Here is a 72,089-nt window from a genome sequence, read left to right as displayed (position 1 = left end):
AATTTGATGAAGCAAATGGGACACGTTATACAGCCAGATGAAGTCTTGACCATTACATCTTTGACAAAAGCTCTTACTTTGGGGAGTTTATTAAATACTTTATCTGTGTACATGGTATATGTTTTTTTAAGTCATTATGGGAGTGTCCCATATGTGGGTGCTCCTTTTAAGTTTTACTATCTTGTCTTGGACTATCTGTTGAGTTTATAATTATAGTCTGTTAAATATGTTATTGTTGAAGATGTTACAGTTATATTCCTGTTAAACCAGTTTGGCACATCACAAAAATATTTTTCTTTTTTGACAATTTCTGACAGAAGGTGAACATCTGTTCTTGTTTCTTCACTGAATTTCACCTGCTACTACAAATGTGACACTTCTTGTTCGATTAGTCTGTTTTAAGGTATTTCAAACAGTTTTTATAACTTTTTTCAAAAGTTATTTTCAGTTTAGTTTGTTTTGCACAGGTATTACAGGTTTTTAATGTATTTACACCTTTTCTCATAAAAGTTACATTTTTGCTATACTTATATCAATATTTAATATGATTCACTCATCTGTACTAATTTTTTTCTCATATTTATAATGCCATGTAATGTATAATGCCGTACAATGTGTAAATGTGTAGCAATCAGATTTTAAAGATTTGATCTCCCCTGTTAAGCATTTTATATTTTTCTATTTTCTTTCACAAAAATAAGATAAATGCGTTTCATTTTTCAGCAAATCATTTGAGAATGTGGGTAGGGCATGCTGATTAGGGAAAAATTGAGTGATGAGGGTGATACACAAACCATTTTCTTCTTGTAACACTAAAGGAGCAGCATAAATATCTTAATTGTGGTACATTTAGCAACCAACTAATAACAAAAGTAAATGCATATAGCAGCTAAGGCTATGGCCTTAAATGAAGTTTATTTTCTATAAGATTTAACAGTTTTAATGGCATCAGGACAATCCCGAATAACCTCTTTTCAGGTGAATTATGTTTTATTGTGCTGTTGAGGGTGAGAGGAGCAGATGGTCAGTGAATTTCCCTTTCCACTCGGTGTTTTTCAGTTATAACCCAGTGCTTGACAAATCCATTTACTTACGGAATACTGTCTTCCAGTCTTGTGCAGAACAGATTCTAGTGAATCTAATCAAGGCTCAGTGTACCAAGGGTAAGAATAATAATTAATTTGCTATCATTCATCAAAAATGCTTCTGGAGAATCCTACTTTTGTCCACTATAGGTGAGCTCAGGGCTCTACATTAACTATAAAATAGTCTGGACTACTCAGTAATAATAAAATACCATGCATGCTTCTTAACCCAGGCAGCGAATGCATCCATAACTATCAACCTCTCAGTGCAAGAAATCTGGACAAAACTTGACAAAATGGGGGGACAAAGGCCCAAAATAGGGACAGATTTTGAATATCGCTCTTATAAACTTAGAACGTTGTTAGAGTAATACGGTTTGTGTTAACATGCATTTTCTGAATGATCTGACATCTGAAACTCAAATGTATGTCATTATTTAGTAACTTCAATTCTCAGATCGTCCCAGTGATTTGCCCGAAAACTACAGATTTTACGAGAAAGCGACTAAAAATATAAAGCAACAATGTGGACATTCTGTAAAAATCTGGACAATTGAGAGTTATGAATTGACATCTCGAAGTGCATGTAAATTCAGCAAAGAGCAAATCCTGAGAATGGCTGCCACTTCCCAGCAGGTCGGTCAGACAAGATAACACAACTAATTTAGGCACGTAGTACATTCACATAAATGCCGATTTGCATTTTGAAATTTCAGTATTAATTAGAGCTACAGACTAAGGGAGTCTTGGAAGAGAGAACTAGACAAAAATCACCAATGGGAAAATGTAAGATGTGCTTAGATAATAGAAAAATTCAATGCAAAATCAGTCAAGCTGTAAATCATAACTTCATATCTGATACTGCAGAGTTCTGCTTCTTTTGCTGAGTTGTGAATCTCTCAGTTCATTGCTTCCATATGTTTGCTCAGTGCATGTTTCTGAATCTTGTTTTCTCACTATATCTCATAGCAAAACATGGCAGAATAAATGCCATTGTTTAATTCTTATTGTGAGATTGGTGTTTTTTTTACAGTTTTTACAGATCACTTCTTCTCAGAATACTAACAAGAAAGTAGTTGGGATGTAAGAGCTTCAAACCCCCAGCATATGGAGTACAGGGAGGCGTACCCCTCCCCCACCAAAACACTTGTTCCCATGTGAGTACTTGTATTCAGTTAGTATGTTTACCTGTAGGAATAGTTTAATGGAATTAGCGCAAAGCAGCTGTGCTTCAAGTTATGAGTCAAAGTATTCTAAGAACAGTGTAATCAGAGTTAATATCAATAGATTTCCTGTCAGTGTTAGGCCACCGAAGGGTGCTGTTGGAAATATGTTTTGTATTCAAACCAGATATTGTTACCCCCTCACCTAACATTTAAAAATGCATGTCTGTAATTCTGACTTAATAACTACTCATTTCATTTAACTGTTGATATCTACAGTCATAAAAAGGTAATTTTAAAGGAGTATTTCTGTCTTTAAAAATGTGCTGCATAGTTTTATGTTGCAGATCTTTGTTTAGACAGCTTTGTGAGTTCTGGGCTCTGAGCCATGTTTCCAAGAGAGGCTCAGATAAAATGTACTTACTTGAATACACCATGCATTACTGTCTATACCAATGTTTAGATACTGGCTTTAAACTAAAGAAGTAGCATGTCATGTCAAAAACTGCAGCTCTGGTATTGTAGAAGGAGCAGGAGTATGCAGACATGCTGTTAAATGTGTGGTTAAATGTTACAAAGCAAGCATACTGTTAAATGTGTGGCTAAATGCTACACACCAGGCATGTTGCTAAATGCATGGTTAAATGCTACACAGCAAGTATGCTGTTAAATGCATGGTTAAATACTACAAAGAAGGCATGCTGTTAAATACTACAAATCAGGCATGCTGTTAAATACTATAAATCAGGCATGCTGTTAAATGCTACAAATCAGGAAAACTGAGCTGGTAAAACTAGAAGCCTCCTACAATAAAATAGCTAGATATGCAACAAACTCTACAATGAGATCACACCATTGCTCTGCCCTAAGGAAACTAAACCGGTTAGAACTTCCTCATCTCCTACACTTGTCTCAGCTTAACATGGCTTACAAAATCTTCTACCTTTCTGCAAAAACTCCATCATTACATGACTTGCTAGAGCCCTATTCCTGTGGCAGAATGCTGCGGTCAAACAATAAGCACCTCATACAAATTTCAACAGCACACAATCGTGCTGGAGAGTCTACCTACTCTAATTATATTGCTAAGATTTGGAATTCTCTACCTAGTAACATCACATCTAGCACTACATTAACTAAATTTAAACAAACACTAAAAACCCACCTTACCACTAAATGGCTCTGTTCTTGCACTGCCCGTCTGCCCCAGACTAAAAAAAACCTTCAAACGCTTTACTTTACTTAACAGCAGTTTTATTTATAATTTTTTGTTCTGTGTGTAGCTTTTCTCCCTGGGATCTAGCATCTGCTGAAAATGGACATTCCGTCTAGTCAGACTTTCCCGGTAATCAAATGTAAAAATAAATAAATAAATAAAAAATCAGGCATGCTGTTAAATGTATGATTAAATGCTACAAAGCAGGCATGCTATTAAATGCTATAAATCAGGCATGCTGTTAAATACTACAAATCAGGCATGATGTTAAATGTATGATTAAATACTACAAAGCAGGCATGTTGTTAAATGCATGGTTGAATTCTATAAAGCAGCATGCTGTTAAATGCATGAATGCTACACGGCAGGCATGCTGTTAAATGCATGGTTAAATACTACAAAGCAGGCATGCTGTTAAATGTGTGGTTGAATGCTATAAAGCAGGCATGCTGTTTGTTAAATGCATGGTTAAATACTACAAAGCAGGTATGCTGTTAAATGCATGGTTAAATACTACAAAGCAGGCATGCTGTTAAATACTACAAACCAGGTATGCTGCTAAATGCATGATTAAATACTACAAAGCAGGTATGCTGTTAAATGCATGGTTAAATACTACAAAGCAGGCATACTGTTAAATGCTACAAAGCAGGCATGTTGTTAAATTTTACAAAGTAGGCATGCTGTTAAATGCATGGTTAAACATTACAAAACAGACATGCTGTTAAATGCATGGTCAAATACTACAAAGCAGGCTTTCTGTTAAATGCATGTTTAAATACTACAAATCAGGCATGCTGTTAAATGCATGATTAAATACTACAAAGCAGGTATGGTGTTAAATGCATGGTTAAACACTACAAAGCAGACATATGGTTAAATACATGGTTAAATGCTACAAAAAGAGTTTACCTTGAAATACTTGATCTGTATTTGTTAATTTTGCTATTTACTCAAGCATGTGGTGTCAGGGTATTTGCTCATATCATCTTTGCTAGCTACTTATTATAGTGACGTGTTTAGGTTCAAAACAGTGAAGTTGGGTCTCCTCTGAATTCTATGGGTAGTTGGCGAAACTGATCATCTTTCATGATTTATCAATGATTGCTCTTTCTCCAAGTTGGATAGACCTTGGAAAATATATAAGTATGGGATCACTGGGGGTACAATTATAAAATACAACCAAAGCAGAACAGGAAAATAAAAATACCACAAAGACCACTGATATGAGCAAAAAGCAATTTATAAAACACTTAGCGCCTCGGCTTACACACCCTTCAAAGAGTAAAGACATCTGAAAACACATTCTACTTAAATACAATATACATAGTTGATTAAAAAAAATCAAACAATCAATTAATCATACAATTCAAATCACATACTTCCAATTACATTCCTTGTTGAGTCCAAGAGGCTCCAAGGTACCATAATTTAAAATAAGGAGGGTTTCCTTCTTAAGACGTTTATTTTTTAAAGTCACACATTTCCCTATGCCAACTTGTAGTTGTTCCAAAACACATCCCTTAAGTGACTCAGGGTTGGAATTATGTGCCACCATAAAATGATTACCAAGGGGGCTCTCTAATGTTTTATTTTTTATATCCCTAATATGTTCATGTAAACAAACCCTGAAACTTCTATATGTTTCCCCTATATAGAACATATTACATCCACACCTCAATACATACACACACCCCTCAGTATTACAATTGTATCTATACCTGGTTACAAATGTAATACCATTAATATTAATCAGAGTTTGAATGTATATAATGACACTGTTCCATGTGATGGCTGTTCTATCTGCCAACATATAGTAAGCTCTTTTTCCAATATTAATGGTGTGCTATTTTTATATCTGGGGTAAAGCCTTTACATGGGAAGTTCAGGAGAACTTTGCCCCCTGCACCATCTTACTCGTGTGTTAAACATAGCCATAGCCATAACCCTAACCCTACCCCTTTTCCTAACCTTACATTTTATGTTACTAAAAACCCAGAAATGTTGTGTGAAAGTCACCATAGGACTGTAGTATCAGAACCAAAACACTGATAACGTTAGTAACATTTCATATCCAGTAACCACAATGGAGAAAGTGGAATCAACTCTGTTTATTCTCAGAATTTTAGTGCTTTCATCCCATAAAGCCAAGTGACTTCCTCTGAAATATAGTACCAACCATAACTGATTTATTTTATACTTTTTGTTGACTCAGTTCATCGGAGACCTGAGGTGATATTCATACTGACTAGGGGAAATCTGGCCAGGGCACCTAGGAACCTCTACTACCCTTTTTGATAAGTGTGATGGGATCTTTTACATCCATAGTCCACTTGAGCTGTGACCAATTCAGGAAGATTGGTCCTTGGTTTAACATCTTATCTAAAAGATGGCACACCCAGGAGTGCATCTCTCTCCTTATGCAGCACTGAAAAATTAACCCAAGTACTTGGCATGGGAACAGAACCCACAGCCTTCTGCCCCAAAGGTGAGTGTGCTACCTGTTGTGCTACTGAGACTACAAACAAACAGATTAATTTTCTTGCTTCCTTGAAGGAAACAGCACTGTTAAAGACAAAAGACTGTGCCAAGCAAATGCAACAACATGAAGCAACCAGCCATTTATGTTTCTAGTTACTGAAATAACTGTGATAGAAATAATTTAGATCTGAATGCTTTGGGGTAGCATCATACCTCTCAACTTATTTGGTCAAGAATTCTGGACAAAGCAAAAATAATGGGGGATAAAATCAGGAACAATTTTAAATATTGCATTAATTCATTTAAAAAGTTAATAGAGCAACATGTTTTGCATCCATATGCAACTTTTGAAGAAGTATAAAACTCTAACGAGTGATATTACTAACTTACTGTAATCAGAAGGTGATTTACCAGAAAAGCAAAAATGTTACAGGGGACAGAACAAGCATCTGAAGCAAAATCAGGGATATTCAGCAAAAATAGGGATAGATGAGAGGCGTGAGGTAGCACTCAAAAGGGAATGACTGGTCACAATAACTCTTTCCAGGATTTGAAATCTTTTCTGGATGTGCAGGATTTTAAATTATGCAGTTACAATTTATTCATATTATTATAATTATATGTGCACAAGTCACAGCAAAATACTTTAAGAAACTAAAGTTTTAATGACTGAGATAATCAAAACTACATATCTTTAAATTTGTAACCTGAGGCTTGTTAATTTTCAGATAGTTTAGTATAGTTTGGCTTTACAATAACATCCACAGCACCAACAAGTGAAAGAATTAAGGACACTGAAGCCATAGTCAGCATTCCATCTTCAGAACACCAGACTATCTCTCATAAGGCTGAACAAAGGAGCACAATGTGGAATATTTACTAACAGCTAGGGAGGGAGCACACAACATGGTTGTGATGTTACTTTATACTTGTTTTACCACATACCCCATTCTTCAAGCAACAGAAACTCTCAGGAGAAACAATTCAAGTTGAAAAAGTTCAAGGCCTCAGATGGACAAGTGAAGCAAACCCCTCCCTCCAAAAGAAAAAACACAATCATCTCCAATCAGCATCAAGCAGTACAGTTAAGAGTAGACTTACAACATTATGAATACCATACCATCCATAGCACCAACAAGCAAAATAATTAAATAAACTGTAACCATAGTCAACCTTCCATCTTCAAAATGTGGAACACTACACTCTCTTGCACAAAATTGGAACAGATGGGCAAAAACGTGACACACTTACTAGGAAGAAAGCTCACAATATGGTTAAACTGCAGACTTTATCCATATAAAACTTCCTTTGGTACTTTCAGTATCTCTGTGATTGCTAGAACAGTCCCGTAGTTACAACATAAAATTTGCCTTTTACACTGTATATAAGATAAAAAGTTGTGTAGCAGTTTTAATATATTGTTTCACCACATACCCATCTCTTAAAGTATTAGAAACTTGAGAGTAAGTTACAACAGTCCAGATCCTCACACACAAATAAATAAGCAAATTATTTTCATATGCTGTCTTAGCCTCCAAAGTTACAAGTTCTCAGTGACAAGCAACTTCCTTTCTCCCCATCTCATTTATTACTTCATTCTACCCACTTCATTGCTCTTTGATCTTAAACACACACACACACACACACACACACACACACACACACACACACACACACACACACACACACACACACACACACACAGTTTCAACCACTTGTATAACTGTCACAGATATTTGCTTGAGATAAAGTGAATTAATAAATCTGTAAATAATGACCCAGAAATGTATCTCAGCTTGCTCCTTACAGTGTAATTCCCCTATGCTCTCTGAAGTTCCTAGTTCAAGAATCAAAAATAAGGAACAAAGTCGGGAACAAGATTTGTACTGGCAAGCATTTCTGTAGGATACAAGATCTGAAACTCACATGCCTGTCATTACTTAGTGACTGCAATCTACAACAATTTTCCAAAAGCCACAAATTTTACAAAGAACAAACCAAAATGCCTCTCAATTTCTTTGCTCAAGAATTCTGTGCAAAGCTAAAAATAATACAGGACAAAAACGGACAGATTTTAAATATTATTTTATGTATTTGTTAATCAGGTAAACCCAATGGACAAAGTGTCCCCCATCAGGGGATTCCTGGAAGCACTGTCTGGTTAAATGACTTGCATAAAGTCACAAAGTAGGCTAATGGAGGTGAAATAATTCAAACCCTATGCCTTGGTCTACAAGAAGAAATTAATTAATATTATAAGAGCCAGACAATTCCAAATCACTTAAAATGTTAACAGAGCAATATGTGTTGTATGGATGCACATTCTCTGAAAAATAAAAACTGTGAAACCATAATTGCACAGTAATCCTCAGTGATTTACAAGAAAAAGAGGAGTTAATGAGAGATGGGGCATAAATATGAGTCAGTAATATTGTACAAAATTGCATACATATAAGAGGCAAAATGTTTTAATTCACTTGAAAACTTAATGGAAATGTTTTGTATTTGAACAACAAAAATTATAAAACTCAAATAACTGGAATTACTGACTGACTAAACACCTTAGTGACTTTAACCCTCAGTGAATTATCAGAAAGTGAAGACATGATTGAAGGTCTGATAGTTATCACAGAGAATTAACGTGTTAAACTCTTAGTGAGCTGCCTCTTGTGGTAAAGGATACAGGGCTTGAATCTTTATATCTTAATTTGTCTATTGTGTGACTTTGAATAAGTCTTTTAAGCAAGATAATACTCTTAGGTTGCCTTTTACCTGGTTTAAAAGATAGAAAAACAAAAAGATCTGGCATACATATGAGGCTAAATACTCATATGTAGTTTCTGAACAATAAGAGCAGAGCTGGATTATGGTCAAATGGTGCCCCAAGCATAGTAATAGAAAAGACTCTGTGCAGCCATGCTAATATCCCATTACTTGGAGAGACCTCCAGGATGGCTGCATAATGAGTAACATGTTAATTTCCATTCTTCCAGTGTGAAAACAAAAACTCAGAAAATAGATCCAGTGAATTTGTCATTTTTGGGTAAAATTTCAGTAACTAGCTAGTAATTGCACTGCCTAGATACCAACAAAAAAAAAAAATCAGAGAACCCAAAAGAAAATCAATCACAAAAGGTGAGAAAAAAATACTGGCTGGGAAGAATCCTGCAGCTGTTCAGCAAAAAGCAGTTCACACTCCAGCTTTGGTGCAAGACATGACTTCATGTAATCTAGAGATGAAAACAAGTCAAACGTGCTCAGAGCTGGTTAAAATAAACAAAACAAAAAAGGAGTATATCAAGTGAAATAACAAAAAGGCTGAAAAATTGAAAGGAGCTTTAAACAGATATTCAGATAAACTGACAGAACTGCTAAAATCAGAGATCAACACGAAGAAGAGGCTGACTGAGTATGAGCCTGCTTAGGAAGAGATGTTTCAAAAAATGGTGGAATTAGAAGACACAGCATGTAGGGAAAACCTGAGCTTTTCTGTTGTAACAGAGGAATTGGAAGGAGCAGACTGTATTAATTTTATGAAAGCACAAATAAGCATCTGGACTGGTATACCACAGCAGGAGTTGCTAACTGAAAAGATGCATTGTGTGCTTGCTCCAAACCTTGCCATGAGAAAGTAACCTAGACCTTTAATAGTAAAGATGCAATTCTACCAACAGAAAAAGTTGATTCTGATAAATTGGTGGCAGAAGAACAAAGTACTAAAAGTGGGATCCAATAGAGTGTTTCTGGAAAATGATTACTTACTGTACACCAGGCATAAGAGAAGTAAATTTATTCAAGCAATCAGGGAATGTTGAAAAGCAGGTGTGAGATTCAAGCTGCTGTATCCAGCTATTTTCAGAATATTTTTTCCTGGAGGGTCAACATTATTCTTTGGTATAGAATGTGCTAAGGAAGAAATACAAAAGTTTGTCCAACAAAAAGTGAGTTATCAAACAGACAGGGATCCTGCTTCTTATTCTTCTAATAATAATGCCCATAGGGAGACTATGCCAGTGAAACTTTTTCAAATGTACTAAAAGAAAATGCTTGAGAGACAGAAAAAGCAAAGAGTTTACTAGAAGAACCAGGAGTATGTTGGAAATGAACCAGTGACTAGATTTGGGAGAAAGAGATCAACAGGATGAGAAACAGCAACTCTGGAACTGATGAATAAATGTGGGATTACAAAGCATTAATTACATTTGTGAGGCATGATGGAACAAAAAAATGGAAATATTGGACTTTTTTGACTTTGTTAAACTTGTAGGGGACTCCAAAGCATATACTCTACTTTATGTTATTAATGTTTAGAAGAATATTTAGGAGAGGGGGAAGAGGAATGAAAGAGTTAACTAAGTATAACAAAATGTTGTTCTTAACAGTATTTTTAGGATATATGGCATTAATTGCATACTGCAAAGTAAAGCCTTTTCAGTTGATTTTGTGTGGAATAGGGATACTAAAGTAAACAGATTTTTCCTTTTTTTCTTTTTCTTGTTCAGTTTTAAGAAATGTAGGCACTGCAATGTCAAAAGAGAAGAAAGCCTGGACAAAAGGAACATGATATAAGAAAAACTGATTTGTCTTTTCTTATGTTTGCATAGGGGAATGACTGGATTAAGGCCCTTGTCTTGATTTAATAACAAATTTTAAGGGAAATCAAATAAATAGAACAGTAAATATAATGAATACTGAAAAGTGTTTCCCTCTACCACATAAATGTTTACAGTGTGATATGTATAGTGGAATACAACTGCATATCTGGTTTTCACATTTCTATGGAGACAATCTGATAAGGGAATAATAAAACCAGAATATTTTTTCAGTGGTTAGGAGATAATGTTTTCTGAAATAATTCAAGTTGTTTTCTTCATTTTTCTTCATTTGGGAGAGGAAAAAAGATAAGACAAAAAAAAAAAGACAGCACTTAATAGAAGTAGAAACACAGGCTGTATCATGTGTGTTAGCATGGATAACCTTCATTATAGGTTAATTCATTGTGGCTTTCAGTCGGGGACAATTGTTCCTGTTTAATTGTTTAGGAGAGTAAACTTCATTATTTGAAGATGTACATAGTGTTGTGGGCTAGTATTAAGTTAATATGTTTTGGGGGTGTTCTGGAAGTGTGTTTGTTTTTTGTATGAGGGTATTCATTAAAACAAGAAATTCTGCAACATGTGACATAAGTTCAAGTGGATATGTCAAGAAATAACTGTATAAAAGATCATCTTGCCAAACATTGGTATATGCATGTAATACAAAAGCTGAAACTATACATTAGAAAAACTGTTATATGTAACTGGTGGGAATAATAATTTCTTATCATAATGACACTTTCCATATTATCTTTAAATGTGAATGATCTCACAGACATATACAAAAAAAGAAAGCATAGTGAACCATGTTAAAAATGCAGAGTAAAAATAGCTATGCGACAGGATACATATTTGGAAAGAAATGAGCATGTGAATTTGATAAAGAAAGGATTTCAGGGTGGTTATTCAGTGGAATGTCTGGGGCAAAGAAAATGAGGAGTACTTATATTAATTGTGAGAGGAGCTCCAATAGTGACAGAAGTGGTAAAAAAAGACAATAGTGGTAGATTTGTGGTAGTAAGCGGTTACTGGTAAGGGATGAGGATTACATTGGCATGCATTTATATTCCACCTAAAAGTGCTACAGTGGAGGTAAAAATAATTCTGGAAGAAATAGTTAGCGTTCAGCAGGGAATATTACTTATAGATGGGGACTGGAATTTGATTTGCAACAGTAAGAATGTATGTGGGAAGCCTACAAGGGAAAATTTAATAAAAGAGGGTAGATTTTTGAAGAAATTTATGAAAATATTTGATATGGAAGATGTGAATTCAGAAGTAGGAGTTCAGAGAGACTTTACATTTTATTCCCCAAGGTACAAAACTGGGCTAGGCTAGACAGAAATTATATGTCACAGGAACATGTGCCTTTAATTGAAAGTTTTGATACGCATCTAATAACTACTTTGGATCATGCACCAATAATAACTAAAATAAAAATGCAGGGTAATGAAATAAAAATGAGACACTGGTGCTTCGTCACCTATCTGTTAAACAGAGAGGAATTTAAAGAATTGGTAGTGGAAATTATTTGGGAGTTATTACAGAGGATAGACATTTATTCTGAAAATATAGCTAAGGAGTGGGATAAAATTAAAGTGGAGTTTAATAATAGGGTGGAAATAAAATAAAAAGAAATATGGTTAAGAATTTATAAGAATTATTTAGAGGGGCTTACAAAGGTTAATGTATTGCAGAATAAGGGAATCACACAGAACAAGAAGAGGTTCAATTCCAGAGTGCTAAAGAGAAAATAAGGTATTATGGAAACTATGCATGAGCTTAGGAAGGTTGCTGTTATGCAACTGTTTTTTGATAATAGCTCTGGAGCACAAAAATGTTTAGCACAATCGTTCAGGCAACAGAAACCAGAAAGGATTGTTGCCAAGCTTTGTGAGCCTATAACAAGAAAAATAACCAGAAATCCTGTACAGATATTAAAAATATTTTTGGAACATTTATGAAAAACTGTATAAAACAGAGAAATGTAGAAATCAAGAAAAAGTACAAATGGAAATGTTTATAAAACAATTAAATATGCCAAGGTTAGAGGTAGATGAGGCTCAAGTATTAACAGTTAAGACAGGAAGAGATGAGATAAAATGGTGATGTATAACTATTGTACAGGAAAGTCCCCAGGAATAGATGGTATTCCTGCAGAAGTTTGAAAGCTAGGTGGGAAGAAATTGATAAAGATCTGGAAGGTTTTGTTTAGCAGTATTTTAAAAGGAGGAAAGGCACCAACATCCTGGAAGAAAGCAGTGATGGCTGTAATACCTAAAGATGGTAAAGAGCCATATAGGCCCAATCCAATTTTAAACCATGGTTATCACGTTTATGTCTATAATGGCTAAAAGAATGGCAAAGGTGATGCCAAAATTGATAGATATAGATCAATGTGGTTTTGTGGAGGGGAGGTAAACATTTGAGAACATTAATAGAAAAATGATGATCTAGAGGAAAGCAGAATGTAAGAAATTACAACTGTTGTTGGTGGGTCTTGGCAATGGAAGCATTTGTATTCCTGATAAAATTAAATGGTTGATTAGAAAGATTATGAGGGATCAGAGGCAAAAATTAAAATGTGTGTGGGGTTCCTCTCTGATGAGTCCTGTTTAAACAGAGGAGCCAGGCAGGGGTGTACTCTTTCCCTTTTGTTATTTGCATTATATTTAGAAACATTGCCTAAAAAATGAGGGAATCAGAAATTCAAGGATATAATTGGTATGGTAGTAAAGAAAAATGGCTTTATTTGCAGATGACATTATTTTATACCAGACAAAGCCAGAAAATTACATTTCAGTGTTATAGAACATTCTGAAACAGAGTCTTTTCAGGATACAAATTTAAGATAAAACAAAGGCAATAGCTGCAAATACATACACGGAAATTGGGTCAGTAATATCCATATTTATGGGGACATAATAAAGTGAAGTACTTAAGAATATGGATTTAAAAATTCTGTTTTGGCAGCTAAGGATATGTAGAAAGAGAAAGCCAAACAAAAATAATATAAACACTGAGGAACTGGAACCTCTGTTTTATGGATATAGATAGCAAAATACAAACAATGAAGCTGCTTATAGTCTCCTTAATTTTATGCACAGGTCAGGCATATTTGTATCAACCAGAGAAGTTGTGAATAGCAATTGATCAAGTTGAAGGATTTTATCTGGGATGAGAAGAGGGCAAGAGTAAAGTGGGATAAGTTGATCCTTCCAAAAGAACAAGATGGTTTGGGGTTACCTGATTTAAAGGGGTATTTTAGATCTACACAGTTAAAGCTCCTATACATAACACAAGCAAAAACCTATAACTTAAAGTTGAAAGGGATGATGATGAAACAGGGTGAAGCTCAATAAGGAAGGAGAGGCTGGGATTTTGGATGCAGATCCTTAAGGAGAATAACAATAACCATACAGTATATTTTATTCATAAAGTAGCAGAAAATATTTTAAGAACTAAGCCAACACGAGGATGAAGAAAGGAAATTTTGCCAATAGGGATGAGTGCGATTAGGAGTACAGAGAATAGGCAAGAGGAGGCTGGAATTTACTGGAGAAAGCTAGCAAAGGAACCAAGGTTTTAGGAGCAAATAATTAAAGAGGGAAAGGTAACAGAATGGAAAGAGGCCAAGAATTAATTTCAAATGCATGCTAGAAATTGCCCTCCTTACCAAGGATTGATATCAAAGTGTAGGCAAAGAGAAAGAAATAGGGAGATCCTAAATGAAAGACAAGCACTGGTAGAGTGTTTAGTAAAATCTAGAACAGAAACTGCTGTTAAAAAAGGATAATTAGTAGGGCATATAAAATATTGCACAATAACTATCGGAATCAATCAGGGGAGGTTAGAAAGGATTGGATGCATTTCACACTCTTGTGCCTGCAAAAAAAACAAGTTAAATTAAAAATGCATTCATAGTTAATAGTTCCCATTAAACTGGTAGACTTTTTGCTGTGCAGATTATTCAGAGACAAATAAGCACACTGCCAGCAGTCAACAAAAGAAGGAATCCAAAGCTCATACTCAAAGAACATGGCTCATATGATGAAGTCCCTGTTTACTACTAACAATCCCTTCCTTTACACCATAACTACTCTGGGACACAGGATACACACACACACACACACACACACACACACACACACACACACACACACACACACACACACACACACAAAACACACACAGATATGACCATCAGTTGCAATCCCTTGTATGACCACATACATTTAGATGTTTGCTTACAATGAAATTAATGAAAAAATATATAAATAATGATTGAGATGTATATTTCACCTCACTACTGTGAGACCCATACTGTGCATCTCATTGCATATACCTCATGTCCTCCCAAGCTCTTAGCTCAAGAATCAGAGACAAATGTCCAACAATCATGAATAGATTTTAAATCTTTCCCTAATATACTTAGAAAGTTGCATTAGCAAGTATTTTTTGAAGGACACAAAGTCTGGAACTCATATACCTGTCATTATTTACTGGTTGTAATCCACAACAATTCACCAAAAAGACATATGTTTGACAAGGAATGGACCAAAATAATTATCATTTTCTTTGCTTAAGAATTCTGGACAAAGCCAAAAAAAATTGGGTTGAGAACCCAAAAGGACACATTTTAAATACTATTTAAATCTATTTGATAACCAGGTAAACCCACCAGAGAAAGTATGTCTTTTCAGGGGTGACCCAGGAGCACTGTCTGAGTATCTTGTTCATAGTCACATCATAGCCAAATAGAGATGGCAAGATTCAAACCTTGTAACTTTGAATGCAGGAAGCAATTCATTAATAACTCAGAGCCTTAAGTGCCAGACAACTCTAATTAATTTAAAAGGTTAACAGATCTATGACAGGTGTTGAAAGGACATGCATTTTTTTTGAATAATGGGAACTCTAATAACTGATTTGCCAGTTGAGAGTGATTTGGTGTGAAGGATTAAGGCACTAAACTCTTAATGAGCTGCATCAAGGGCACAGGGTTTGATTCTTTCTATCTCTATCTGTGTGACTTTGAGCAAGTCCCTCAACTAGAAACTCCCTTTCTAACTGGTAAATTGTACACACACACACACACACACACACACACGCACACACACACACACACACACACACACACTGAATAAAATGTAGTAACCACCAGTTTTTTAAAGATGCTTATTTCCGTCTCCCAAATGGCTGCCTAAAATACAGTAATGGACACTACCACCTCACTCAATCTCCCCACCAGAAGACATTCAAAGGCACTCTAAAGATTCAACCATGCATGCATGGTGCACTCCTATAAGAAAGCACATGCTTAGCCAAAGGCATCAAGCACTTCTTTAAGTATTCCCAGCATCAATCATTTTTTAGTATTTCAAGGGACTAGGACATTCAGAGCACACACTTTAATGGAGGGGATGTGCCTCTGTGTGTCCCTGACTAGCTGTGCCCATGACTTAAGGCATGATAAAAATATACTGTATGCCTAACAGTCTGCAAATATACACTAGTATTGCCTGATACATCTAGGATTCATAAGAATATTTCTGGTAGATGTGAGTAGAGGAATGATGATGTGTTTACAAATACAGGTTCATAACAGGTTTATCCATTATGTTTAAGTGTGGTGATAATGAATATTTTACATAATTCCTGTAGTGAGGAAAATCCTTGTGTGTTTGATTTGGTGATGAGAGAAAACAGAAAAGCGTGAGACTGAATTAAAGAACAAGGGACCGAAGCATCAGTTGATATTCAGCTATTTTCTTGTATTTTAATTTTATTTGTTTATTAATTGGTTGATTTTCATTGTGTGTTTTTTTAAATATTATTTAGTGGATTTTCTGTGTTATTTTAACTCATAGCCTGAAGAAGTTTTTGATAGAGGAAAACACTTACTGTGTGCATACTGCTGTATAAGCAATTCCATTTTGCCTGAAGATTCCAATCTATTTGCATTGATAATTTTGTGGCTATTTTTGGACTTGAATATTAATCATAATGTCAACCAGAAGTCATTCTGGTTCCATGTTTGCAGTTTTATTGGAGGCAACTAAACCATGAGTGAGAAGTTAAAATATATAGATTTTTTTGGTTCCAGTTTCCTGCTGTAGTACCCCAACATATCCCTTTGTTACATGTTCTATCCCAGTAAACAGAAATGAAATACATCACTGGTTAAGCTATTCCCCACACCCTCCTACTCGACCAGAGTGGAAGAGCAGGGGAGCCAGGATCATCACACTGCAACAAGCTGGCCTTTTCTGCTAGCCCCATATCTGTCCCCCCATGTGGCTTAATTCAGTATTAGGCTACAGAGGCAATGAGTAGTAACTGAAGCACAGGCCCCACCCGGGGCTCTGCAGGGCAGCCATGTCTGCTCTATTCTCATACCCCCAAACTCTACATTATCTCGTTTAGCTCTGGGCTCCAAGCCAGCCCAATAAAGATATATAGGATGTCCCTCTATTCCAGGATAGGCATGCTTATACTCTCAGGCAGCATCACCAGATACCAGTGAAACTAAAGTATTTTTTCCCTTTTTGGTTTTTAATAACATTAAGCCAAACTTCACTTATCACTGTTGTCGCCATCATAGTCTGATAATTATGCAACTTTCATTAATAAAAAAAGCAGCAGCTGTTAATTAAGTTATTGCTTTCTTTATAGTTTATTAGGAAGTTGTATGAAATATGTATTGTATTCATTTCTACCATAATAGGCTTGAATCAAAGCATAAAGTGCAGAATGGGAATAAAAACAGATTAGTGCTTAAAAAGCATGAGTAAAAGACAGATGCGTTTACGGGAGTGCTAAAGGTGCCAGAGAATTATATGGATTTAGATAAAGAGATGGTGATTATGTAATGTATATGTTTTCCAAGCTAGATAAGAAAGAAGATCCCATTGCTCTATCTGGGGAACACCATAAGGATGTAAGTCATCTTTGTTTGACACATTTTTAAGATGTGAAGGATTAAAGCAGATACCCTTTTAAGCTTCGAAGTTGAATGGATGGATGGCTGTAATAGACTTATGCAGTTTTCTATATATGTGTGTGGTATTTATTATTCCACTTTTGATTATTCCAATGGTGAATTTGGATGTTTTTTGGAAGAAATGGTGACATGATGTAGACTGATAGGCTAGGTAGGTATAAACATCCATAAGTATCTGTATAATGCAAAATGGTCATTATTAAATATGATAGCAACACAATGTAGCTCCTGGAATGGGGTCTCGAGGGGTTAGACAGTGATTTGGAATTTATAGTGTATGCCACATACTGGGAGTAATATGAGCTAGTTATCACTGGCAATTAAAGTAAGTGGTGATCTCACAGAAAAAGAAGGAAGGCGGGTACTACAACCGAAGTCTTTAATGGGGGTTAGGATATTAAGAAGGGAGTGCCAGAGGAGATTTGATTTGTTTTAGTATTTGTTTTAGTATTATATTGTCTTTGGCAAAAAGTCAGGCATACACTGTGAGTGCAGACTAAAATTCTTAAAATACTTAGAGGGAAGCATTAACATTATAATAACTATTCATGATTATCTGCATTGATTAATAGGAAGATCTCGTTAGTAGGAGTGGTATGGGACAAAAATGTAGTAAGATTACACTGGGACAAGCTCAACAGAACATGGTCAGGTATAATAAGAAAATATGAGTTGGATTAAGGATTATGTTTATAAAAAGAATTGTGCATATAATTGATTATGCACATAGTGTGATATTAATTAAAAAGGAAAAGCTGGACATAATGTGGACAGTACATTTTAAGCTTACATTTAGGACTGTGAATGACAATGCCCTGATTAGAATTCTATGCACAGTATGAAGGCTCTGCAAATGTTAAGTACAGAGTAGTGTCAAGGATTATGAGGAATGTTAAGATCATAGATTTTAAGGACTGAAAGACATTTACAAAAGATTTTGTTCTGTTTTTTGACCTGTGTTACATATATGGATCCTACTATGATGTTTTGCATATATGGTTTTAAATATTGGTCAAAAGATCAATATTTGTTTCCTCAAAAAATGATACATCTGTTTTTGTTTTTATGTGGGATCAGATTAACTGCAGAAAGGTAATAGTCAATAAAGGTATATGCGTGTGTGTGATTGCAAATCAGTTGCAAAAGAAGTGTATCAAATCTTGGGTAGATGTTGGGGGATGCTATTTTGCATTACAACATATATTTTATAGAGGAGGCATAAGATACATTTATACTACCGTATATAGGGAGGATCAAGGTCTGAAAGTTCAGTTAGGCAAGGAACAATGAATTAAACAATGTAAGACAAAAAGTTACTCAGAATAACTAAAGACAATAGAAATTAATTTAATGAGTATGTTGAACTCAGTGAAGTCTTCCTGGCTTGCTTGGTAAACAAATTCAGAAATGTAGACATTAAAACAGTGTCCGATATAGTGTTATGAAGTTTAGACCAAAATAAAGGAATGTGAAACATTGCTGTAACATGGCAAAGCCACATTTTTTGAAAGTTGTATTAATTAGTTAATAAAATAAAGCAATTCCAAAGAACCCATCTCTCCATAATGTATATACTTCATAGGTTTGCTTTTTCAAATCAGAAATAACATCCATAGATGCCCTGAGACATTTATTGACAACTCTGGTAATTTGTCATTCATAAAAAAATGTTAGGAAATACATTTTTTGTGTGTATCTCCTGAGTTATGGTTATCATAAACCAGGTCACCATCTATGGTTTCAAGGAACATTTTTGCTGGTCCCTTCTGCAATTTCTTTGAAACTACAAATAAAATACAACACACTTTGTTCTCATGATCAGCTTATATGCACATACCCAATTTGGTAGCTCAGTGAGCTGCAGAGTTATGGTCAGATTTTTAAAAATTAGATGACTTGTGGGTAGGGGTGATATTATGTTTATAGGAATAACAGTATATATAATAAATTTTGAGGTACATTGATGGATAATAAGTCAAGGCATTAGAAGCAAGGGCAGCACTCGACCTAGAGATACTGTTTACATTTCTTTAATATCTTATCATATGCGTTTTTTACTTCTAACTGATGTTTTGGTGCTTCTTGTTCATGGGTGCAATATCTAGATTACTGTTTGCTCTGTAACAACACTGTCTGCTGCCTCATACAGCTCTGCTCTGTTCGCTTATCATTTTGGAGTACTTCCTGAGCAGTGCATGTCAACACCTGATACTAGCAAGTATTTTTTTTTCTTAGATCACACCTAAACATGACTTCCAGGATGTGTCTCATCATTCTAGTAGAGCCAGAAAGAGCCAGAAAAGGCCATGTTTTGGAAAAATTATAAAATAAATAATTAAAGCCCCAAATGAATTCCCAAAGCAGAGTTCACACAAAACAAATACTGCACTTATTTTTTTCATCTGTTTTTTTCCTGTCGTTTTTGAAGTACAACAGAATATGAGGTTGTTATAAACCTTAAAAAACTGACTTAAACAGCCTCCGGGTATTACAAGTGCAAAAGAAATGTATTTTTTGAGGATACTGTCTCATAGTTTTCTAATTTAGTACACACTATCCATGACCTCCTATGCCAGAGTACCTTAGTAATAAAACATTAAGCCATTCAGTATTTACAATACTGCTGGTACTAGTTGGTTAACCAGTTAATTAGTTAGTCAAAAAAATGTTTGGTAACCAGAATTTCCTCCTGGGAAATATTCACTGCTGGTAGAAGCTCACAGAGAAAAGCTGCAAATGAAGTAACCATGTTATAGGGAAGAAAAGACCTGAAAATAAACAGAGCATAACTAGATTCATGCCAAGACGTTTAAGCTGGTATATGCAGAAGCATGTTCTAAGGACAACAATATCACATAAGCATGATAAACGTTTTGAATTTGATGAAGTCTAGAAGATGGAAGTGCTAATCCAAAATAAAATGTTTTTGAAGAAAAGTGACAAAAGGCCATTTTTTCTGAAGTTTGTTAAAGCTTTACTGGTTTAAGAACTGAAAAGGATCAAAAATCTTTTCATATAGACCTTCTAGTAAGAAGCAAGTGTTCATTTTTTCCCAATAAATATCTTTATTAAATCATCACATATGACATAGGCAATCTTACATTTATATAAATGAAAAGCAAACACTGACACCACTTTAGTTGCAAACATTATACATCACTTATAATCTATCCAGTCATTGTCAGTTAAGCATCATATGACTCATTCAAATCCTGCCTCTTAAACCTCATTCCTTCTCTGCAAATATTCTTCCCACAATTCCCATTTTTTCCTATGTAGTTTGCTTCTTCTCTTTTCTAAAGATCCCAATTCCAGTTGTTTTATCTCTGTATATTCACCATAAGCCAAGTGTTCCTTTTTAACATAAACCCATCACCAATCGAGCTAATTTCTTTAGCTTTTAGAAGCACAATATGGTGCAATCAGGCATTATTACAAATTTTGCATAACAGAACTAGAAAAAGAAATGGTTATCTGTAAGTCATACAGATGTGATGAGTAGCAAAACTTAAAAACTCAGTTCAGACACATATTAAGACAGTCATGCAAGTAAGTCAGCATGCAGTTTTACATACAGGATTTTTTACTGTGAGATATATGATGCCTGAGAACCTGGTGATCGTATATACACTAAGTACGGAGTAGAGGGGTAGGCAGGAAGGGAGCAGAAGGCAAAGTGGGGATGGGGAAAGAACAAGATCAAGGGGGTACAGGAGCAACAGCAGGAAGTGGTGAGTGGGAGGTGAACAAATAAAAAAGGAGAGAGCTAGGAGAAAGTGTGAAGAAAGTTAAGGAAAGAAAGAACAAGTATTAAAGGAATGAAGGATAAGAAGCTGGATCTATATGACAGAAAAAATTAACTCAAGCCTATAATGTTATTATTTTTGTATTCTTCCATTTCATACCCATACGTCCTTATGGTATCCAAAACTTTTATGGGTCTGTCTTTTTTTAACTAAGTGACTTACTAGCTAATAATAGGCAGTATTAGGCAGGATAAGGAGTGATTAATAAATGATACTAAGAATATTAGTCTAAGATATCCTGCAGTGGAGAAATTAATCTTTGATTGCCACTTATTATTCATATTTTCATATTTATGTTCATATTTTCATAATTGAGAGAACTACAAGTTATTGAGGTGTATGATGTGAAACATCAATGTGGGAGGCATGACAATTATTTGTGAATTCTGATTTATATCACACTGTACTGGAAATATTCTTTATATACTTAATACTTCAAAAACAAGTGATTTACAGACTGTTGCATGACATTAGGTCAAATCATAGATGTTGCTGAAGAAAACTGTATTTGATATGTGCACTGAGTTGCACATCTTGAGAGATATCCAATATTATTCATATTGTTAATTATGCTATTAGACGTATGTTTTCATATTTTGTAACTATCTCAGTAAATATGCATTTGCAGAAGAATTTCTTGTGGCCATGTAAAAGTTTATGTGTGATTAACAGAAATATTCAAATGATTTATGTCTAGGTTGCACAGTTTTCAAGACATGAAAATTTATGAAAGTTAAGAAAAGTAACTGTGAGACTGTGTGCATTATAATGTATTGCAGTATTTATGGAAAATAAAACGAATGTACTGACTATTACCACTGTAAAGAACATTTCTTACTGATAGCATTGCTATTTGTATAGTTTTAATAGATTTTATCTTCACAAAATATTTACATTTGTTTATCGTAAGTTTATTTTTCAGAAAATGCTCTGGAATACAAGAAGTGTGTAGGCTGTTGGAGGTGGTGTTAATGAGTTAAGAAACAGCGAGGACTTATCAGCTGAAATGGAAGCCAACAGCGAAGTATGTGAATTATGGCTAGTGAGTGAATTGACTTATATAGCATGATCGTTATGTCAGTACATAGTTGCAAGGCTGTGTGCTGTTCCAATGTGTTATGTGCTTTTACAAAGCATTTTATTAGGGCTCTACTTTATGCCGGGTGGAATTTTATTCCAGCACTTGACTACAATGCAGTATAATGTAGTGTAATATAATATAATTTATGAATGTAATAATAATACAGTGACTTTGGTTTGGTTTGGTTTCTGGCTGGATTGCCTTTTGTGTGGAGTTTGCACATCCCCTGTGTGTTTTTTTTTTCTGGGTGTTCTGGTTTCCTCCCATGTTTTAAAGTCATGGTGATAGGTGAATTGGTGAAACTTTTAACAAAACAGTAGCTAATATGTATGTGTACAATGTGAATATATGCCTACATGCGCCATGTGATAGACTGGCATCCAATCAGGTACCAGTTCAGGACTGAGTCTTTTATTGCTTACAAGAATAGGCTCTGGCTTCCCCATTCCCCTGAATAGAATGAAGTGGACACTGGAACACGACTGATATATAATATAGTATGATATCATAGAATATAACAAACCATGTTCCCAGACTCCAAACTTATAACTTTAATACCAGTTAACTGTTCCGAGAATTAAACTACAAGACAGAAGAGGTGTATAACCAGCAAAGAATGGAACAGCAACATCTTCCTGCGGAATTTTCACTTTAAGAATGTTTATGAGCATGAAATATTACAGAAGATGTATATATGCAAAAAAAGACTGTAAAACTAAAGATAATATGCAAGAGTCAGTTACTCAACTACCAAAAGCAGGGCCTTTCCTTACAGCTTCTTGCCTGAGCCATTGAAGCAGTTTAACAGATGGAGCAGCTGTTGAGTTATCCCATCTTTAATAACTTAAAGGTTTGGTTACATAATTTGTGTAATGGCTATAGAAGTAGATCATTAATTACTCTTGGGAAGATAATTTGGCCAAATGTGATATGTTTTTAAGTGGTTTATGGGTACGTGGTAAAAGGATCTCTGTATGTCTGTGCGGGAAAGGTGGAATTGCAGCGCTGCAAAAGGGAATGGTTTCTTGCTACCTTCGTGAGTAAAGGAGCTAGTATGTTCCAAGAACAGTGACAATTCACATTATCAGTGTTACACCCTGGAGATTCCTCATCAAATGAGCAGGTGTCAGCATCACAGCAGAAGGGATGTTTTAATACAAAATCAGAAGGCATGAGACCTGCCAACAGTGGAAGCATTTAATGGATGTGTTGTAGCAGAGAGTCAGCCAAGGTTTCTATAGTTACACAATGTTTATCAGGTCTCCTAATAGTAATTGTACATAATTAGAGCAAAATGCTGCATGCTTCAGCCTGCCTGAGTAATGAGATTTTCAGGACACAGATGCAAAAATCACTTTTCTAGCAGATATTTAAAGTGACACTTCTTGCATGCATAAGCTTGTGTGAAAGAGTTGCTCTATAAACATTTTAAGACACATATATATGCAAGCCTTATAGCGGTTAAGGCAGCTGGATTAGATTTGATTCCTATAATCTCCACTTAAGTATTTTGTGGCTATCAAATTCTGTAAATTAGATCAACATTTTTATTAGTGTCTTTACCTGATTGACAAAAGCAACATAAAAATGGGTGACATAAGTAAACAATGACATAGTTATTTAGTTTTTTTTTTTTTACTGTCTTTTGAAAGTTTTAGCAAGTACCTAAGCCACAAGAACAAATGTAAACATAATATATGTGTATGTGTATATGTATATATACATATACATACAAACACATGCATATATATATATATATATATATATATATATATATATATATATATATATATATATATATATATATTTTATATACACATATATATATATGTGTGTGTGTGTGTGTGTGTATACTATGTGTGCGTATATATGTATGTATGTATACATACATGTACATCTATACAGATATATATGCAGGCATAAGGAGAATATACATATTGCACAGTTAGTAACCAGGCATCAGGATGGACCCCAGATGCAGTATACTTTGAGCTAACATGCCCCTCAATTATTTCTTAAAAATGCTAACTGACAGCTGTCATGGTTTCATCAGTAATAGTATGTTCCACAGAAACATGTACAAAAAGCATTTGTGCATTTCTCTTTATCCGCTCATGACACCTTCCTCTGAAAAATAGAAATGCTTCAACACAGTAGTTCAGTAATGTGCAACGATAGACACAGTTTCAAAAATACATTTGCTGCAGCAAGCCAGACTCCATCAGATATGGGCACATTCTGTCTTACACAGAAGCATGCATACCATAGGGTCTGCACCTGTGGGTAGTTGATTTGGAACTGAATCATCTGCAGCCAGTGCAGAATACTGCAGCCTGGCTACTTATTTATTTATTTATTGACATTTGTTAACCGGGTTGGTTCAGCTGGGTTTGTGGCCCATTTTCAATGGAGACCCAAGGAGAAAAGCTCCATTAAACACAGTTTACAGAAAAAGATTATTAAATGACAAGAAAAGACAAAATCTAATCTAATTAATAGAAATACAAGTGGAACATATAACATGGTGATGCAAAAATCAAGCAGTGTAAAGGTAAATAATTTACTGAAGTAACAATGTATTTACATATTTACAAGAAAAGTTTAATCATCAGGAAAAAGATATCAGAGAATAGAATGTGGTAGAGGCATACAAGTTGTATGTGAGGTAGATTAAGGAGGAAAGAAGAAAGCTTAGGTTGGGGCTTGGCAGGGACAGATTTTAGAGTTAAGTAGATGAATTTTGAGTTTTTCTTTAAAGTGGGATGGGTGAATGATGGAACATATGTCTCTGGGAAGTTTGTTCCAAACTTGGGTAATAGAATATTTATAAAGGAATTTGCCTATTGTTTTTTTGGGTTGGTAAGTATGTAGTAGTAATTGATTAGATGTACAGAGAATATGAGAAGGAGAATAGATTGAGATGAAGGAAGTGAGAGCAGAGCAGGATGAAGGTTTATAAAGAATGGAGTGTAGCATTTGAAGGTGTGATAACAACAGTAGATGCAGGAACTCAAGCCAGTGGAGAGAATTTAAGGATAGGCAGTGATGTGCATTATATGGGGCGTTAGTGACAAATCTAGCTATCTTATGCTACGTTTTCTGGAGTTTATTTAAGACTGTAGTTTGTAAGTTGGTAAACACAGGGGCTGCATAAGTGAGGGAGGGTAGGAGAAAGGCTTGGGCAAGGGAGAGTCTTGCGTTTGGTGTTAGGAATTTTTTACTGCAAAAAGGGGGGGTGCAATCTTGTTAGTTGAGTAACAGGGTGAGAAAGTGGGATACTGGGGTTTGGTGGGTGTGGAAAGATATAATCAGAATTGACATTCTTTTAGGATACAGTGATATCAGTTTTGACCTCAGGTAAGTGAAGCATGAAAGGGAGGTTGTTCTGACATAGTAGTTATGTCACAAGCAAACAGGCAGGCAAATAAACATAGTTACTGAATTAGCACAGACATGACAGGAAGATGATTTGTTGCGGTCATTGCATATAATGTTTATCATACTGTTCATACAGTGTAATAACAAATTCATGCTCTGTAGTGAACACAGGGATAAAAAAGGAGCTTTCCAAATCTTACGAACTAAATGACTGCTATGATTTCTTGTCATAAACTGGATTTTGTCTCCTACCTATTTTACTATACTTATTTTAGTACCCCAAAATACAATTTTAAATGAATAATCCTTAAAAAAAAACTTCATCCTTTAAATGAAATGTTCATAAAAATACAAATGCCCAGTGAATAAGTTAATAAGCATAATAAGGTATACAAGCTATTCACTGTACAGAAAGTAAAGCATTTCCCATGACTAGTAAGACATGTGCAGCTTGGCATTATTCTTCACAATGCCCCTGGGAGTGCAGTGATATCTGTAAAATGGATATCCCTAGGGATATCCCTTTCCTGTCTTATTGCTTGCCTGTGTGTGTGTGTGTGTGTGTGTGAGCATGCTTGCGTGTGTGTGTATGTACATGTATATATATATATATATGTACTGGACATTTGTGTGTGTTTGTGTGTGTCTGTGTATGTGGCATAAGGTAGCAGTAGGTTATATATGATCTCTATATGTGTATAAATCTGTATAATACATGTATATGTGGATGTGTGTGTGAGTGTGTGTATGTCTGTGTGTGTGTGTGTGTGTGTGTGTGTGTGTGTGTGTGTGTGTGTGTGTGTGTGTGTGTGTGTGTGTATGTATGTATGTCTATGTGTGTGTGTGTGTATGCCTGTGTGTGTGTGTGTGTGTGTGTGTGTGTAAGCACGCTCGCGCGTGTGTATATATACATGTATATATATGTATGTACAAACATATATGTGTGTGTGTGTGTGTGTGTGTGTGTGAGTGTGTGTGTATGTCTGTGTGTGTGTGTGTGTGTGTGTGTGTGTGTGTGTGTGTGTGTGTGTGTGTGTATATGCCTGTGTGTGTGTGTGTGTGTGTGTGTAAGCACGCTCGCGCGTGTGTATATGTACATGTATATATATGTATGTACAAACATATATGTGTGTGTGTGTGTGTGTGTGTGTGTGTGTGTGTATGTCTGTGTGTGTGTGTGTGTGTGTGTGTGTGTGTGTGTATGTCTGTGTGTGTGTGTGTGTGTGTGTGTGTGTGTGTGTGTATATGCCTGTGTGTGTGTGTGTGTGTGTGTGTGTGTGTGTGTGTGTGAGCATGCTCGTGCGTGTGTATATGTACATGTATATATATGTATGTACAAACATATATGTGTGTGTGTGTGTGTGTGTGTGTGTGTGTGTGTGTGTGTGTGTGTGTGTGTACATCTACTAAGTGGACTTTTGATTGGGTGTCACTGCATGCTCCCTGCATTGGGAACTTTCTTTCCAGAATAAAGTGCAGTGCACCCCTGACCAAAATGAGTCCATGAAGAACACCCAGTATTATTCTCCTCTAAAGAAAATGCCAGTATCTTTGTTTAACATAATTCTGTACAGCTGTCATCATATTAGGATCGATCATTGGTTTGAATATGTATCTTTGTTTAATATAATTCTGTGCAGCTGTCATCATATTAGGATCGATCATTGGTTTGAATATGTATCTTTGTTTAACATAATTCTGTACAGCTGTCATCATATTAGGATCGATCATTGGTTTGAATATGTATCTTTGTTTAACATAATTCTGTACAGCTGTCATCATATTAGGATCGATCATTGGTTTGAATATGTATCTTTGTTTGACATAATTCTGTACAGCTGTCATCAGATTAGGATCGATCATTGGTTTGAATATGTACCTTTGTTTAACATAATTCTGTACAGCTTTCATCAGATTAGGATCGATCATTTGTTTGAATATGTATCTTTGTTTGACATAATTCTGTACAGCTGTCATCATATTAGGATCGATCATTGGTTTGAATATGTATCTTTGTTTGACATAATTCTGTACAGCTGTCATCAGATTAGGATCGATCATTGCTTTGAATATGTATCTTTGTTTAACATAATTCTGTACAGCTGTCATCAGATTAGGATCGATCATTGGTTTGAATATGTATCTTTGTTTAACATAATTCTGTACAGCTTTCATCAGATTAGGATCGATCATTGGTTTGAATATGTATCTTTGTTTAACATAATTCTGTACAGTTTTCATCAGATTAGGATCGATCATTGGTTTGAATATGTATCTTTGTTTAACATAATTCTGTACAGCTTTCATCAGATTAGGATCGATCATTGGTTTGAATATGTATCTTTGTTTGACATAATTCTGTACAGCTGTCATCATATTAGGATCGATCATTGGTTTGAATATGTATCTTTGTTTAATATAATTCTGTGCAGCTGTCATCATATTAGGATCGATCATTGGTTTGAATATGTATCTTTGTTTAACATAATTCTGTACAGCTGTCATCATATTAGGATCGATCATTGGTTTGAATATGTATCTTTGTTTAACATAATTCTGTACAGCTGTCATCATATTAGGATCGATCATTGGTTTGAATATGTATCTTTGTTTGACATAATTCTGTACAGCTGTCATCAGATTAGGATCGATCATTGGTTTGAATATGTACCTTTGTTTAACATAATTCTGTACAGCTTTCATCAGATTAGGATCGATCATTTGTTTGAATATGTATCTTTGTTTGACATAATTCTGTACAGCTGTCATCATATTAGGATCGATCATTGGTTTGAATATGTATCTTTGTTTGACATAATTCTGTACAGCTGTCATCAGATTAGGATCGATCATTGCTTTGAATATGTATCTTTGTTTAACATAATTCTGTACAGCTGTCATCAGATTAGGATCGATCATTGGTTTGAATATGTATCTTTGTTTAACATAATTCTGTACAGCTGTCATCAGATTAGGATCGATCATTGGTTTGAATATGTATCTTTGTTTAACATAATTCTGTACAGCTTTCATCAGATTAGGATCGATCATTGCTTTGAATATGTATCTTTGTTTAACATAATTCTGTACAGCTGTCATCAGATTAGGATTGATCATTGGTTTGAATATGTATCTTTGTTTAACATAATTCTGTACAGCTTTCATCAGATTAGGATCGATCATTGGTTTGAATATGTATCTTTGTTTAACATAATTCTGTACAGCTTTCATCAGATTAGGATCGATCATTGGTTTGAATATGTATCTTTGTTTAACATAATTCTGTACAGCTTTCATCAGATTAGGATCGATCATTTGTTTGAATATGTATCTTTGTTTGACATAATTCTGTACGGCTGTCATCAGATTAGGATCGATCATTGGTTTGAATATGTATCTTTGTTTAACATAATTCTGTACAGCTGTCATCAGGTTAGGATCGATCATTGGTTTGAATATGTATCTTTGTTTAACATAATTCTGTACAGCTTTCATCAGATTAGGATCGATCATTGCTTTGAATATGTATCTTTGTTTAACATAATTCTGTACAGCTGTCATCAGATTAGGATCGATCATTGGTTTGAATATGGTTTAATTTTTTTTTAATCAGCTCTGCAATCACTTCAAATTACTCAAGGCTTGAACTGGGAGATTTTGGTGGTGAACATTTTTTACAATCCAGAATTCGAGAAGAATGATAATTACTACTTATTAGTTACCTGCTCAAAATTCTGATAAAAAGTTTCTGCTTCTTTGCAAACTTGAGTCAATTTATAACCATCTATATATTTTCCCTTTACCACTGCTGCAATTTCATTTTACAGGATTACTCAAAGTTTGACTTTTAACTGTCTCTTTTCCAAAGTGGATGAAGATTTTCCTTTGAGAAGGATGGAAGCAGGATAGTTTCAGTTCTTCAGATGATGACAGCTCCCTTTTGCTCTTCACTTTTGGGTTCAGTTGAGCAACTCATAACAGGCACTGTTAATCCTTTTTTTAAGGATAGTAACAATGGCAAAATGCAGTCCGATGGATTTTTGCCAGATATTTCTGATAACACTCTAAAAACTAGTATATTTGACCTGGGATTCAAATTATTTAAGCTTAAAACATTGGAATATGAGAACTTTTATCTTGAATACTGCAGTGGCATTAAACAAGCTCCTATGGGCCTTCGGTTATTCAAGTTTCCTAATGGAATCACTACAAATGATGAATTATATCATTACCCTAGTAGAGTTATGCAACAACGTAAGGCTGACATTGCTAAAGCATCTGATTGATCACAACACTCTTACAGCTGAAGCACTGTTTTGTCATGTTAGAAACCTGGATGCTAACACTAGACAAAGTCAGATTTTTAATCAATGGTCTTCACTTTATTATGGCATTTTTGCCAAAGTTAATAGGCATGTGGCTACTATTGTTGTTTGCAAACAAAAAAGTTAGCCAGAGACGTAACTAGCTACAATAATAAATCTACTTACCCTATGCCTTTTAACTCAGACACAACAATTCATTAAAATGTGAATCATGGTTTAGCAGATAATGGTCTAGTCAGTCCTGATAGACCAGGTTTTATTTCAACAGAGTCTGCGTCTGATTTTCCTCTTTTGTCTAATAATAATATTACAACTAGCGCCATAATAGATGAGAATTCTAATATGCCTAACATTTCTACAAATTTCATGGGTGACGTTAATGCTTCTGTCAATAGGATATGCACCTGCCAGGTCAAAAATGTTTTTCTCTGGCAAAACACAGGGGAAGGAACAAGACAAGAGACAGAGGTTGATGAAAGAGAAACTAGACTGTCCGATGTTTAATATGAGCAGTGCTTGTTTGTCTGAGCAGCATGCTAGTTTATTAAATGAAGGTTTTACCTTTACTCCAGCCAAATGTGCTAAAGCTGTACAACTGGATGTTCACTTGATGTGGTTTGTTAGAAAACTTAATTTAAAATGTATATTAAATGATGCTGACTTATTTAATAATGGTAATTCTAATTTTACACATAAGAAAAGCACTTATAATCTTTTATTACATGACACTCTAGTGTGTCTCAGGATGCCGGTATTAATGACTTTAAAGTCATTATTGCATAGTAAGCCTTGCTTTAAGCATTATAATTTAAACAAACAAGAGTTTGATGCCCTTATTATATTTAAGAGTGACAGGCATCTTAGGATCATGAAGGCTGATAAGGACAATTTAGTAGTCAATTATGGTGACTGAAAAATACATAGACTGTATGAAGTTTATGTTATCTGCTGGTACTCACTATAAATTGATTCCCAGATATCACGTTGTCACAATTTTCCAAATTAGATGCATTATTATTTATTTAGTCAGAGGTTCATTGATTCTCTGACTTAGGCATTTTTAAAAAAATGATCATCCAATGGTAGGGGTTATTTTTGGCATCCAAAAAATTCATAAGGATGCCAATAATCCACCCTTTAGACCCATAGTTTCTGCCCACAGTAGGAAAAACTGAATATATTGCTATTTATTTAGATTGCTTGTTAAATCCAGTAGTACAAAGTTCTACTTACTATTTATAGGATTTATGGATTTGTTTGGATTTATTTAAAAATGATCGGTTTACAGGCACTGAAACAATGTTTGTCCCTACTGATGTTATATCTTTATACACTGCAATTCATTGAGAGAGTGGTATAGAAGGTATTTGTTTATATCTTAGCAAATTCACCAACTTTCAAAATTGAAAAGTAACACTTTTTGTTTACTGTTAGAAGTAGTCTTGGCTAATAACTTTCTCATGTTTCAAATTGATACTTTTCAGCAGTCAAAAGCTGTTGCAATTGGCACAAAAATGGCTCCAGTATTTTCTAATCTTGTCATGGCTTGGAGGGAGCAGATTTTTTTGGTAAAACACCCTTTGTTCTGGTTTGTTAGCTTTTATAGAAGGTGCATCAATGATTTAATGTTTTTAATGGAATGGCACCTGGAATGATTTTGTAGTATTTTTGAGGTTATTAACAATAGCACTCATTTTTTAAAATTTACTATTGGTGCCAATGGTTGTCTCATTCATGTTTTGATTTAATAATTTGTTTGGATCTCAATAACTGTACTTTTTATAGTGGCATTTCTAAGAAATCCACATTTGTTAATAATTATTTACAATTTAATAGTATGCGACCCAATTTTATGAAATGGGATGCTGTTGGGGGCAGTTTATTAGATTAACTAAATGAATTAGTGATGACAATGTTTTTATAAAGTAAGCTAATATTTTAAAAACTTTATTTGCCAATAGAGGTTACCCAGTTCAAAAGTTATCAAATATTTATGATGAGGTTATTTATCATAGGTCAGCTAAATTTCAACCAATCCTACTATGTGGTTACAAAGTTAAGTCTCACACAAACATAGTTTCTTTTCAACATTCATTTGCACTACTTATGAGTACTGATATGGAGTCTATTAGACGTATTGTAGAAAACAACTGGAAAATGATTCAAGGTAATAATGATCTTTCTAATGTACTAGTTGTTATTCTTATGTTTACCTACAGAAACGTTTATAATTTGGTCTGGTATTTTACTAGATCAGATAATAGTTGTTTATATGAGAGTTTTCAACCGTATTGTACATACAGTTGTCTAGCGTGTAAGAAATATAGATATTTGCCTAAGGTAGAATTATAGATAATATGGCTAGATTTAATTGTAGTTCAAAAAATGTTGTTCATTTAGGTCATTGTGACACCTGTGAAACATTTTATTTTGGTAAAACCAATAATTCTGTTGCAGAAAGGGTATGTGAATATGCATTAGCTATTAAGAAAAATTGGCTAAGCATAGTTTAATGTGTGATACCTTAAAAAAATATATTTTTTTGTTGTAGATACTTTATATTGTGTAGATAGAGGGGTGATTTATTTAGTATGCTTGAGTGTAAAGAAACCAGGTGGCAGATTTGGTTAGAAGGCAGTAAGTACCCTGGTTTAAACGATAGTATCGGCATTAAATGTTTTTTAAAGATTGCATGTATCTATTTTTGTATGTATTATCTATCAGGGTCTCTCTGTTCCTATTTGCTTGTTAACATGTCATTCCTATGTAATTTTTTAAATAAGCTGATTACATTACTGTGAACTTGGTCTGACGAAGTTCTTATGTATTAATTAAAGAACGAAAGCACTCACCGTTTATTCATTATTGTCAGTTATTGACTTGGTGGTGGTCTTTAGTGGTTGGTATGTGGGCCACAGCACAATAACATTGCAAATACTATTATAGCTCAAATTTTCTTTCACTCACAAGGATTGAAGCTGTCACCAAAATGCACTAACTCAACTACAACAGAGGTGCAGTTGGAGGACTAGTTGAAGATCATCATATAGATTACCTGACTGCAACCTCCAATCACATCCCCTATGCACTTTTCACTGGAAATGTAAGTTGAGACCGAAAAATGTATTGTTTAGATGGTACATTTTTCTGTTTTTAACAAAATAACAGTACAGTGCATTTTCTTTGCCGTGGATCAACAGCTCAATTTCAGTTAAGCTGTTGATCCATGGAAAGGAAAACAGAAAAGTGTACCTCAGTTTCAATTTACATTTTTTTTTTTACTGTTTCAGTGAAACTTTTACTGAAACAGTTGAGCTGCTGATCTGTGGAAAAGAAAACGCACTGCACTGTTCTTTTGTTGAAAGTGGAGAAATGTACCTTCAAAACGTTTGGCATCATATTTTTCTTATTTTTCTTATTTCGCCACAGCGGATCATCTGTCCGCTTATGATTGGCAGTGGGGTTTTAAAGTGTCGAGTTGCCAGCCCGGCGCCCAACCTTCCACAGAAGGCACACACACGCACTCATGCCTAAGGCCAATTTAGAGTGTCCAATCCACCTACTGCATGTCTTTGGGATGTGGGAGGAAACCGGAGCACCCAGAGGAAACCCACGCAACCACAAGGAGGACATGCAGACTCCGCACAGAAGGCACCCCAGCTGAGAATCGAACCGGAGAACCTCTTGCTGTGAGGCAGCAATGCTAACCGCTGCACCACCGTGGCCGCCCTTGGCATCATATTTTTCTGATTTCAGCAAAAGAACAGTGGATGCACTTTCTTTTTCATGGATCAACAGCTTTAAAAAGGGGGCAGCATGTGGCTCTGTGCCCATGCCTGAATCTGCCAGTGCTATTTCAGGTACATAAAAACAAATATGGGCATTCCTGCAGTGGGCTGTACATAGTATAGGAGATATGTGCCTCACTTTGCAACCATAGACAACCCTTAACTTGACTTAACGAATGGGAAGTTGGTTCTAATAACAAGCTGGATGGTGGAAGCAGAAAACGCTGTTAAGGCTAGAAGACAGATTGTACTCAAATCCAGTACTGGCATCCCCGACTTTATTTATCAATTTCTAGTGTTCAAAGAGGTTCAGAAGTGGATTTGGGGGCTGTGCTGTCACAACTCCTGGATAGGGAAGAGTACTCAGTTTGCTACATTAAGTAAGGCTGAGATTAATTACTCCACAATTGAGAGAGAAGGTTTAACAAAAAATTAGAGCTCTCTTCTCTTAAATAATATTTACTTGTTAGGGAGATGACATTGGTAACTTATCATTCTTATCCCATGTGGTTTTACAAGCAACTAGATAGTCACACCAGACTTTGTCAGTGAGCCCTACCATTTTAGCTGTTTAGATTCCATTAAAGCATCAATCTGCTTCAAACCACTACAATGCAGATGACCTATCAATGCCTTATATAACAACCACCAGATGAATCCAAGGGTTTCAAGTTGGGAGGGCCATCGTAGCATACTGTGCTTGTTTTCACTAGTTAAGAGGATAATTGACTAAACATTTGTAAATAGTGGTGTAAGTAACAACTATATGACCCCAAAATGTGTAGCTAGTAATGTAAATAATGTTGTCACTCAAAAATCCATCTTATCTACACTTGTATAATAAACCACACTGTTTTGTATGAACAAAACAACTATAAAACCAATAATTTATTAAAACATATAAAAGAGACTCATTTGACTTGATTAAACAATTGAATTCTGTTTACATATTTGATTTTGATTTTTTGGTTATGACTGACATCAAATTGTTGTACACAGTGATTTTGAATTATATCAGCCTGCAGACTGTGTGAGGTAAACTATCTATAGCCAACAGCTAATATAACCAAACAGTAAGACTTTTAATATAGTCTTTAGATAGTATTTTGTTATATATATATATATATATATATACGGGTCTAGGACTATTCACTGAAACCACATTTCACTGAAATTCAAATGAATGTGCAGAAATCACTGAAAACACAATTCACTGAAACACATTTCACTGAAAGTTATATATGGCCTTTTCTCCATTGTAGTGCGACCCTGGAGTTAGAATATATAGTAAGGGTGGGTATGGGGGGTGGGGGAGCATAGCCCCCACATAGTTTGGATATATATTAAGTTTAGAAAATAATAATTTATTGAAATTGCAAGTATCCATGTTTATAGTTCAAAATATTTAAAATAGATGGTGGGGGCTACACCCTCACCCCCCCAATGTAGGGGGGGGTGCCCACCACACCCCCCCTTACTATATATTCTAACTCCAGGGTTGCACTACAGTGGGGAAAAGGCCATATATAACTTTCAGTGAAATGTGTTTCAGTGAATTGTGTTTTCAGTGAATTGAGCTTTCAGTGAATTGTGCACAGTCAAATGTGTTTCAGTGAAATGTGTTTTCAGTGAATAGTCCTAGACCCATATATATATATATATATATATATATATATATATATATATATATATATATATATATGGGTCTACTTCACAAGAATGAAAGACCACATTAACAAAAGTCAGATCACTGAGACCAGATGAACGAAACCTCATGTAATCGAAAGACCAGAAGCGCGAAATCCAAAATCCCGACATTACGGGATTTTGATTTAGCACTTCTGGTGGTGCGGTTCAGGTGAGTATGTATGTGTAAGTGTGTTTGTGAGGGACATTGGTGTGTGTAAGTGTGTTGTGTGACTGTGGTGTGTGTGTGTGAGGGACTGTAATGAGTGGGTGTGAGTTTGCCTTGTGTCTCTGTGTGATCTCGGAGTTTGAATATTAAAGTAGGGGGATGTGGGGGTGCAGGGGGGCTTTCCCACCTGTCTATCACTAGTGTAGGGTGGTGTGTGTTGTAGTTTGTGGATGTTGTTTGTGTGTGTTTGTGTTATGTTTGTCCTTCACAGTTTTGGGATTTTGATGTTCGTGGTTCTGCTTTTACGGTTTTATGGGGTTTCGGTGTTGTGGTCTCGTTGTTTTGGGTTTCGTGGTTTTGGACTTTCATTCTTGTGAAGTAGATCCATATATGTGTATATATATATATATATATATATATATATATATATATTTATTTTTTTATCTGTTTAACAGGTGAATGGTGTGATGGGAGCTGCAATGGCCCCTTTCTATGCTAATCTATGTTAGGCTGGGAAGATGAATACATTTTCACATCTGACTACATCAAGTACATATCTTTTTATAGACAATTTTTTGATGACATTTTTCTGTTATGGAAAGCTAATAAATCCAGCTTGATAAGTTTTATTGCATGTATTAATAATGTCAATTTTCCTTTAAGTTTTACTTGCAACTATGACAGAGTATTTATCAATTTTTAGATATTGTCATTTATAAGATCCAGGGGCATCTGTTAACCAAGATACATAAAAATAAAGTACAGAATAATGCTTTTTCAAACTTTGATAGTATGCCTTCTAGAAAACTGAAAGCAAATATAGTTAAAAGCCAGATTCTACATATTTGTAGATTGACTAATGAAGATACATTTTTGGATTAAAAAGCAGAATGTTAATTGGTAAGTTTCACAAGAGAGGATATCCTACCCATCTTATCAACAAAGCTTTTGATAATGATAAAACAGAAAGGATTAATAAATATAAACCTTGTAGAGTGCAAGCAGATATGAATTCTATCAAATCATCTAAAGATTGTAGTACAGCTATGATTTGTCAATCTTCCGTTGACATCAAAAGCACTCAAATGTGATTTTTGACAACTGGAAAATTTTGACAGGATTCTCAGACATCATAGAAAAGATAGTGGAAAGTATCCATTTTTGCTAGAAAGAGAGGGACCAATTTAAAAGAAATTTTCCAGACTAGGTTTAGCAATCTAAGAGCCATTCCCCTTCAACAAAGGAAACGTTCAAGTTTTGCAGTTGCAACTATTGCACATTTATTGATATGCAATAACAGTTAGAGATAGATAGATATAGATAGATAGACAGATAGATAGACAGATAGAGAGATAGGAATTCCTTTTTTCATGAAATACTGAGTTTGTTGTTAATTTAGCAGGGTGTGCTGGATGTCTATCATTTTATATAAGTAGAACCACAAGGGAACTTCATAGTAGAATCTATCAGCAGCTTTATGGAATACAAAACAATTACTTTTCAAATGCCTTATTTAAGCATTACAATGAATGTAAATTTAAACCAGTTTTTCATTTGTGGCTATTGATTAGGTCAAAGATTTTAGTCATAAGTTTGATGCAGAAGATGAGCTTGACTGCAGACAGTATTGCTGGCAGGTAAGACTGGATGTTTGTGACAGCTGTATGCTCAATGACAAAGCAAATTTTAAAGTGTATTTAAAGATAGGAAGTTTGAGACACTAGTTCATGTGATTACACATGTGATTACATGATTCTGATATTTAAACTTTCTTTTAGTTAATCTGTTTAGTCTGATAAAGTCTCTTGAAGAGATGCAAGTGCTAATTCTGTTGTAGGTTTTAATAAATTATTGGTTTTATAGTTTTTCTTTTAACTTTATTTTTATACAGCTATTTTTTTATTTTATTGCTCATTTTTTTGTGGTTCTATTTTTAATCAAGACTGCAGATCTTATTTGGGTTAATCATCCATACAATGTCTCTACCTTTGTCCCTCCTTCCCCCCTCTCTCTCTCTATGTACACACACACACACACACACACACACATATATATATATATATATATATATATATATATATATATATATATATATATATACATACATACATATACAGAGAGAGAGACACACACACACACACACACACACACATATATATATATATATATATATATATATATATATATATATATATATATATATATATACACACACATAGTACACATACACCACACATGAAAGAAATGTGATAGAATGGATTGTCACTACAAACTATTACAACACAAAGTGGTGAGCAATTTTGAACTTAATATATGCATGGACACACATATCTGTGTGTGTATATATCGCAAAGGCAGCAGAGATACCAGCCTTAGACAACTGTACTGACATTGTTTATTATACAAAATAACTTTGAAAAATTTAAAACAGCAGGTTCATTTCAAACAAAAGTTGCAGGATTAACAACAAGTTTGTAGTCAGTACTTTCCAAATATTTCCATAGTGCTGAGTTAAGTCTTTGTCCTGGTAAATGTGTCTCTCCATTTCTGTCTCAGTGGTTCAGGACTCCTTTAAAAGGAACAAGTTCCAGCTTCCTCCTTGTGTATTCTTCCTCTTCACAACAGCCACCATCAAACTGGCCACTGCCACCATTTATTCTGCTGAAGCAAGAATGGTGTGGTATTAATTGTTCTATAGTTGTTATCCTGGCAAATGGACCACCACATAGTTCTTTCAACAAAGGGGAAAATCTATAAGCACACACCACAGGACTCTCTCTCTCTCACATTGGGAAAATGTATGCTTATATGAGTTGCACCATGACAGTGATAGCTACAGTCTTAAGAGTTCGGCATAAAAAAGTTTACTAAAATGCTTAATGCATACCACCAGTGTGGAGCATTGAATGCAGCAATGACATCAGTCTTAGAAAACAGCATTGTTTATTATACAAAAGAATTTAAAAAAATGTGCATTTGTCTCAAACATAAGTCTTAGGACAAACAGCAAGTTCACAGACAAGTGCCTTCAAAACAGTTGTACAGTGCATTGTAATGCAGTCTTTCTTGGTAAGTCTCTCTGTCTCTAAGTGGTTCAGGATTGTTTTAACTGGAACATATTCCATCTTTCTTCTTGTGTCTGCATACTGTTCACCATAGCCACTGATTCAGACATCAATTCTGTCTTCAAAAATGGGAGAAAAACTCCAGAGTATTTCCTCAAGCCTAATTTTATACAGCTTTAATTACTTCTGTCATAAAAGGAGATACTGCCAGCACAGCTATCTGGAATTTTTGCAAGTAATTATATGTCATTTTTGAATATCAACATGATGCATATGCTTGTGTTACAAATGTATTAGAACTGTATGTTATGTGTATATCAAACTGCTGGTTCAGACGTGTGTGTTGAAAAGGGTTTGCAAAGTACTCAACTTAAAGATGTATCCACTGTGTACCCTAATGGAAAGGCACAGCTATGTATATACACTACCGTAACTGTTTAAATGTATATATTTTAACAGGGGAAACTGAAACACAATATGTTATCTTCAGAAAAATAACTTTAATTAAATTACTTTATAGCCACATAATAAAAGGATGTTATCTTTCAGTTTCAGTGCAGTAACAGACACAATGTCTAGAAGTAGAAGTGTTTTTGTATTGTCCTAGAAGTGTCTATTGTTTTATGACTTACAGGATCTACCTTAGATCAAAAAAGGCCTTATGTATTTTCATAGATAGATGCTAAATGCTACCAGCTCCATCTATGGTTATTTTTCACCTGGGATAGAGTCAGATGACAAGAAGTGATGTCATCCTGCAAGCTATCCCAGCAGTAATATCTGAGATATTAATTTAAGAACTCTCTGAGGGAGACTGAGTATTATGTATTTGTCTTTGACCTGGCAACATTAGCTGGAAGACCCACTCACCGCATCTACCTTGCTTGCTCTGTAAGTAAGTTAACTAGGATACAGCAATTCTCTTAGATTCAGTCAGAAATATAGTGAAGCATAGTTTAGATGTTTTTCTTTATTTATTTGAGATTATCCTGCATTGTTGTTTTAAACATTTCCAGTAATTTTGAACTTTGATGTTACTGTGATTATATATCAAGTATTTTCTTGTTCTTTTATATCTTATTATTAAATATATTTAAACCTTTCATTGTAGCTGATATTTGCAAGATATATTTAAGTTCTGAGAGCACTTGAATATTTATCTGGTGATACTGTGGGCCACTCCTAATGACCTTGCTCTTGGTCAAACTACCATTTGTATTGATAGTAACATTACACAGTAAGATTAGACACCCTTTGTTAAGGGTCTTAAAGTAGCTGATAAAGAGTTGGTTGGTGGCAGTGATAAGTGCCTTATAGTCTAGACAGAAGGGAGGATAACTAGTAAACCTGTGCCAGCCTTTCTCAGGTGTGTGTGTGTGTGTGTGTGTGTGTGTTTGTGTGTGTGTAAAACAAATCTCCAAGAGTGTGTATGTCAGCTACTTGGGCAGGGACACGAAGCACTGGTTGGACAGAGAGAGTGATGGAGTTATTAGCGTGGCCCCTCAGCTGAGATCTCAACTCTATAGCTGTGCCAGTGGGGAGTCTTTTTGGGGATGTGGCGAAAGATTGAGAAACCAGCCCCAAACTGACTGCGGTATCTGTGTGCTCTTAACGGAAAGTGCACTTGATGCAGAGAGCTACATATGGAAATACTGTGTGTGTACCTGTCATCCTCCCAATGTATGTCCCCTACTGGTGCTAGTGGTAAGGATTGAGGTTCCTTGACTATTGGGCCAGTGCTGCGCCGTCACATATATTGGTTGGCAGTGGTGGAACATCCACATGCTAGGATTCAGTGGTGTGGATATTAAATTCCTGTAGCCTGTAAACAGTGCTCACTGAAGAAGCTGTTTGTACTCTCAGTTAACAACACAGTGAACATTCAGAGTTTCACATCACAACAGTTTTATTTTTTTGTTATCTTAGTTTGTCAGGGAGAGTGGGCAAGGATGTCAGCAGAGGAGTATGGCAAGCTGACAAGGAGCCAGTTGGCTGCGATGTGCCAGGCTAAAGGACTGGTGCATGCCAACCTGAGTAAATGGACAGTTCAACCTTTCCACAGAGGACTTAAAAATCTATCTGGACTTAGACTTGAACTGGAGGCCAAACATTTGGAACTGAAATCAGCAGAGATGATACGGCTGGAGAAACAAATGGAATTAGAGGCAGCAGAGAGACTGAGACATCTGGAAGCTGAAGAAAATGAGAGGAGGAGGCAACATGAAAAGGAGATGCTGACTCTTCATCAAGGTCATGGAGGTAATGGGGAAGGGAGTAACCAACCCCAGAAGCAACAAAGGTCAGTAAATTTCTTCTACAATTTACAGAGGGTGATAATTTTGATAGTTTTATTCATATGTTTGAAAGGGTATGTAAACAGTATAATGTTGACTAAGGGCACTGGGTAGGGTTCCTGACCCCCTTACTCCATGGTAAAGCTGTACCTGCTATTTCTAAATTGTCTTATACTGATTGCTTAAATTATAATACTGTTAAAAGTTGTCTATTATAGTGTTTTAAGTTAACACCTGAAGCTTACAGAAACAAGTTCCATGAGCATAGATACAAGGCAGATGAAAGTGAGTGTGAATATATTGCTGAGTTAAGAACATATTTTCATAGATGGGTGAGTGCATGTCAGGTCACCATTTTTGCAGGGCTGGCAGATCTTTTGGTGAGGAACAAGCCCTTAGCACTTGGCCTGAGGACATGAGAATCTGGTTAGTGGATAGAGAATGTAACACAGCAGACAAGTTGGGGAGAAAGGGAGACCTATACTAGCAAGGAGGGCATCACTGCACAGGAAAGGGATACCCAGTGCTACTCATGGGTGTAAGGGAAACCAAGGTGGGCAGCCTAGACTGCCCTGACAGAGTCCATCAGTAGCAGGGGAAGCCACTAGTCCAGGTACATGTCCAGGACCAATTGTTAAATGTTTTAAATGCAACCAGTGGGGCCATGTAGCATATAGATGTCCATAGAGACAAGGTGGGGAACAAAAGGTGTGAGAGCCAGTAAGTGGGAATGACAGAATGCCAGCAGTAAGTTGTCTGGAGGTACCAAACTACAACAAGAGGTTATAGCCTATCTTAGTTAATGGAAAACAGACCACTGCTAAGACAGACACACCCTCTGACCTAACCATTGTGAAGCCTGCAATGGTTACAGAGGACCACTACTTGCTTGGGTAGCCTACTCAGTCAGAGCATTAGGAGGAACCCATTTCCAAATACCTTTGGCTAGCATTCACCTTGCTGGGAGGGTGGAAAAGGAAGCAAGCAAGTAGGTATGTCTGAGGATATCCCTGCAGATGTCCTGATAGGGAATGATTGTGATAATGCAGTACCTTGTGTGCATGCAGTTACATGCAGTCAGGCTTGGAGACAAGCATGTGTGTCTGATAAACTGGGTGGGACCCAGACAGACCACAGACTTGAAGCTAAGACTGGTGTGGTGGTTACTTCAGAGAGGGAGCTACCCTGTAGCAGTGAGACTGAAGATGAGCCACAGCTGATTGTGGGTACTAATGTTCCCTTGGACAGAGTGACGTCAAGGCCAGAGGTGAGTAGTAGTACCCAAGCTGACAGTGAGGCACCACTGTCAGGGAATACCTGACTTCCTGTGGAAGGAGAGCTGGGAAGGGTTACAAATAGAGAGTTGAGACAGGCTCAGCTCTCAGACCCTACATTACAAGGCTTGAGGGAGGTAGCTAGTGAGGCACCTGATTGTCAAGGAAAAGGGGAATCGCTATACTGGGACAAAGGGTTACTGTACAGAGAGTGGACCCTTGAGGGAGGGTTAGAGGGCGAGAGAATACAGCAGTTGGTAGTACCCAGAGCCTACCATCTGGCACTTCTAGCCATAGGCCATGATGTTCTCTTTGCAGGTCAAATGGGCATAAAGCATACCAAGAGACATATTATGCAGAACATTTATTGTTGCGGGATTTCCAGAAATGTAACAGGGCATGGCAGTACCTGTGAGCAGTGCCAAAAAGTAGACAAGGCAGGAGACAAGGTCAATGTTCCTTTGATGCCTTTGCCTGTAATTGAGGAGCCATTTCAGAGGGTAGCTATGGATATTGTGGGGCCTCTAAGTACCCCAAGTTCCATAGGGAAGAAGTATATCCTAGTGGTAGTAGATTATGCTACCAGATACCCGATGGCAGTGACTCTGTCCTCCACTGAGGCAGAAAAGTTGGCAAATGCTTTGTTAGAAGTTTTCAGCAGGGTAGGTTTCCCAAAATAAATACTGACTAACAGAGGTTCCAATTTCATGTCAGAGCTGCTGGCTTGTCTGTGGAAGTACTGTGCGGTGAAGCACCTAAAGACCACCCCCTACCACCTCCAGACTAATGATCTGGTGGAGAGGTTAAACTCTACACTAAAGAACATGCTACTAGCATTTGCAGAACAGTTTAAGGGGAAGTGGGACAAATATTTGTCCCATCTGTTGTTTGCTAACAGGGAGGTGCCTCAGGAATCCACAGGTTTTCACCCTTTTAGTTGCTGTATGGGCATAGGGTGAGGGCCCTCTAGATTTGATTTGTGATGAGTGGGACAATGAGTGTAAATTCTACAAGGAGTCTGTTGTGGCATATGTCCTAAACCTCAGGACAAGGCTCAGGGAACTCATAGGCTTGGCCCAGGAAAACCTGGCAAAAGCCCAAAAGCAGAAAAAGGTCTGATATTACAGGAATGCTCTAGCTAGAGAGTATGCTGTAGGACAGCAGGTTATGGTTCTCATTCCTGTTAGACACAACAAGCTGCACGCAGCTTGGGAGGGACCCTTCAAAGTGGTAAGGAAGGTCAGTGATGTTAACTATATGGAGGATTGCTAAGCAGGAGGCAGAGGCACAAACTGTACCATGTTAACATGATGAAACCTTGCCATGATAGGGAGGCCCTGGTGCTAAGTATTGACAGTAGGAGGCAGGAGGAGTCTGTGGCTACAGGGAGCCAGCCAGCAAAATCCCAAATGACTATGGTGGAGCTTAAGATTGCAGGCATATGATAGGAAAGTGCAGCACTGTACTAGGGTCAGCAATGCCAAGGCATCTGAAATCTCAAGACAGGGAATGGAGTAAGGTATTCCCAGATAGGCTCAACCCTGTCAAGCAACATTTCTCAATGGTCACTTGAAAAGCTAGTTTGAATCTTCGGCGGTGGCGGGGGGTGTCATGAAAGGAGATACTGCCAGCCGAGCTATCTGGAGTTTTGTAAATAATTATATGTCATTTGTGAATATTAACATGATTTATATAGAAGTGTAATATGCTGTGGAACAAAATCCGGTACATGTGAGGGCAGAGACCCTCACTGGCCTTGTTCAAGGGAATCTTGAAAGGGTGGAAAAAATAAATAACTATGGGCTAGGCTTATAAATGCCCTTGGGCAGCTAGCCTAGTATGAACCTATGAACCTATAACAAAGAGACATACTGGAATTTTTTAAATAATTAAATGTCATTTGTGAATATTAACATGATTCATATACTTGTGTTACAAATGTATTAGAACTGTATGTTATGTTTATATCAAACTGCTGGTACAGAAGTGTGTGTTGCAAAGGGTTTACAAAGTACTCAGCTTAAAGATGTATCCACGGTGTACCCTACTGGAAAAGAACAGAAATGTATGTACACTACTGTAACTGTTTAAATGTATATATTTTAACAAGGGAAACTGAAACACAAAAAGGTTAACTTCAGAAAAATAGCAAAAATAGCTTAAATTCAATTAATTTATAGCCAGGTAATAAAAGGATGTTATCTTTCAGTTTCAGTGCAGTAACAGACACAAGGTCTAGAGCTAGAAGTGTTTTTGTATTGTCCTGGAAGTGTTTATTGTTTTATGACTTCCAGGATCTGCTTTAGATCTAAGAAAAGCCCTTGTTTATGTATTTTCATAGGTAGATGCTAAATGCTACCAGCAGCATCAGTGGTTGTTTTTCACCTGGGATCACCTGGGATAGAGTCAGATGACACAAAGTGATGTCATCCTGTAAGCTATCCCAGCAGTAATATTTGAGATATGAATTTAAGAACTCTCTGAGGCAGACTGAGTATTCTGTATTTGTCTTTGACCTGACAACATGAGCTTGAAGAATCATTCACCACATCTGCCTTGCTTGCTCTGTAAGTAAGTTAACTAGGATACAATAATTCTCTTAGATTCGGTCAGGAAAATAGTGAAGCACAGTTTAGATGTTTTTCTTTCTTAATTTGAGAATGTCCTGCAATGTTGTTTTAAACATTTCCTATGATTTTGAACTTTGATGTTACTGTGATTATATATTGAGTATTTTCTTGTTCTTTTATTATTTATTATTAAATATATTTAAAATGTTCATTGTGGCTGATATTTGTGAGACATATTTAAGTTCTAAGAGTACTTGCATATTTATTGGGTGATACTGTGGGCCACTCCTAATAGCCTTGCTTTTGGTCAAATTACCATTTGTATCGATAGTAACATTACACAGTAAGATTGGACACCCTTTGTTAAGGTCCTTAAATAAGCTGATAAAAAGTTGGCTGGTGGTGGTGATAACTACCTTACAGTCTGGGCATCAAGGGGCATAGCTAGTAAACCTGTGACAGCCTTTCCCAGGTCTGTGTGTATGTAATACAAATCTCCAAGAGTGTGTATGTCAGCTACTTGGGCAGGGACACGAAGCACTGGTTGGACAGAGGGGGAGCTGGAGGTACTGACTTGGCCACTCAGCTGAGATCCGAACTCTATAGATGTGCCAGTGGGGAGTCTTACTGGGGTTCTGGAGAAAGAGGGAGAAACCAGCCCTGGACTGACCGTGATCTTTGTGAACTCTTAAGAGAAATTGCACTTGATGCAGAGGGCTACATCTGAAAATACTTTGTGTGTACCTGTCATTGTCCCAATGTACGCCACCTCTGGTGATAGTGTTGAGGAGTGAGGCTCCTTAACTACTGGGCCTGTGCTGGGGTATCACAACTTCATTAAGTAAACCTGTTCTGTTAATCCAGCAAATTCTCTCACTGCACTAAAAGAATATGTCTATATATCAGGGATGTATACTACTGTAAATTATAAAATATTTTTATACATAGCCCCACTCTATGGATATTAAAATATTTTTGTTTTATTCACTGTCATACCATGCATTTGCTACAGTTGTGTCTCCTTTGGCAAATTCCATAACTATTTAGTAACACTAGTAGTAGGCATATATTCAGAAGTGGGTTTGCCAAATATAATATAATTTAACCAAGGTGCCATCTTGGGCACATGATGGTGGCTACTAACAGCATGAAGAATTGTATTCTTAGAAGGTTATATGTACAAAAATAAAAAGAACACCATGTCACTTAAAATGACAATATTTCTTTCTTTCTTTCTTCCTGTTTCCTCCCAACTTTAATATTTATTTTCTGTATAGATTTTTGTGCTGTAAAATACATATCCCATTCTAGACCCCTGTCACACTACAGTGTCATGGATAAAGACATTAAAAGGGACCTTGAGATGCAGCCAGGAATTTTGTTTACTTTGGCAGCTGCTCTGTTAGTCTTGGCTGAACAGTTCAACTGTGTTATGACAGTCTCCTCTTCTCTGCACTTAATATCTTTCATCATTAATTATTGAGTTTATTATGCTTAATTCTTGATTCACACATTTGTCCTTCTCAGATTTCTCTTTGGGAACTGCACTGTTTTGTCATGATTACAATTTAATAGTCTCACTGTTGTACACTCAGTGTATCAAAATCTGTGCAAAATGGTGTATATTATTTGCCACCCGCATCCACTTTTGCTTTATCTGTGAACAAGCTCTGCTCTCTTAGTAGTTATTGATGTGCTAATTATAGGTATGTAGCTTCACCTGTCCCAGTGTAGATGTCTGCTCCACAAATACTTATTATGTGATACTGCATATATTGGTTCATAAGGTTACTATGCTTATATTTGCAGAGTCCAACCCAAATTCCCAACTACCCCCAGGCACTGTCTGGTTAAACCTCTTCTCAAGTTCATGCAACAGGCAGATGTATGCAACATCCTTTGGACTTCTTTTATCAACCTTATATGATATGCAGTAAGTTAGACTAGTTCACTAACACCATGTTTCCATCCAAGTATTTTAGTTCATATCTTAAAGTATTAGCTAAAAGGAATTTGGTTCTCCTCCTGACTGTCTTGCCATAACTTAAATATGTACCAGTGTTCAAGACGTACTAACTTGTAATCACTTGGCCCTTGTACTCTGTCTCTCTGTCTGTCTGTCTCTCTCTCTCTGAGTGCATGCGCAGGTGTGTGTGTGTGTGTGTGTGTGTGTGTGTGTGTGTGTGTGTATATGTATTTATATATGAATATATCTCACATTCCAAAGAAATGAGGTAGGTGGATTGGACACTCTAATTGGCCATAGGTGTGAGTGTGTGTGCGAGTGTGTGGTGTGGAAGGACAACCATGGTAGGGCTATTCACTCAGTAGTATGAATTTTGGCTCTAAATAATTATGACCGAATGTGCAAAAATGGGGAAAAAATGGGTTGTGGATGGATATATATATATATATATATATATATATATATATATATATATATATATATATATATATATATATATATATATATTTAAAAATGGATGTACTTTTAAATATCAAAGAACAGAAGTAGTGGGGAAAAAAGAACAAAAAGAAAAAAACAATTCTCATTATATATGTGTGTGTGTTTTGTATTTATTTAGTGGTACATCACTCACCCTTTTCAAGTCAGTGGGCACCCATCCCGAGGTGGGGGATAACTTCTAAAGTATTTCAGGAGGTCCAGTCAGAATTCCTATTTCCTTAAAAAGTCTAATTGGCATCTTACTCAATGTTGATTTGTTATAAAATAGATTATGACAGAGAGAAAGGGGTGAAAAAAATTACAATTCTATTACAATGATTTTGAGGTATTACCACAGCAAGAGGTTCTCCCGTTCGATTCTCAGCTGGAGTGCGGGAGTGCCTTCTGTGTGGAGTCTGCATGTCCTCCCCATGGTTGGGTGGGCATTCGAAAGACATGCGTAAATGGGCGTGCCTTCGTTGAACGTCAAGCTGGCACCTCGGCGTTTGTGAAAATCTACTGCCAATCATTAGCGGACCGGAGTTCCGCTGTGGCGACCCCTAACCAGGAAAAGCCGAAAGACAAACAAAAAGTAGCTCAGAAAGCAAAAATAAACAATAGATTTTTTTTAGTTCTAAGTTGGAGTTTTCCTTTAAATACAGTTTCAGATTTTTTCCTTCCACATTTCTATCAGTCTGGTATTCCTGGCTTTTAACTCCTTTTCCTTTCAAGTGTAACAAGGTGAATTATTTTTCAGAGCCTTTGGTAGCTCAGATTCCTCTGCGTATATGGCCTTATCACCTCTGACAGGGTCCCTTTTTATTATTTTGCTTTTTAGAAATGCAGTGGCAGGAATTGCCATGCTTCATTTCCTCAACCGCTCTCTTTTTCAAGGCAACTTTCAACATCTTGACATCCATCTGGATGGCCAGACACTGCATACTTATTTGCTTTTCTCCAGTTTCATCTCATTCCTTCTTCACTGACGCAAAAGTCTTTATTTTTACCTTTTTTCAGTCATGGGCTCCCCTCCCTCACCTTATGAACTATAAATGCTTGCTGTTTCCCTTTCCTGTTGATTATTGCATTATTTAAACCATCCTTCAGAGGATTTCAGAAGAATAGCTAGGTACTTTTGAAATGTAGTTACACAAAATCACTTATACTAAATGCTAATTAACTTTTTATTTATGCCCTGGAATGATAAACAATGTGTCACAGATGTAATATATTTCACACAGGCAAACTCGTGTAGGCACACTGAGGTTTAAAAGTACCTTTATGTCCACTTAATTAGTCCTTTTAATTAAAAAGCGACAAACTTTCAAGCCAGGGAAGACAGATGTGCTATGAAATGCTCAAATATCCCTTTTCTTATCTGTTGTTGTGGAATCCTAAGTACTTATGTGTCGCCAAATTATATATAGCTAATCTGAAAGATGGATTTTTACCTTGTTTTTTTAAAACTTTTACTTACGTAAATGCCATTAAATGAAGTACTGCTTTTTCAAGGGGATGTATACCATATATTTGTCTCTTAAGTAAAAGAACACACTAACGACACACTAGTCATAAGCAGCATTTAACACACATACTGTAATAATTATACTTCGGTGGTGGTGCTGCGGTAGCGTTGTCGCCTCACAGTAAGATGTTGTCCTGTTCGATTCTCAGCTAGAGCGTCTTCTGTGTGGAGACATGCATGAATGGGCATACCTTCGTTGAAGGTTGTGCATCAGGGTTGGCAACTTGGCATGTAAAAATCTACTGCCAATCATTAGCGGACCGGAGTTCTGCTGTGGCAACCCTTAACTGGGAGAAAGCCGAAAGAAAGACTGAAACTGTAATAATTATAGGTGGAGCATTTGCAGTACAGTATTCTGTGGAAGGAGGAATGTTACACCAAAACTTCAGATGTGATTGGTCAGCTGAATTTATTCCCGGTGTGATTTGACATTACCTCCAAAAGGGACAGCTAACTGTCGGATGAAATGCCTGCTGATTAACATTGCTTCACAGTGACATTTATGAGTCTCTTCCTGCATGTCATCATGATAGAAAATAATCAGGTGCAGAAGAGTCTTCATACTCACACCAGTGCTGTGATGGCAGTCATGGCAGCGATTGCACAATAACACAAACAGGCTTACCTTGAATGCTATCTTTCACCTTCTTCCAGAAAAGATTGCACTGCCTGCTGCAGTTACCTAGTCCTGCTCTACCAGTTCACAAATGACACGGGAGTGACAGGAAGGGCACCGATCCGTTAATGTGGGCATGAAAGACACACACACTCACCGTCTCATAAACATACTCAGTGTGTCTCTTGGTGACACACACACACACACACACACACACACACACACACACACACACACACACACACACACACACACACACACACACACACACACACTCACTTTTCACATACACAGAGTTGTGTGCACACATATGCACAAACACATACACACTGTCTGAAAGATGCTTTCCCTGTCTGTCTCTCTCACACACACACACACACACACACACACACACACACACACACACACACACACACACACACGATGTCTCATGCACACACATACACACACACATACACACAGGAGTGCACACACAGTCGCTCTCTCTCGCTCTCTCTCTTCCCAGACATAAACAAAAACACACACATGCACATACCCATACACATACACACACACACACACACACACACACACACACACACACACACACACACACACACACACACACACATTCACTATCTCTTACACTCACTGTCTCTTTCAGACATAACCAATACTCACATACATACATACCCACCTGTCTTTCACACAAGCATGCACACATGTTATGACTATGAAGCAGAATGTAGCTTTAATCCTGTCATTCATTAACAGCCTTTAAAACATATAGTATAATCAGCAGTGGACTGTTTGTTCTAAAAAAAAAAAAAAAAAAAAAAAAAAAAAAAAAGTACAAAGACGCCCCCCCACCCCATATACATGTGCAATTTATTTGACACAGGCCATCAATTATGGACTTATCGAAGGATGGGAATATTTGATTACTCAGACTTCACCCTCCTCGTGAAACCTTCTAAGCTATAGATGTCTGCAGTTCTGTGACTGCAGACACAAGCTGTTGAAATGAGGTTTCCTCACAGGCTAACTGGACTTGTCTATGACAGATGGTGAGTGGAGGGTGTTAATCTGGAAGTATTACTGAGTAGAATCAGTGTAACTCAGGACTACTAGGTGTCAATGAAAGTGTTTGGGACAGATTAGTGAAGATACTCCTTGGTGCCTTAAATGGGAGATGTACTAACATGGATCTAGTTTTCTCTAATGGGTTACATTTCCCTGAAACTTTAATGGTCAAGTGTTTCCCTGAAATCCACAAATATGTATAACATATTTGCTGAAAAACATTTTGTTGAAAGTACTGAAATAATGCAGACTACTGCTAACTATAAGTTTGAATTAAAAAAAAAAAGTGGGTCATTGCATAGAGGCAGCTCCTTGCACCCCAACATATGGAAAATAGCCTCCAAGTGCACCTTAATTAGTAGTCTATCCCTAATGTCTAGAACTTGGAGAGCTCCATGAAAATGAGTCATTGCACTTGCTCAAAATATAGACCTTGAAGTTAAAATAATAATATTTATGAAGAAGTTGGGGTCTCACATTCAGTGTTGTTAGGGTCTTTGATCCCCTGCAATGACCTGATGTTTAAGTTTTGACCTTACAATTTTCAATAACTTGAAGTAATCCATTGCTTTTATCAAGAATTGTATCCAGCAAATATATTTCAGTCAGCTATGCTTTTCTTTCTTATATATTTAATGTTTTAGGCTTCAGGGAAATACTTCATTAGAAGCACCTAAAACCATTTTAGACATGGCCTACTGGGAGAAAGCAATGGAGCAGATCTGAGACATACTGAACTGACTTATGTTTATATATTCAGTAGTAGGATTGCCAGAGCTAATATAATTGAATCAAAGTGCAATCTTGGGCCATAACTGTTCTATAGTTTTCATCCTGGCAAATGGACCGCCTTAGCTTTTCTAAGAATACCTGGGATCCCACAGAATGATTCAGTGATAGTCTGCCCTTCTCAGTTTTACTACAATAATACTCAGCAAAAGCAAACAGTTTAGAAAATGGATGACTGGATAGATGGCTAATAGTTGTCTGGATGGGTGTAAAAACATACATACTGAGTACTCTGTGTAAGATTCACACATAACACGTGATGGTTACAGTCTGTAAACCTGTTCTTTAATGTAAGTATGAAGAAAAAGAAGATAAACTACACAATTATCTGCAAGTTAAATGGATAATGAAATGTTGTACTACATTTTTACATAAAGTGCCTTAAATGTGGACTAAAAGACAAATGTATTACCAAACTGAACCACTTGGTGGCATACTCTGACCTTTTTAACTAGCTGTTAGCTTTGCAGTCAGCAAGACACTTGCACAGTGCACTAACATGATGTATAAGCTATACATTTGTACTGCAAAATGTGAAATGATACACTTTTTTTACCCTCCTTTGAATGCTCTCAGACTGACAATCAGTTGCTCTAGGTGTCCACTCCACTTTTACCTTAGTGTCTCCAGTACTACCCCTGAAGCTAGAACCCTTGATCATCAAGCTGGGGTGTAGAAATTATTTATTTATTTCAGTTTGATGACCGGGGAAGTCCACTGGGTCTAAAAAGAGCCTGTTTTCAGTGGAGGCCCGGGAAGAAAAGCTCCAGTAAAAATGAAAAAACATATCAGCGTATACACATACAGAGCAAAGAAGTCATACAGCTTTATGGAGCATTCTACAGTAAAAAGAAATTCTACACTCTACAATAATAATAATAATAAAATCTAGCAACTGTAATAGATGACAGCAGAGTGGCCAGTGGTTTCACATACTGTACAGGACACCAGAAGATTTTTTGTATGTCTTATCAAGGTGGAGTAGTGTCTACTATCTTCAGCCCCCCCCCCGTTCTATACCAAATGTTTTTAATGTAACCCTGCTGTATAATTATACCATTGTCCCCATCACTTGGGGCATGTCAGATCATCATCACAGGCATACATCTCACCATTCCTCACAGCTTGGCCAAGCCAAAAATAAAACACCCCCCCACTCTAGAGTTCAAACCACTAATCAAACTTGAGTCATCTATATTACTGACAGTCGGGGTTCGATCACCCCATGCCACGGAACCAGGGGGAAATAGTGCACTTTTACATCCATTATTTGTTTTACTTCAGAATACATTTTTCAGCTTAAGGGGTGATTTTGTACATAGCAGTACTGCTAATGCCGTGTTTTTAAATATCTTTTTAGTATTATTATTATTATCTAAAACAATGACAAGAAAACAGTAACTCAAATATTAAATATGATAAACAGTGGAACTGGAGGAAAAAAGGAGAGATGATAACAAAATGACACATATTTATAAAAGGTCACAATAAAATGTCTGACAGAGTTAGTGCTTCCTTTCAAATATTAAACTTTTCCTTAAACTTATCAGTAGGCTTGAATGCATTTAAAATTTGCCTTACAGCATTCCGAAACTATTAACAGAGATCCTGGTAGAAGGTTCACATAGCTGAATCATAACGTTTCAGCAGTGCAGATGCTATTCAGATTAGAAAGGCTGTCTTTGGTCAGCAACTGCATCTAGGTCCCTGAAAGGCAGCTGATCCTTTAAGCAATAATAAGTCCTTTGTTCTAAAGATCATTTAAATTTAAGTTTAGCATTTATAAAACCCCAACGTGGAGATCCATTTTATGATATCAAATCACATGAATTATATCTGCCGCAGAGGTATCAATTTATCAATTTCCATCCAAAGTGCATAAAACTAGATGAGTTTCAATGGACTAAAGTGGGTATTATACTCATTTATATACTGGGTACAATAAAGTTTGAAAGGGGAATATTTTGAGGTTAATGCTGTGTGGCTTTCGATTGTAAAGGTAATTATGTTAAATGTGTCACACAAAACAATACCATGTACTGGATGTTTGCCTTCATCTTTTCTCTTCAGTGTAACAAGGAGGATCCGAAGCAATTTATGTATAAGCATCTCACAATCTAACCCCCAGCACCACTTTTTTTTTTAATTTATGAAATTATTCATAAACTATGATACTACCAATCCAAAAAAGCATATAAGTATATAAATTAGGAACCTATCCCTGTAAAAATTGTTGGATGTGTGAACACATATCTACACTTCAAGAGTTTAAACATCCAGTTTTACCTTTTATTTTTCAGCCCAGACTCTATGCTACTTGCAATACAACTAATTTAATTTATATGGCAGAGTGCAAAGGATGTAGGTGTTTTTATGTAGGCAAAACACAGAAACACCTGAGAGATAGGATATACCAACATATGTACGACGTGAGAAATAATAATAATGAAATAAATGCCTTGGCCAAGCATATTATGGAATTTCCTGCACATAAATTTGGATTTAGAGTTTTACAAATTGTTGTCAGTGACAAGGGGGGTAACCTTAATAATCAAGTAGAACGTGTTGAATTAAAGTGGATTTTAAAGCTGCAAGCTCATATACACCCAGGAATAAATAATTATGTATATATTAAACCCAAGCTAGATGCTCATCCCCTTTAAATGAATACAATGTTGAACATTGAGTAATTGATCCGTTTTATTTTTAATTGATTTTTAATTGATTTATTGGTGAAGTTTTGACTATAAAATGAGTATGTGTTTTTGTATTTTATCAAAGACTTGAAAAAGCATAGGTGTGTGTGCTTGTCTGCATTAAATGTGTTTTCTTAAGCCGTGGTGGTCATCTGGAGTTATTTCATTTTTTACTTTATGAAATTATTCATAAACTGTAATACTACCAATCCAACAAACCACAACATTTCATCAGTATGAGACAAATTATGTTATGCTTGTACATGCAAGGAGCTCTGTGCATCTGTAGGCTCCCTTTTGCATCAGTTTCACTTGGGGTATACGGCCGTGCTCAGGGAGTCAGAGGTGGACTACAAGGGATAAAAAAATCGGTATTCCTCTTTGAAAACATATTTCATGCCACTGAAAGCTGCTGAAGGCTGAATTTTGACTCACTGTTCATTCCAAAGACACAGAGACTTTCTTTGACTGATTTGATAATGAAGTGTAAGAGTATCTGCACGGCTCAGAAATACATGGCAAGTTGCACCTCCTTGTCATCACACCTATGAATACTGCTTCCATCTCTGCAGGCTTGAGCCAACAGGGTCTCCGCATGGAAAACTGCATCCCTATTTCTGGGTAAAGGTCTTCTCTCTGTATTGCTATGAAATCCTTTCTCACAGATATGCCAATCAGCGGGTACAAATGTTTCATGGGATGGCGCAGCATACACCAATATAACCAATATACAAATGTAGATTTTGGTGTTTGCGATATCCTCTTTGTAGGTTGTAGTACTGCATTACCCATGCATATTGCATCATTTAAATGGTGATTTGAAGCATAAAACTGAATTATCAGAATCAAAGTGGATTGTTGAATTAATGGCTACAAGAGCACCTGGCTTGAATGAAGCAGTACCAATAAGGCCCACACTTCAGAATAGGCGGGTCTTTTATTGGGTGAGTTGTTTTTTAAATGGAGTATTGTTTGCATGTGTAATTTTGTCTGAGGAAGGGAGTAGTCCTGAAAGCGCTTACCACTTTTATTGACTCTGTTTGTACTGAATAAACGTTTTAATAAGGAGCAGCAGTGTCCAGCGACGTTCTTTGTTTCATCATTTAAATGGTTAAAATGTTAGAAAAGAGTCCATACTCCTTCCTATGTATTAGTGTTTGCCTTTGGCTATATTGGTAATGCAGTATCAGAGGGGAGATTTAGAGAGCTTTGTAGCTACAGCTGGGGAATTCCTGGGTAAGGGCTAGGCTAACTGCCCTTGTAAGCCATTTTAAGCCCAACCATTTTTCCTTCAAAGGTGAGACTCAAATACTGTACTTTATGTCTGTGATGTAAACAAGTTAACCATTATATCAATCCCCAGCCATAAGGATTCCTGCTGAAATTCCAAAGACCAAACATAAAAATGGTCCTCAGAAGAACAAATCTCTATATGCCAATATGGGGACATACTAAGTCCATATTTGTAGTAACTAAGTATTTCCTCCTTATCTCATGTACAGTGATCTCAGAGTGAGTGCTATATAAGTGGCAGGGGTGTGGGGATACAGCCCCCCCCCACTTTAGAGATGCAGGCAGGCAAAGGCTTCCTGCAAAAATACTATAATGGTAATACAGTGAGTTTCACCGTATTTTATTTATGTTGTTTTTTAAAGGTTTGGGACTCTAACTGCACTCACACTTCAGAAAAAGAGTAATCATTGTGAGAGGCTGGCATAATGGTTATGGGTTTGAGTCTCACATGGGGTAACTGGCTATTCTTAAAATGGCCCATAAAGGCAGTTAGCCTATTACTAATCTATGAGCCTATGAAGCTATAAGGTAAAGACAGGGCAGCCTGGGGATAGGTAGATGTACTGTGATTATGACAGAACTTGACCCCTAATTCTTGTAACCAAATTTTCTTCTTTTTTGGACAGTATCAGCATGGAATGACCAGTAATTGCAAGGACTAAACTAGGTACAGGAATGGAACCGTGGAGTGAATGGATAAAAACAGTGAAAGATATAAGCATAATAAATAAAAATGCACATATGGACTGCCTGAACAATAACCACCAGGTTTTCAAACCCATTTTCATCTTCACCTCCCTAGTAAATGGAGTAATTAGGTGGTCTAGAAATACAGAGGAACCTGAGTCTGAAAATATGGACCTGTGCTCTATCCTGGTTAACAAGTACAAACAAAATGTAATAGAGATGTTAACAGCTCAAATGGCCAGCTAGCTGTGGAAAGTGCAATAATAAACATAGTTCATAGGTTCATAGGTTCATAGGTAGGTACTAGGCTATCAGCCCAAGGGCCTACGTAAGCCTAGCCAACAAGGTTCCCTGGCTTACGTCACCCAAGAAAGTTATTTTCCTGTGCCACTGTCGAGCAGAGACACAGAAGTGATTCCCGGGGTGTATTTCCTATTTCCCATCCACTCATCAAGATTTTTCTTGAAGAGTGCTAATGAAGAACTTTGCTTGACATTGATGGGTAGCCTGTTCCAGAGTATGGGAAGTCTCTGGGACAGGAATCTATCCCTCCAGCATGTCCTGTTTATTGCGGTGACAAGGTTTAGGTCCCTAGACCGTGTAGCTCAGAGGGATTGGGATTTCTTTAGGTGTAGCATGTCCAACAGCTCTGGGTTTGACATAGTTTTATATGTTAGGCAGAGATCACCTCGGAGTAGGTGATATGCTACGGAGTAAAGCTGGAGTTTTTTGCGATGGTCAGTGTAGGGCATTTGTTTGAGGCCAGTAATCCTCTTTGTGAGGTACTTCTGTGGCCTTTCCAGCTGCTGCAGATATCTTGTGAGGTACATTCCAAAAGGGGCATTGTACTCTATAATGGGTCTGAGTGTCGAGTAGAGGGGAACAATTACCTCTTTTTTCCTGGATGAGAATCCTTTTATGATGAGATGTGCCATGTAGAAGGACTTCCTGACTACTGTGATGATGTGACTATCAAAGGAGAGACTACTGTCCACCTGAGTCCCAAGGTCTCTTATCACACATTTGGTGTTAAGTAGATTGCTGCCTATGTGGTAGTTCATGGGTACAGAGTTTTTACCAGAGGGGTTGACACTGCACTTTTTGGCATTGAGCTTGAGGCCATGGCTCTGACACCAGGCATCTGTCTCAGCGAGGCCCTTCTGTAGGATGTCCACATAATTTGGGGACTTGACTATGGCTCCTAGTTTGCAGTCATCTGTGAACTTCATTAGCCAGAGGCTTGTCACTGTTTTGAGGTCAGATTTGGAGTCTGCAACTTTTACAGTGTGGATTCTGTCAATGAGCCAGTTGGCAATCTATCTTATGATGTAGGGATTTATACCTAGTTTAGTGAGTTTAGCTATAATTCCAGAATGGGGGATGGTGTCGAAAGCCTTGGCGAGGTCAAGATAGGCTGTGTGAACCACCTTACCCTCATCTACGGCTTTGGTGACTGCCTCAAAGAAGTCGATTAGGTTCAGGAGGCATGATCTGCCTTTCACAAACTCGAACTGGGTGGGAGCCAGAGTTTGGAGGTTACCAATGTCTTTGTTTATGAGTTCCATGATGATGATATGTTCCATGGCCTTGCAGACCAGGCTCGTCAGGCTAATAGGTCGATAGTTCCCGGGATCAGTGGTGGCTCCCCCTTTTTGGAGTGGGATAACTGTTGCTGTGTGCCATTCAGTGGACACAAAGCCTGATGCAAGGCTATTATTGAACATGGTGCTTAAGTGGGGGAGCCAGTTTGTTCTGAAGTTCGTGTAAATCGTAGCCTGGGATGTTGTCCATTCCCATGGATGCTGTGTTTTTGGCTTTGGAGACTGCAGCTTTTACCTGCGTAGTTGTGATTACAGGGACTCTACATTCTTCCTATATAGATATGGGCCCTTTAGGGGGTGAGGGGGGTAAAGTTAGCACTGAACCTATCTGTCAGGATGTTGGCAATATCAGTTGGTTCTGTAATTTTTGTGCTATTGTGCTGTAACTCAGAGCAGATCTGGGTGTTGCCATCAAGATTTTTGACATAGCTATAGAATGCTTTGTGGTTGTCCTTAGAATTAGTGGCAATTTTGTTTTCATAGCTAGCTTTGGAGGATCTTATAAGGGATCTCAGCTTCTTACTGAGGCTGACCAGGGAGCTCCTCCACTCATGGGATTTTACTCTCTTTTGCAACAGTTTCTTCCTTCTGTTGTACAGTTTGTTTATGTCAGGGGACCACAAGATTGGCTTCCTTTTTTTGGAGGATAGTGTCTTGGTTCTATTTAGGATAGCATGATCCATGCACTCGTGTAAGTGCTTATAGAGTGCATTTGTGTAGGATTCAGCAGTTGTAACTGTATTGTCCATCTGCATGGGTGTCATGGAGTTCACCACTTCTGTCTTAGGAAGCATGAAGTTGGCTTTGGAGAAATTTTTTACCGTGGTTTCCTTAATGGGGGGTGGGGGTGGGATGTGGATATCAAGGGTGATTAGCTTATAGCTTAGACTTCAGATGTGAAACACCAGTCACTCATGTTGGTAATGACTAGGTCTAGGATATTGTTGCCCCTGGTGGGGGTGTGGATAAGTTGATCCAGGGCATTGGAGTTTATGAATTCCAGAAAGCGTTGAGCTAAGGAGTTGGTACACGAGTAGTTTTCCCAGTTAATGGTGGGGTAGTTGAAGTCGCCCATTATTAGGGGGTTTGGTTGAACCCTAATATTTTCCAGTACATCAAGAAAAGAGGAGTGGGAATCCTGGGGCATGGTGGGGGATCTGTAGCAAGCTACAATTTGGATTGCAGTTTTACCCAGAGTTAGTTGCACTTGGATAACCTCGGATGCATTTTGCTGAGCAACTAGCCTGGAGGTGTGGATATCCTTAATGAATATGAACACATCTCTGCCTTTGGTGTTTTGGTCCAGGTTACATGGCCGCAAAGTGTGGCTTGAGTTATAGCCTAGTAGTGCAGGGGTGCTCTCTGGAGCCTTGAACCAGGTCTCAGTCACTGCACAGAGATCGATGTTCTCCATTTTAAGGAGTGCCTCGAGTGAGTGCATTTTGAGATTTACACTTCTAGCATTGAGTAGCATTACCCTCAGTTTTTGCTTGCCTGTTCCTGTTATGGTGGTGAATTTATTATTTGAACCTTGCCTAAAAAAGGCACTATAGGGGCAGCAAGAGCCTTAGCCTTAGTTAATCTTTTAATGTTCTGACATAATATGAGAGAACTAAACTGTAGCCACTGATTTCCATTTGGGAGACACACTGCCTAGTCTGTGGAATGCTCTGGATTGCAGCACTCAGAATGGACATTCTGTACAGCAAAGCAGGATTATCTCAGATTTCAGAACCCCTTTTGTAGCGCTCCTGTTTAAATATATACAATTTCCCATTGTTTACAGAAAGTGTGAATTGGCAGGTGGTTCAAATATATTCTGAATCAAAGATTTCACATAATACATCAGGGACCTCACTTTTAACTGTACGTAAATATTTTACTGCAACACCATATTGTACTATCTTTCTGTTTTACATCAGATGTCAATAGACAGAATCTTGTTTTTCAAACACCTTTATTTAATTATTATTTGTGACATTGACAAATTTACATTCATATAAAAGTAATCAAAGTATATTAACTTAAGAAACATTCTTGGTACATGGAATGCCAGCACAGAATGTTGACAGCTGGACACATAAATAGGGAAAGGGTCTTTACTAGTATTTCAGCTCCTTGGCATTGCTGTGACTTCCACGGATTATACATGCACATATATATGTGTATGTTATTTTTGGAATGCTGGGGTAGGTATGCCAGGATTAAATCAGTTAAAAAGAAAGTTAGCAAAAAAGAACATAAAAGGCATGATTTATCCTGCATATAGTCATGTGAAGCAGCAGCAACACCGAAAAGGTAGGTTACTGCACATGACAAGTGATGTCACTGTAGACACTCCAGCCCCTACCCTGCTTTTACCCAGAAAAGTCAATATTTTCAGCTGTCAACACTATGTGCTTCAGCCTTCTGTTTGTCGGTATACCTTCTCAAGAAACAATTCTCCTCAAAGAAGTTGGAATTTGGAACTCCTCCAATGTTGCTGCATGGATTAGAACTCTGGTCATGAGCCAAAGACCTGTCAGAATGCTTTGGATTCCAAATCCACACGGAGCTGTTGCCATAATTCCAAAGGCATAATTCCATGAACAAACCATCTATCATATCCATCATCAGGTTTAAAGGGTTCCAGCCTCAGCTGTTACTCAGTTGTTAAATCCACTAACTGTGGATCATAATGGGGTTAAGAATAACATTTTTGAAAAGAAAAACATTTAGTACAGCTGCCCATTTCAATGGATTTCCAAAACTGCATCATTGTCCGTGTACCTACTGGTAGCTATTCTGTGACATCCATTCCAAGAACAAGGCCATCAAGGAATATAATACTTTGGAAATGTGGCACAGCTGGGCCCTTGTAAATAACTATCCTGTTAGAGTCATTCATAGTTCTTATAGAGTGGCTAAGAAAATCCTGAGCTCTGTTTGGTCAGCCTGTAGCTCTGACCATGAGGTGATTTCAGCATAATACTACAGTGTCATTTCTAAGAATATTTTAATGCATCAGTTCTAGGAATTCTTTTAATTTAAATTACACATTAATTTCCTGTATTATCACAGTAAATGGATCAGGCCTAGAGTTTTATAGGAATTAATCAATATTTAAATGACTGTGCCCTAAGAGTATAAGAACAAGGGTATGAGGAAATCCCTACTAACCCACAGTCTGTTTTGCTGTGCTGTTAAGTCATTTTGTTGTCCCAGAGCTCTTATATAATGAGGCTAGCAAGACTGACAGCACATTAAACTGAGCTATAAATGCTATAGTGTTTACAGAAAGTTTTGTATTGTGTCAGTTATAAAGAACATCCATTTGAAATATCTCACATTAAAAACATTAATAGAACTTTATTATAAGATGTCGATAATTAGCATATTAGCTTTGCAATATGTATAGGTAAATACTTTAAATGTAATCACAGCAGGTTTTGTTTTATTCATGTTTACACAATGATATTTTATGTATTACCTTGCCCGTCATGGGGACCAAGGAATTTCAAACTACAATGACCATGAGAGGTGCGTGAAGGCTAGCATGATCAGCTGAGGAACACAATCTGCACAAAAAAATAAAGGTAGTTGGTGCAGCTAGACATGTAGTGTACCAATTTACTTCACCTATAATTATCCTGGTTTGAGGGTTGCTTGGAGCCTGAGGACCACAGATTTGACATCTTTGTTGTAATCTGAGATATTAATCAGAATCAAAACCAGTATCAGAAATACTTTACAGATCCAGCATGAAATTGCTTATGTTACCACTGCACAGATAAACACAGACACAACGTAGAACAAACACGTTTCATAATTAAATATGACAGATATTATACTCACTTATGTTACCCACATATGTAACAGCAACGCCTGACATAGGTACAATGTTGACCATAGCCAATGTATTAGATGAGTTTGATACCACATATAGTAGTGACATGAAAGGGGGAACCTTTTGTGTTAATTATCACTCACACTAGGGTATGGGGTATTGCACATTACAATACTTTAACTAAGGTATAGCATATTGCACAAAGGATAAGTTAATTGATGATTAATATTACACTGAAAAAAGAGAGATAAAAGAGAGATAAAAAGGATAGGGGGGAGAAACATGGGGAAGAGTTTAACATTGCGCTATGTGGCCTCCTTCAGTAGTGGGGGCTGGTGCTAAGACACAGTAGGAGGCATTATAGAGTCTGATGTCTGTGGGCAGGAAGGATTTCCTGTGACATTCAGTGGAGCACTTTATGCTCATCAGTCTCCTGCTAAAGAAACTTCTCTGTCCAGTCACCACTCTGTTGAGTGGGTGGTCAATATTTTCCATGATGGACTTTATTCACAATGGTTTTGAGGGTGTCCTGTTCTTCTCCAACTACTGAGCTAGCCTTCCTTACCAATTTATTGAGTCTGTTTGTCTCAGCCTTCTTTATGCTACTACCCCAGCATGTCACTGTGAAGAAGATAGCTCTGGTCATTACCGTCTCATAGAACAACTGCAGCATAGTTTTGCCGACTCCAAAGGATCTGAGTCTTCATAGTAAGTGCAGCCTACTCTCATCCTTTTTGTATGCCGTCTGTGTGTTTTTGGACCAGTCCACATTATTGTCCAGGTGAACCCCCAAATACTTGTAGTCCTGAATGATCTCCACTTCAACCCCCTAATTGAGAGAGGGATCACTGGGGGATGACATTGTGATCTCCCTGGATCTGCTACCAGCTCCTTCATTTTACTAAATGTTCAGCTGCAACTGATTAATCTTACACCAGCTCACAAAGCTGTCTACCACCCTCCTGTATTCTTCTTTGTCTCCATGCCTGCTTCTTCTTCTTCTTCTTCTTTCGGCTTTTTCCCGGTTAGGGGTCGCCACAGCAGATCACCTGTCTGCTGATGATTGGCAGTGGAGTTTTACGGTGTCGAGTTGCCAGCCCGGCACCCAGCCTTCCACAGAAGGCACACACATGCACACACTCACACCTAGGGCCAATTTAGAGTGTCCAATCTACCTACAGCAAGTCTTTGGGATGTGGGAGGAAACCGGAGCACCTGGAGGAAACCCATGCGACCACAGGGAGGACCTGCAGACTCCACACAGAAGGCACACCAGCCGAGGATCGAACCGGAGAACCTCTTGCTGTTAGGCGGCAATGCTAACCACTGCACCACTGTGGCCGCCCATGCCTGCTACTTCCTACTATTACCTCATCATCTGAGAATATTTGCTGGTGACAGCACCCAGTGTTATAGCTGAAGTCTGTGGTAAACAGGGTGGAAATGAAAGGTGATAAAACTGTCCCCTGTGGTGCTCCAGTGCTACATAGCACCAGACACACAGCCCTGCAGTTGCACATATTAGGGCCAATCGGTCAGATAATCCAGGTTCCGTGAAACTAAGGGAGCATCCACATTCATAGTTGACAGCTTACTCTCCAACCTGTCTGGTTGGATGGTGTTAAAGGCACTTGAAAAGTTGAAGAACGTGATTCTGAGGAATCCTCTTGGTTTGTCCAGATGACTGTAGGCTCTATGCATAAGGTGGATAATGGCATCTTCAACCTCTATCTTCTCCTGGTATGCAAACTGAAGGGGGTCTAGTTCAGGTCTGACCTTGGGGTGAAGTACTTCCAGGACGAGCTTCTCAAGGACTTTCATGCAGTGTGATGTGAGTGCCACAGGCCTGTAATCTGAAGTATCTCCCCTGGCATGCCTTCTTTGGCAGGATGTTACATTGCTTGTTGCATCTTTCTAAACATAGCCTGAAAACTGTCATTAGGATAATTTTTTAATGTAGCAAATAATTGTAAAATAAATAAATTAATAAATAAGTACTGTACTTTTCTGTTTCAAAAGTCCATGAGGAAAATCAGTTGGACCTGAGATGGCATATGTATATATATTTGTTTATTGGAGTATGTTTGGAATTAATGATGTTGCTTTCTCCTCCAACACTATGTAGGAAACCGAGAGATGGAGGAAAGGGAGAATTCCTCCCTAACCCTATTTAAGCACAACTTGGAACAATGGATGAATAATTGAAAATTCACTCCTTATTTGGTGCCTATGTCTGTGATGGTCAGAGGCATTCAGTAAACCACCCCTATATAAATCAAATTTGTGCGTCACATTTGGGTTACACGGAGTGGCTTTTAAGGGCCCTAGTGGTCATTAGCCTAGTGTACACTTACAAACCTTTGAGAGTGAGTGAGAGAGAGAGAGAGAGAGAGAGAGAGAGAGAGAGACAGAACAAAACAGTGCTGAATCAATGAATATTGAATATGTGAAACTGACCCTGTGATTAAGAGCACCTTTCTTTTAACATGACAATACATTGAACTTGTTTTAGCAGTACACAGTGTAGGCATGCACTGTAAAGTGGCATACATTGCAGAAATAGATGTGTTAATTTTGTGTATATAGGTCAGTGTCATAGATACTGGCACTAACCTGTCCCATCCTATGATGACTTCCAAATTATACATCTTAGAGAAAGTCTCTAAATTAAACAACCCTCACAGTGACTCCCTACATGATGTTTATGTAGCAAAATTATGGAACTGTCCCCTCATATCTAAGAAATGAAACTAATCATAACAAATTCTAGTGTCAGTGGTGCAACAGGATGCACACTGGCCTTTGGTGCTGGGAGACCAGAAGGCTGTGGGTTCTATTCCTTCTCTAGGTGACTAGATTGCTGATATAGCAGTGCAGCATTAGGGGATGCTACACTTCTGAGGGTGTTGTACTTTGGATGAAACATTAAACTGAGGTCCCATCTTCTTGAGTTGGTGGTATCTCAGATGGATGTAAAAAATACCATGGCACCTAAAAAAAAGAGTAGGGATACTTTATTTATATACAGAAAAGAATTCTTATTTACAACATATTAACATATTTACAAATGTATAAATATATAGATATACAGATACATTTACACATATTCATACTTTTCCTTACAATCATACTAAATATTCATCCTTATAAGAATCCTACTCCTTTTTCTATAGCCACCATCTGATTTTACATAATATCGTTAAAATCCATTTACCATTAAACATAATTTCATTTATTCTTTCATTCCATATAACCCATATGACATAAAATAAAATATTATCCATTCTTTTAACATATTCTTTACTTCTGTTCTTATAATATCCATATTTAGTCATATCAATGTTTATTTTATGCACTTCTTTTATCTTTTTGAAAAAACATCTGCTTGACTTTGTTTTCCCCGTAACTTTTTTTACTCTTTTACATTTCAAAAATGCATGATTAGTAGTTTCTTTTTCTTGACAATGTTAACATCACTTTTAGGTTCATAGGTGTTTACTAGGGTAATCACCACAAGGGACTTTTTTAAGCCTAGCCATGCATCCCAAATCTCTGGCAAGTTCTGGTACCCTGTATAATTGTAAACAGGGGCTTGGAAGGTGAAAGATTTACAAGCAGGGGTCTGTGATATGAACCATTTATAGGCTGCCTGTGTCCATTAGAGGCAATTGTTCAAGTTACACTTGAATTGGATTAGGGAAGAACTCTGCTTCACATGGATGAGGAGCCTGTTCTAGAGAAGGGGTAGTCTCTGGGATAATTACCTGTCTCTTCAGCAGGTCCTATTTATATCACAGGAAAGGTTTAAGTGTTTATAATGGGCAATCCTGGTGCTGTTTGTTTTATAGATATGCAGGAGGTCCATCAGAGTGGAGTCTGACAATGCCTTATATGCCAGGCATAGATGTCCCCTCAAGAGCCTGTATAAGACAGAATACAGGGATAGGGCCTTGAGGCAGTCTGCATAGGACAGGTTACTTACCCCCTGTATTCTTTTAGTGAGGAACCTCTGTGGACATTCCAGCTGTTGGATATGCCTGGTTAGGTAAATACCAAATGGAGCATTGTACTCAACTTTTCTTTTTATATGGCATATTTCCCCTTACTGGTAATTTATATATTACCAGTCTTCACAAAAAATCTTGACATTCTGTTTTCTGATTACACCATTAATTCTTATTTTTATGGCTTTAATTTTTTCATCTATTAGATTTTCCCATGGTTTTGGATAGTAATGCTTTATCATTACATTATTATACCATACTTTTCTTTCTATTTCTGTAACATCAGTTTTTATTTTCCACAAAAATATTTTTGCTTGGTAACATTTTATTTCTTCATTTATACACTTTATCTCTTTTACTCTTTTTCACCATACCTCAAAATGTGCCATACTTATATTTATACATTTTAATACTAATATCTCATAATTTTCATCTTTCTAATTTATCCAGTTTAACACTTTGCACAGATTAGGCAGCATATACCACTGGGTTAATTAACCTCCTTCCTTTTTATTTACATATAAAACTCCTATTTTTACTGGGTTTAATCTAGAACCTCATATAAATGAAAACAATATCTGCAAAAATTCCTTTTCAAATACTGTTGACAACATAAATGCACTTTGCTAAGTATGCTATTTCTCTCATCAGCACTGAGTTTATCAAATAAGTCTTTCTTTGCATGGTAATTTATATGTTCTCCAGAAAAGACAGATTTGTTTTATTTCTTCTATTGTTTTTAATTCTTCTTTCATCGTTATTCCAAATTCGATACCTAACACAGAAATTTAATTCATTGTAAAATAGATGCCCCCATATATTTACTACATCACCTAAACCTTCACTTTTCTCATTATTTAAAGCCATCCCTATCACCTCTAGACACTCATTTGTGAAAATTATTACATCTCTAATCCAAATTTTGTTTTTCATAATTATTAAAATTTTATCTTGCATATGTTAACAGAGCTGGAATTATTAATCATTCAGGTGTATATACCCTCCTTCTTTCATTTTGCAATTTATTTCACATACAATCACATTTGTAATTAATGCAAAGAGGATACAACTCAATGAGCATCCCTGTCTTACACCAGTCTTCATATGCACTTCTTGGTTTAACCAGCCATTTACAGGTATTTTTACTTTATTATTACTATGAGATGGCATACACAATTTCCTAACTTTCTCACTTATATTATATTCTTTAATTATTAGCCATAAGATTTCATGTTGAATTGTAATAAATGTCTTATTAAGGTCTCCTGTCATGAGTTTCGCTTCTTCTTTTCTACTCATAATATCATCCACAATTTTTCTATCATTAATAATTTTGACAACCCTTCCCTTTATACTATATATATATTATCTTACAAAATATTTTCCATTTTAGTTTAAAATCTTTTTTGTACTATTTTCATGAAGATTTTATAATCATTATTTTTCAATACTATCAGTCTTCAGTTTTTAATTGTCTTCTATCCTCTTTCTTCCATACAAATTTAAGTATTCCATTACATAGTTCTTTATACATAAAACCTTCATGTAACCATTCATTCAAAATATTTAAAATATTTTTGCCAATCTCTTACATTTTTATATATATCCTATTTATTTACCCTATCCCATCTGGGCCTGAAGCTGGATCTATATTTACTTGTCCTAGTACTTTATCTAGTTCATATAAAGAAATCTCCGTTTTCAACTCCTTATTCTCCTTTTTTGTTAACATTTTTACTTTGCATGTTTTTCACTTCTTTTTTCTTTAAACTTTTCTTGTACATATTGCACTACATTATTCATAATATTTTCCTGAGTTCTTTCTATTTCCCCTTTTACATTTTTTATTTTTCTCATTATACTACCCATGGTAGTGGTGCTGCGGTAGCGTTGTCGCCTCATAGCAAGACGTTGTCCCATTCGATTCTCAGCTAGTGCGTCTTCTGTGTGGAGGCATGCGTGAATGGGCATTCCTTTGTTGAAGGTTGTGCATCAGGGCTGGTAACTCGGCAAGTAAAAATCCACTACCAAACATTAGTGGACTGGAGTTCTGCTGTGGTGACCCCTAACCCATCCCTCGGGATAAGCCGAAAGAAACAACAACATTTTTCTCATTATACTACCATCTTCCCTACTAATCTGATTAAGTAACCCAGTGCTACTCTTTCTCCTTGTAAAATATCTTTACTTATATAGAAATTCTTGTATTTTTCATTTCTTTCATATAATTATTTTTCTTTGTCAAAGTATTTTCTATCATTATGTTCTATATCTCCCAATGCATCATATGTTCTTTTGTATTTTTCTTTCTCTACTTTTCTCACACTATATTGTCACTGTAAAACATTTTTCATATTTTTCTTTAAATATTATCCACCATTCAGACCAGTTTTTATAAAATGTTCTCACAGTAATACGATCTTTCCATAACTATATTAGTAATTTCCTTCCTTCTTCATTCTGTGATTTCTCATTTGTTCTTTTTATTCCTTTGCCTATTTTTATATTACTTGCTTTCCTTTGTCTCTAGCCATAAAGCACATTGCTCAGAAAATCCTGTTTGAACTATCTCCTCCTCTCCTATATCTATACCTTCTGATACATAAAATAATCAATTTCAACTCTATACATACCCCTTTTGTAAGTCCATGAAGTTTTATCCAAGAGTTTTAACTTACCGCATTTTATAACTTCTAACATTTTTCTTACATCATTTCCTTTCTTTTTATGCTTGCTTCTTAGATCATAGTTAAAGTCTCATATTTATCACTACATAGTCAAAAATCTGGTGAAATAAACTTTTCCTTTCTTTACAAGTAGTATAATCATATAATGTTATAATTATATATACTTGTTCTTTCCATTTTAAATCTACAATGTTTAATCTTCCTGTTTTTGCTGAAGTTATATCTAATATCTTTACTGTATTTCTACAGAATATGGTTATCCAAAACATCTCTCATTTCCCAAATTCCAGATTATCTTTCCTCCTCATAGTTTCTCTGTATTCTTTCTTCATTTGTTAAAAATCTTGTGTCTTCTAATACAATTACATCTACATGATTATATCACATGTATTACACAACTCCAAAATTCCTATTCCTCTTACTATATTCTATATACTATTCACATTTACGGAAAGCACTTTAAAATTTTCATTTTCCCTTTTCCTTAGATTCATAAGATCATAGCTAATTACTGAGCTAGCTGTCTTAATTCTAAGCCTAGCCAATAATTTCTCTCTCAAAGGTGAAAATCAAACACTGCACTTTGTCTGTGAGTCAAACATCTTAACTGTTATGCTAATCCCCAAATATTTTTTCTGTCTTTTACCCTTTTATCAATCAAATTCAGTTTTTTCTTTTACTATTTCCCAATTTATGTCTTCTTTATCACTTATTTCAGAGCCTTCTATCGCCTCCTTATTATTTTTTCTTAACTAATTTTTCTTCTAGGTGTACTACTTCTAACATTTCTTTTCTTTGTTCATTTTCTTCTCTTTCTTTTTCCTTACTCTAATTTTCATTTTTATAATCCATTCATAAATGTCCAATTTTGTTACATTTATAACATTTCAATTCACATTTGTTGTATCATGTCCCATTTCCAGTAAATATAACATTTTCTTTTATCACAGTTACTTGTCAAATGTCCTTCTTTTCCACCAAAAAAATGCTTTGTGTTGTGTGCAGTATTTTACAGCACCCCTATTCCCCTCCACATTTATCATGCTTGGTATATGTATAATGTTTTGTCTTACTGTTTTTACATAATATTACAATTCCATCCACCGGTCCATAAAACCCTTTTACCATAAACTTTTGTGATGTTCAGTACTTCTTTACATAATGTTTTCAAATGTCCTTTCAAATTCTCTCTTTACACCTCTGTTTAAAATTGTACATGAATTATCATTTTTGTTTCTCCGTTAAATGCTTTTATCACATAAAGATTTCAGTGGTTACAGTCCTTTTTTCATATTCTCGAAGAAAATTTCCCATTGAAAAAAGCAGTCGCAAATATAATATCATAAAATGTCTCTTTGTTAGTAAGAATAAATTGCTCTTACCTCATGTGCTTTTAAACCCCAAAGAGCTATTACATTGTCCCACACATCACACCTGTCAATGTCTTTGTCTTCTTTACTTTGAATCTTTACCATGTATTTCTTTGTTTTTCATTTTTTGCATTCTTTTCTGCTACTCCCCTTGTTACTTTTTTTACTTTCTCTGCATATGTATTCTTTTCTGTCTCACTACTATTCTTTAGGATTGTCTCTGCATCTCCCTTTTATGGCATTTTCTCTATAATGTTCCTCAGGAAACATCTCCTTCATTTTCTGTTTCACTCTGCATCACCATTTCTTTAAGTAAGTCATCCTGCAACCCTCCCCTGGAGGTTTGTAATTATACATCCATCTGTGACACTGCCAGCCCAGCTATTTGGAATATTGTAAATAATTCTATGTCATTTGTAAATATTGATATGATTTATACAGAACTGCATGTTACGTACTGGGCTTCAAGATGTAACCACAGTATACCCGCCTGGAACATAGATTAACTTACAAAACTTCAAGAAAATAAGTTGAAATTAAATGCTTTATAATGTGTTATAAAAGTTAGTTTCATTGCAGCAGGAAGAAAGGATGTCTAGAGCTAGAAGTTTTTTCTATTGTCTTGGAGAGAAGTATTTACTATGTTTAAAATGTAAAGTGTTTTATTGCTCTATGACTTCCTAGCAGCTGCACTTCTGAGAGATATGTACTTCTCAGAGATGTTAAAATTCTGTCAGTATCTGTTAGCCTGGGAAGGCAGGTGACAAAGTGTGATGTCATCCAAGCTGACCCAGCAGTAATGTTTGATAGTAATTTAAGAACTCTATTAGAGAGAGAGACTGTGTGCATTTTTATTGTGTCTTAGACCTAGCAAGAACATTCACTCATCATCAGCACTACATCTGCACTTGCTGAAAGTAAGATAAGGGCATAATATCTTTCTTAGATATAGATAGGAATATAGTAAAGATTAATTTAGATGTTTTCTGTATTTCTTTGAGACTGTCCTGCAATGTTGTTTTAAAATATTTCCTGTGATTCTGAATTATGTAGTTATTGTGTTGATTGAGTATTGTCTTGTTCTTCAAATATTTATTATTAAATATATTTAAACCTTTATTATTAAATATATTTAAACCTATCTTTATGGCTGATATTTGTGAGACATAGTTAAGCTCTTAAAGTACTTGCATATGTATTTGGTGACATTTGCCGGACACTCCTAAATAGCCTTGCAAGTGTTGGCCACACTTACCATTTGGATGATAGTAACATTACACAGGAGGATTGGTTACCCTTTGGGAAGGGCCTTAAAGTAGATGATAAGGGGTTCTGGTGGCAGTGATAACTACCTTATGGTCTGGGCAAAAGGGGACATAGCTAGTAAACCTGTGCCAGCCTTTCCCAGGTGTGTGTTTGTGTATAAATCAAATCTCAAAGTGTGTGTGTGTGTGTGTGTGTGTGTGTGTGTGTGTGTGTGTGTGCGCGTGTGTGTGTGTGTGTGTGTGTGTGTGTGTGTGTGTGTGTGTGTATGTGTGTGTGTGTGTGTGTGTGTGCGCGCGTGTGTGTGTGTGTGTGTGTGTGTGTGTGTGTGTGTGTGTGTGTGTGTGTGTGTATGTGTGTGTGCAAGCTACTTGGGCAGGGACATGAAGCACTGGTTGGACATAGAGAGTGTTGGGCAGACTAGGCTTGGAAATCTGGCTAAGGACCCAACTCTATAGCTGTGCCAGTGGGGATTCTTACTGGGGATCTGGAGAAAGATGGAGAAACCAGCCCCAGAGTGACTGTGATATCTGTGTGCTCTTAAGGGAAATTGTACTTAACTGTGTGTGTACTTGTCATTCTCCCATTGTGTACATCCCTCACTGTTGCCAGTGGTGAGGATTGAGCATCGATTACTGGGCCAGTGCAGAGGCATCACACCATCATTTGCAGACTCATCTCTATCAAGCAGATTTAATTGAAACATCTCCTCAGAATACTGCATGCATTCTCTGGTCTTGATATTGGCTTTTTCCATTTTTTTACCACTCCATTTTCTTCTTTAGCCATATGCTTCCCTATTTCTCGTAGCTACCTCTGCACTTGGAATGGAAACAAGAAGTTCTCATGGAAATGGGTCTAATTTGCAATGACAGTGAGTAGGGGTACTTCCCTGATGCCTGGCCAAATTTCCCCTAGTAGTAGAAAACCACTTCAGGTCTATCTGGAAAAAATAGGCCACTAGTTTAATGAGACTAACTTGGTCAACAAAAAGATCAATAAAATAAATACATTCCTTCATAATTTAAAAACTCATTTCACTTCTAAGTGTTCTTGTCTTTGCCCTAACACTGCTATGCCGAATCATAGGAGATGTAAGGCAATCAAGCTGTTAAGCCATTTCTGCCTTGCCAATACTCACCGTTAGGCCTTGCCTCTTTTTTCAAGGAGGGCCAGGCTAGTCATACCAGGAATGAATTTGTGAATGCCCATACAGCTGTCCAGCTCTTTTTTAAAGGTAGACTG

Source organism: Protopterus annectens, chromosome 7.part0, assembly GCF_019279795.1.
Source record: "Protopterus annectens isolate FY-2018-M chromosome 7.part0, PAN1.0, whole genome shotgun sequence".
In the NCBI taxonomy this organism is placed as follows: Eukaryota; Metazoa; Chordata; order Ceratodontiformes; family Protopteridae; genus Protopterus; species Protopterus annectens.
The sequence above is the reverse complement of the archived record's forward strand: the minus strand, read 5'-3'. Positions refer to the sequence as shown.